Source organism: Jaculus jaculus, chromosome 6 (assembly GCF_020740685.1).
Source record: "Jaculus jaculus isolate mJacJac1 chromosome 6, mJacJac1.mat.Y.cur, whole genome shotgun sequence".
NCBI classification, from domain to species: Eukaryota; Metazoa; Chordata; class Mammalia; order Rodentia; family Dipodidae; genus Jaculus; species Jaculus jaculus.
Genome location: NC_059107.1, coordinates 98,619,337 through 98,691,425, shown reverse-complemented (window position 1 = coordinate 98,691,425; position 72,089 = coordinate 98,619,337). Strand labels below are relative to the sequence as shown.

General features: G+C 37.5%; 4 protein-coding genes across 4 annotated transcripts; all 4 read right to left on the bottom strand.

The window, feature by feature from the left end:
* Positions 1-23,226: 23,226 nt before the first annotated feature.
* LOC101602842 (olfactory receptor 6C3-like) lies at positions 23,227-24,165 on the bottom strand. Its single transcript, XM_004650481.2, has one exon. The coding sequence runs from the start codon at positions 24,163-24,165 to the stop codon at positions 23,227-23,229; it is 939 nt and encodes a 312-aa protein (XP_004650538.2).
* A 16,419-nt stretch (positions 24,166-40,584) lies between these two features.
* LOC101602547 (olfactory receptor 6C3-like) lies at positions 40,585-41,532 on the bottom strand. Its single transcript, XM_004650480.2, has one exon. It carries the CDS (start codon positions 41,521-41,523, stop codon positions 40,585-40,587), a length of 939 nt encoding a protein of 312 aa, XP_004650537.1. The 5' UTR covers positions 41,524-41,532.
* Positions 41,533-57,554: 16,022 nt separating this feature from the next.
* LOC101602251 (olfactory receptor 6C3-like) lies at positions 57,555-58,493 on the bottom strand. Its single transcript, XM_004650479.2, has one exon. It carries the CDS (start codon positions 58,491-58,493, stop codon positions 57,555-57,557), a length of 939 nt encoding a protein of 312 aa, XP_004650536.2.
* Positions 58,494-70,474: 11,981 nt separating this feature from the next.
* Positions 70,475-71,413, bottom strand: LOC101615382 (olfactory receptor 6C3-like). Its single transcript, XM_004649942.2, has one exon. It carries the CDS (start codon positions 71,411-71,413, stop codon positions 70,475-70,477), a length of 939 nt encoding a protein of 312 aa, XP_004649999.1.
* Between the last annotated feature and the right edge of the window lie 676 nt (positions 71,414-72,089).

Here is a 72,089-nt window from a genome sequence, read left to right as displayed (position 1 = left end):
ACATCGATGAAATATTAAAGAATTTTAATTAGTATTTATAGATTTCTTCAATAAGCTGACTTCCCCATAGATGTCTGTATTGCAAAGTAATTATAACCCAAACAGACAGACTAATTTAGCGACTAAAATGTGACTGGGACTCTTATCCCAGCTGGACTTACAAAGACAGTTCTTTAAAATGTATTTATGAGCTATCATTAACTTTGGGTAATAAAAACAGACTTATTCCTCAGGAGTTTACTTAATGAAGTCACTTGTGCTTTTAGTAGGATGCAATAATACTATTTCAGTGCTCTATTAAAATCACCAAGCTGGACAGAAGTCAGGAAATTATGATATCTGTACAAGTTAAGGTATTTTTCATAGATATGGAGAGATTGTACATGTTTTTGAATAGGATGGAGATAGTGTTGCTGTAGAGGATGCTGTATTATTAAAACATTCATGGATATGGGGATTATTTCTTGCCTTTATAAAATAGGATCAAGCATTAGGTTTTAAATTATTTGTGGGGCTAGAGAGATGGCTCAATAGTTGAAGGCACATGCTTGAAAACCATGATGGCCCTGGTTCAATCCCCTAGTAATCATGTAAAGCCAGATGCATGACGTGGCACATGCATCTGGAATTCATTTGCAGTGGCAACAGTCCCTAGTGCAATTACATTTACTGTCCCTGTGTCTACCTCTTTTTCTCTCTCTTTTCCAAATAAATAAATAAAAATGTAAAAAACAAAATATTTCGATTTTTCAATAATTTTAAGGGTACATAAGAATTTCAAAAATGTCATATAGAGTTCCTACATAGTGTTCAATAAACTTTCACTAAATACAAAATCTTATGTAACTGTATTATAATTATCAAACTAAGAAAGTAACTTTAGTACAAAGAACTAGCTAAGGTATAAACTTAAATTTCATCAAACTTTTCAAATTACTGTCATTAATCTGCTTGAGGAGTTAATCCGAAATCCATACTGCAGTTATACAACATGTGGGTTGTTTTATATTGATTGTCAATTTGATTGAATATAAGATCACTGGTGAGGTTTTACCTATGTTAGGTTAGCCTCTGAGCATACTTGGAAAAGATTGTCTTGATATAGGTTACACGGGGTGAAAAGACCCATCATAACTGTAGGTGGCCTCATTCTGTGGCTCTTGGATGTTGTTGAAAGGAGAGAGCTGGCTGGGCACCAGCATCCTTTTCTCTGCTTCCTCACTGTGGCCTGAGTGTGGCCAGCAGCCTCAAGCTCTTGCATCATGCCTTCTTCTCCATGACGGACTGTAACCCGGAGCTATAATCATAAGTAGTCCCTTTTGCCCTTAAAACTAATTTTTAATTAGACCATTATATCCCAGCAATGAAAGGTAACCAATGCAACATGTTCCACAGGTTTTTTTTTTTTTAATAGTTTTTTAAAAAAGTATTTAAGTCTTTGGGGCAAATACTTTGGTATCTACTACTATTGTTCTTCCTCTTTTCTTAACCTCTTCCCCTCACATGGTCTCCTATTTCGATTTATATCTTATACCCTTTCTCAAATATCCCATTATATCTACATAAACATTCAAAGTTAAGATCTGCATAGGAGAGAGAACATATAATTTTTGTTTTTCTGGGACCAGGTTACCTCACTTAGTATGATTATTTTCCAGTCCCTCCCTTTTCCTGCAAGTTTTATTTTTCCATTACAACTGAATAAAATTCCATTGTATGTATGTGCCACATTTTCATTATCCAGTCATAAGTTTATGGTCATCTAGGCTGATTCCTTTTCCTAGCTATTATAAATAGAGTAGCAATGAACATGGACACACAAGTATTTATATAGTAGGATACAGAGTGCTTTGAGTACATGCTCAGGAGTACTATAGCATGGTCATAGGTAGTCCAATTTTCAACTTTTTGAGAAACCTCCATGCTGGTTTCCATAGTGGTTGCACCAATTTACCTCCCATAAACACTGAATAAGAATTCCCCTTTCCCCACAACCTCACCAGCATTTGTTGCCATTGGTTTTCTCAAATATAGCTGTTCTGACTAAGGTGAGCTAGAATCTCAAAGTGGTTTTAATTTGTGTTTCCCTGATGGCTAAAGATATTTAACATTGTTTACAAGTTTGTTGGCCTTTTGAGTTTTTTTTTTCTCTTGGGAATTGTCTTTTCATTTCATTAGTCCATTTCTTGATGGGCAATTTTGTTTTTTTGGTGTTTAGTTATTGGAGTTATTTATATATTCTAGATATCAGCCCTCTGTCAGAGGACTATCTGGCAAATATTTTCCCCCATTATGTAGGCTTTCTTTTCCCTCTGCTAATAGTTCCCTTTCTTGTGAAGAAACTCTTCAATTTCATGTGATATCATTTGGGACTACTTTCTGTGCTATTGAAGTCATGTTCAAAAAGTTCTTACTTCTACCTATATCCAATATATTGCCTATGTTTTCCTCTATTGTTTTCAACATTTCTGGTCTTACATAAAAGCCTTTGATCCACTTTAAATTGATTTTTGTGTAGGGTAATAAATGAGATATGTGCATCTAATTTCATTCTTCTGCAGGTGAGTATTCAGTTTTGCCACTACCATCTGTTGAATAGGCTTTATTTCTTTTTCAGTGTATGGTCTTGATTCCATTGCTGAAGATCAGTTGGCCATAGCCATGTGAGTTTATTTCTGAGTTCTCTATTCTATTCCATTGGTCTGCATGTCTATTTTTGTGCCTGTACTTGGTTACTCTTGCTCTATAGGATAGCTGTAGATATCAGATTGTGATATCGCTGACACTACCTCTGTGCTTTAACTGTACTGGTTTTTGTGTTTCCCTATAAATGTTTGGATATTTTTCTGTTTCTGAGAAGAATATAATTGGAATTTTGATGCTAATTGCATTGAATTTGATGATTGCTTTCAGTAATATATCCAGTTTGAATATATTGATTTTATGAATCCAGGACATGAAAGGTCTGTCTCTCCAACAACTAATATCTTACTTTTTATTCACTCTTTAGTATCCTAAAGTTTTCTTTGAAAAAGTCTTTTACATATTTGGTGAGGCTTACTCATGGATATTTATTTTTTTGGAGCTATTGTGAATGACATATTTTTTTCTAATTTTTCAGCATGATCATTGTTTGAAATATGAAAGATACTAATTATGTGTGTTCACTTTGTACCCTGTAACTTTACTGAAGGAGTTCATTAAATATAATAGATTCCTGGGACATTCTATGTGGTGGTTTGATTCAGGTGTCCCCCATAAACTTAGGTGGTCTGAATGCTAGGTTCCCAGCTGATGGATATTTGGGAATTAATGCCTCCTGGAGGGAGTGTGTTGTTGGGGCGGGCTTATGGGCTTTATAGCCAGTTTCCCCATGCCAGTGTTTGGCACACCCTCCTGTTGCTGTGATCCACCTTATGTTGGCCAGGGGGTGATGTCCACCCTCTGCTCATGCCATCGTTTTTCCCCTGCCATCGTGGAGCTTCCCCTCGAGCCTGTAAGCCAAATAAACCTCTTTTTCCCAGAAGCTGCTCTTGGTTGGTGATTTCTACCAGAATGCGAACCGGACTGCAACAGTAAAGTGGTACCGAGGAGTGGGATTGCTGCTAGACACCCGACTATGTGGCTTTGGCCTTTTGGAGCTGATTTTCAAGAGGAATGTGGAAGGAGTTGAAACCTTGGCCTAAGAGATGCCTTGCAGTGCTGTAAGTACAGCCTGATGGACTATTCTGGTCTGAGCTGCAAGACCTGAATGCAATAAGAACTATGGACTGTGAGGTTTGGTTTATGAGGGTGAGAAAGAGCTGTGCCTGGACTGGGCTAGCAGTTTGTGTGAGAAACTTGCTCTTGTGCCCATGTCCTGAGAAGCTGTGCAGGGTTGCTTTGCGTAGAAATGAACTGGTGTGTGCAGAGGGATATGGCACAGAAAGGAAAATCTTTGGGTGAACTGCTGCCCATTCAGCTGCAACTGAGAGATTACAACCTTTGAGACTGGGCTAGCTGACCTGCGCTGGGGCAACAAGAAGAATGTCAACTCTTTTGAAGGGGTCTGAGTGCTCAAGGAGTGTCCTGTTCTTCAAAGTCTGCTTTAATCCCCCCTGGATTAACAAATTGGCACCCTACCTGGTATTGTGGAGTATAAGAAATGCTGGAAAGAGGGTCATTGAGTTTGCAACATGGTCTTGTGTTTTGGAAATGGCCATGGGCAGTGTGAAGCAGGTTTGTTGGTTGCCTGCATAGAGACCCCATGGGGCCATGAAGATGAACCGTGGCTTGCAGTGGAGACCCAGTGGAGATGCCGGGACCATGAGATGGCTGCCGAGGAGCTGCCGGCCCCGGTGAAGTTTTCCAGGACTGTGAGTAGCCTAGCTGGAGGGGCAGAATTGGAATGCCAGAGACTTGTTGCTGGTTAGAATTATCAGACTTGAAGATTTGTCACTGGTTAGAGTTGCTGGACTTGAAGCTAGAGTTTGATGTTTGCCCTGGTTGTTTTAAATCTTGTGTTGGTTGAATGTTTCTTTGCTATGCACAATGCCATCTTTTGCAGTGTGAATATTTATTCTGTGCCATTATGGGTTTTTTGAGGTTATTTTTTGGTATTACGGCTCAGTTAAAAGATCTTGAACTATGGGGATGTATGAACATCATTGGGATTGATGAAAAAAACTATGGGGACTTTTAAAGTCAGACTGAATGCATTGTATTTTACATCATGTATGGATATCAGTTTATGGGGGCCAAGGGTGGAATGTGGTGGTTTGATTCAGGTGTCCCCCATAAACTTAGGTGTTCTGAATGCTAGGTTCCCAGCTGATGGATATTTGGGAATTAATGCCTCCTGGAGGGAGTGTGTTGTTGGGGCGGGCTTATGGGCTTTATAACCAGTTTCCCCATGTCAGTGTTTGGCACACCCTCCTGTTGCTGTGATCCACCTTATGTTGGCCAGGGGGTGATGTCCACCCTCTGCTCATGCCATCGTTTTTCCCCTGCCATCGTGGAGCTTCCCCTCGAGCCTGTAAGCCAAATAAACCTCTTTTTCCCAGAAGCTGCTCTTGGTTGGTGATTTCTACCAGAATGCGAACCGGACTGCAACATTCTATAAGGCCACTTAAATATAAAATCATATCACCTGCAAATGGGGATACTTTCATTTTTTCCTTTCCTATTTATACTTCTTTTATGTCCTTGTCTTAGCTCATTGCTTTAGCTAAGACTTTTACAACTATATTAAGTATGAGTGAAAATGGTACCATTTTCATACCAATTTTAGAGTAAATATTCTCAGTTTTTCCCATTCAGTTTTTTTTTTTTGTTTGTTTTTCGAGGTAGGGTCTCACTCTGGTCCATGCTGACCTGGAATTAACTCTGTCATCTCAGGGTGGCCTTGAACTCATGGCAATCCTCCTACCTCTGCCTCCCGAGTGCTGGATTAAAGGCATGCACCACCACACCAGGCCCCATTCAGTTTTAATGTTAATTATGTGCTTGTCATATACAGCCTTCATTATTTTGAGGCATGTTCATCTTTTCCTAATTTCTCCAGAGCCTTCATCATGTATGCATCTTGAACTTTGTCACATGCCTTTTCCATGTCTATTGAGATGACCATACAATTTCTGTCCTTCAGTTGATATATGTGGTAATTTAAATTTACTGATTTCTATATGTTGAACCAACCTGGCATCCTTGGGATGAAAACAAAGTCATCATGATGTATAATCTTCATAATGTGCCCTTGATTTATGTTTACAAGCACTTTCTTGGGAATTTTTGTATTTATGTTCATCAGAAAAATTGATCTGTAGTATTTTGTTGTGTGCTTATCTGTTTTTGTTTATTAAGTTGAAACTTTATATGGATGTGTCAAGTTTTGGTACCATCATTCCCCTCCTTCCTGCCTCTACTCTACTGAGGGCACTCCTTAGTGGGATTGTTGGTATATACCATGGAGCTATAGATTATGAGTTATGAGAACAGAAGTCAGTCATTAGAAGGGAGAGCAGTGACTCTGGCTATTCCCTCTCATCCTGTGGGTTTCACATTCTTTCTGCCCCTTCTTCCACAAAATTCTGTGAATTTTGTGGGTATGCTTTAAGTCTAATTTAGTGTTGAGCTCTTAGTAGCTTCTGGATTTCTGCTCTGGTGTATTCTTAGTATCCTCACTGTCTGTATCCACCACCTTGGCTCATGTTGCCAGGCTCGCCATGGAAGCAGCATTCTCAATCACCTCACCAATTCCTTTGTGTTTTCACCTGGGTCCTAACTTTTGTGCTAGGCATGGTTTGCCTGCTGACTTGGAGTCAGTGATGCTTGTCATGTTGATAGATTTTGGTTGTCCTTGGTTCTTGCTGCTTTCTGGGAAAGAAAAGCAGATTCTCCAATGGAGAGTGAGATAAGGATAGGTTAAGGGTATAAACATTGTTAAATTGAGAGATTTTGATGGTGTAGCCTCACTTTTGGTCAAAAAGTAGTAGAAGCTTCTCATTGGCATCCATAATCTTGGTCTCCATAGGATTCTGATTTGGTTCCCCATTCAAGCTATGGTTTCCTTTCCACTGCACAAATCTCTAACCCAATCAGAAAGCAATTGGTTACCTACCTAGGGTGAGTGCCACTATTGCACTGGTGTGTACATCTTTTCAGGATCATTGATTCATATAGCAGCATCCCCTGCTTGCTTGCAGTGTTGACCATTTTCACCCAGATATAAAAATAATCTCATTCATATAGAATGGAAAAAGGCCTCAGATATCCAAAAATATCCACAGCAAAATAAACATCACTGGAGGTATCACCATACCCTACCTAAAGCTGTACTTCAAAGCTATAATAACAAAAATAGCATGGTACTGGCATAAAAACAGACCTATAGACCAATGGAAAAAATTGAAGACCCATCCCTTAGTTCAAATAACTGATTATTTCTTTACATCTGGAACTCTTCTGTTGGATTATTCTTGCTTTTCCAACTCCTTTAGCTGGATGGTTAGGTTATTAATTTGCGATCTCTCTGACTTTGTTATGAAGGCATTTAGTACTATGAATTTTCCCCTTAGAGATTTCTTCATTGTGTCCCATAGGTTTTGGTATGTTGTGTTTTTGTTATTCAATTCTATGAATTTTACAGTTTCCTTCTTGATTTCTTTCACAACCCATTCTTTATTTAAAAGCATGTTGTTCACTATGCAGTAGCTGGTATAATTTCTGCTGTGTCTCTTATTGTTAATTTCTAGCTTTAATGAATTATGGTCTGATATGATGCAGGAAGTTATATTTATTTTCCTGAATTTATGGAGGCATACTTTGTGCCCTAATATATGATCTATTTTGGAGAAGGTTCTATGACCTGCTGTAAAGAATGTGTATTTGTGGAATTGTGGTGGAATGTACTGTAGATGTCTATTAGGTCTAGTTGATCTATAGTATTGCTAAGCTCTATTATTTTCCTATTGATTTTCTACTTGGATAATCTGTCTATTGATGATAGTGTGGTATTAAAGTCCCATACAATGAAGGTATTGGGGTTTATTTCTGATTTGTTGTCAGGTAGATTTTGTTTCATTAACTGTGGTGCATCTGTGTTTGAGGCTTACATATTTATCATTGTGATGTCCTCTTGTTGGATTGTTCCCTTGAGTAAAAAGTGGCCTTCTTTGTCCTTTTTGATTACTTTTGGATTGAAGTCTAGTTATCATGTTAATATAACAACACCCAGTTTTTAAAATTTCCATTTGCTTGGAGAATCATTTTATGTCCTTTCACCTTGAGGATGTACCTGTCCTTAGTGTGAGGTGGGTTTCTTGAAGACAGCAGATAGAAGGGTCCGTTGTCTTGATCCACCCTGTTATCTTATGTGTTTTGGTGGTTGAGTTAAGACCATTAATATTTAAGGCTATAAGTGTGAGGTTCAATTTTATCCCTGCCTTTATGGAGACTTTGGGGGGTTTTGTGCTTTCTTTGGCTTTGTATGTTTTTGAGCCTGTTCTAATTTTGGTTATTGTGATCTCTGTCTTATGGACTCTTGAGGTTGATTGTACAACACTTATCTGGTTTTGATTTCAGTAAAATGCTGGTATCAGTGTCATAGAATAAGTCTGGTAATGATTACTTCCTTTTCACTTTGTGAAGCAGTTTGAGAAGTTTGGTATTAGATCTTCCTTAAGAATTAAATAGGACACAGAGTTAATCCAGTTCTGGGCTTTGCTTTGCTTGGATGCAGTTTTAAATAAACTTTTGTACTCAGTGAATACAGTCAAGGTTCACAGGCAAGTGTTTAACCACTAAGCCATCTCTCCAGCCCTATTTATTTATTTTTAAATCCTATCATTTTATTTATTATTTTGAGAGGCAGATAAAGAGGTAAATAGAGAGAATGGGTATGTCAGGACCTCCAGACACTCAAACAAACTCCAGATGCATGCACCTCCTTGTGCATCTGGCTTACATGGGTCCTGGAGAATCAAACCTGGGTCCTTCTAAGCTAAGCTAACTGCTAAGCCCAAATCATCAGCTTTGGTTAATGATTATTCTTTCAGATTGACTCTTCATGTCTTTTCAAGCTGAATTAATTATTTTGTTGAGGTTTTCTTAGTAGAAATACAGGTGTGGTAGTTTGAATGGATGTTTCCAATACATTCAGGAGTTTATTAAACTTATTAGAGTTGCATGGTTGGAGGTGTCACTGTGGGCAGACCCTAGGAAACAGCCCTAAGGTGCACTTGGGGATAAATATGAATTCTAGCCAAAGATATCTAGAGTGCTTGAGCTCTGCCTAGCATTTCTGGAGTGAGCTTGCCTATGGTGCTGATGGTATTTCTCTTTGCATGGACCTGGAAAGGGAGCCAGCTTCTTCTGCCATTATGGAACTTCCCCTGCTCTGTAAGCTTCAATAAATCCATTCCTCCCATAACTTGCACCTGATTTAGAAGTTCATCCCAGCAGCATGAGGCTGACTGCAACACATGGGAAACCTATGTGTGCACAATAATTTATGCATATACATTTCATTCTTTTCTTCATAATCAGCTTTATTTACTTTATTATAATAGTAGGTAAATCAAATAGGAAACTGGGCTGGGAAGTGTCTCATCAGTTAAAAGCACTTATTTGTAAAGGCTGATGGCTTGGATTTAATTCTCCAGTACTCATGTAAAATCAGAAACATAAAGTGGTTCATGTGTTTGGGGTTCATTTGTAGCAGCAAAAGGCTCTTATCTCTCTAATAAATAACTAAAAATATACACACAAAATAAAATGTTTAAAGAAATTTTAAAGAAGATGATATAAAACTAAAAATGGTGTTGTTGGAGAAATGCCGTGTGGAAAGCAGTTCATCCTCCTCCTCCCTGTGCACTCTTCACTCACTGTACTTCTCTCCCTCCTCCCAGCCCGCCCTTTACCCCCTGTACAGCTACTTCCCTTCTTCCTGTCTGCTCTCCACCCCTTGTACAGCTCCCTGCTCCTTGCCTGCCCTTCACTCACTGCACAGCTCCTCCCCCTTACTCTTTGTCAGCCTTTTACTCACTGTATAGTTTCTCCCCTCTTCTCCCTGCCTGCCCTTCACTCACTTTACCCTTTTGCTTCCAACAAAAATCAGAACAACAAAAGTTCACTCTAAGGACTTATGTATTATATTGCCTTCCCTACTCCTTCCCCAAATCCCTCTTTTTTTTCTACTATCAGGCCCCTTCCAGTTTCTTGCCTTTATTCACATTTACACCCACCTAATAGTTATTTAACAGTTAGAAGGGAGGCTCCACATATGAGACAGAGCATACACTAGTATTTGGCTTTCTGAGCAATGGTTACCTTACTTAATACAAGGTGGTCCTGTTCAGTCCATCTTCCTGCAAATCTCATAGTTTCCTTTTTCTTTATGGATGAATAAATTTCAGTTGTGTACATATACCACATTTTCCTTATCTATTTGTGTGTTGATAGATAGCTAATTCCATTTCCTTGCTCTCATGAACAGTGATAAATATGGATGTGCAAGTATCACTGGAGTAAGATGTAGAGTGTTGATTTGCCTTTATCTGATGTTAAAGATGATGAACACTTTAAAAACTATATAAGTTATTTTCATTTCTTCATTTGAGAACCCTCTGTTCAGTTAATTGGACCAGGAAACTATGTGGGCCTGAGAAGGCCTAAGTTTTATCATTAGAACTCACATCAAAAAGTAAAATGTTGGGCTGGAGAGATGGCTTAGTGGTTAAGCACTTGTCTGTGAAGCCTAAGGACCCTGGTTCGAGGCTCAATTCCCCAGGACCCATGTTAGCCAGATGCACAAGGGGGTGCACGCATCTGGAGTTCTTTTGCAGTGGCTGGAGGCCCTGGCATGCCCATTCTTTCTCTCTCTCTCTCTCTCTCTGTCTGTCTGTTGCTATCAAATAAATACATAAAAATAAACAAATTTTTTTTTTAAAAAGTAAAATGTTAAGCAGGGTCACTCACGCCTGTAACTCTAGGCTTGTGGGGGATGGAGACATGAGAATTGCTAGATTTCACTAGTCATCCATTCTGTTGGAAAACATCTGTTCTAGGTTCATAGAGAGATTCTTTCTGAAGGAAAAAATTCAGAAAAGCAAAACATATGTGCACACACATTTATTCATACACATGCATATGCTATAAACTCACCAGACATAAAACACACACAAAAAAGAAAAAAAAACACATCAATAAATTAATTGAAATTTATTATCCATAACATATAGGCAAGAAAACTGAGGTGCTTCAATTATGCTTTAAGGAGTCTATCTAAGGTACTACAGAAGGATAATTGTCCTGTTAACATCACTGGAGTGCATAAACCTGAATTATTTATGAGAAAATTATGTGCCAATTGTTCTAAGATGGTAAGTTGGAACTGGCATTGTTTAAGATAGTCATAATGGTTATGCTTTAATAAGCATGTGAAAGGGAATGATGAATTTGTGAGCACTTTTTTCCCTTTATTAGATATGTACATACTCAGTGTTTAAACAGCACATGTTGGTACCATCCTTAGCCTTCTTCCTATCCTCTCCCCTCTGAAGGGACCCTCCTCATTGGGATTGTCAGTTATCCCTATTGGGATTGTGGATCATGCACTGTGGGGGTAGTGATCAGTTGTAGGGAAGAGGCAATGTGTCTGTGCATAATGTCCCAACTTGTGGCTCTAAAAATCTCTCTACCCCCTCTTCTGTGAATTTTTCTGAGCCATATTGGGTTTGTTTTAGGTCTACTTCAGTGATGAGGTCTTGGGAGCCTCTGTGTCTCTGGATCTCTGGATTGGTAGGAGTTGAGAGTTCTTTGTGTTTATCTCCTTCACCCTTATACTGATACCAGGTTGTGAGCACTTTTTAAACCTTGTGTTAGGAAACATTCAAACTCTGCCAGAAAATTACTCTCTCTAGTTGTCATGTGAAGAAACTAACTCATTGAATGTTTAACCTACTTTCCCAAGATCATACAAGGTGACTGTACTTTGATGGTCATACAGAGTGCTGTAGGATAAATCTAAATTGATACCTTATCTCATAGGAGCCACACTATTTAAGGAGTTGTTGAGCATCACTATGATATTTCACTGATGTCTCTATCTAGAAATTTCAAATAAAAGCACCAAGTGTTCTACTTAAAGAAATTCTATTAAAGGAGTCATGTTGGTAGCTTAATATGTGAAAAGAAGTAGGATTTGCCCTACTATGTCAGCAGTGGAAATATTAAAGCACATATGAAAAGGAGAGAAAGAAGAGAAGAGATAGAGGGAGGGAGGCAAAGTGTGAGAAAAGAAGACAGGAAGAGAACTATTGCATAAGTATTTAAAGAGGCGACAGTACTGTTGAAGGGTTACTGGAACTAAAATGTATTGATTTAAAAAGCAAGGAGATCCAGACAACCCACACAGAATAATCCTATACAAATCACACCTACCAAAACTAAACTCAGAGCAGATTAAACTCCTAAATGAATCTATCCCATCCATCAAGATTGAAAGGTAATCAAAAACCTCCCCCAAAAGAAAAGTTCAGGACCAGATGGCTTCTCAGACAAATTCCATCAAACCTTCACTGAAGAACTGAAACCAATTTTTCTCAAACTGTTTCACATAATTGGAGAACAGGGAATGCTCCCCAACTCCTTTTGTGAATCTAGCATAAACCTAATGTTAAAACTAGACAGACATATAACAAGAAAACTATAGGCCTATATTCCAGATGAATTTAGATGCAAAGATCCTGAACAAAATCCTCACAAACTGAATTCAACAACATATCAAAAGCATTATCCACCTTGATCAAGTGGGCTTCATCTCAGGGATGCATGGATGGTTCAACATATGGAAATTGGTCAATATCACATAAATAAACAACCACATGATCATCTCAATTGATGCAGAGAAGGCCTCAACACCACTTCATGATCAAAACTCTGGAAAGAATACTCAACACAATAAAGGCTATATATAAAGCACCTAAAGCCCAAATAATACTTAATGGGGAAAGACTCAAGGAGTTCCCATTGAGATTGGGAACAAGACAGGGGTTTCCACTCTTATCACTGTTCTTCAGCTTAGTACTAGACATCCTTGCCCAAGTAATAATATGGGAGAAAAAATACAATGGATACAAATTGGAAAGGAAGAAGTCAAATTAGTACTATTTGCATAGGACATAATACATAAGAAACCCATAAGTCTCCATCTCAAAACTTGTAAAGGTGATTAATTTCTTAAGCAAAGTGGAAGGATACAAAATCAACAAACAAAATTCAGTAGCCTTTCTAGATGCAAAGGACAAATATACAGAGAAAGAAATCAGTGAGACTATCCAATTTTCAATACACACACACACACACACACACACACACACACACACACATACACAAATCAAATACCTTGGAAAAGCACTAACTAAGGGTGAGAACGACCTATATAATGAAAACAAAACAAAACAGAAAAAAAAACTCAAGAAAGAAATTGAGGAGGACATGAGAAGATAGAAAGACCTCACATGCACTTGGATAAGTAGAATTAATATTGTGAAAATGACAATTATACAAAAAGCATATACAAATTTAATGCAACACCAATAAATTCCAGCAGCATTCTTTACAGAAATAGAAAAAATGATTTCAAAATTCATATGGAATAGCAGCAGGCCTCAGATATCAAAAATATCCTTAGCAAAAGAAATACCTCTCGAGGTATCACCATACCTGATCTAAAGCTATACTACAAAGCCATATAACAAAAATAGCATGGTACTGGCATCAAAACAGACATATAGACCAATGGAACAGAACTGAAGACCCAGATCTTAGGTCAAGTAACTACAGCACTTGATCTTTGACAAAGGTGACATAAACTGATGAAAAGCCAGCATCTTCAACAAATGGTTCTGGAGAAGAATGAAATCAGACCCATTCACCTCACCATACACCAAAATTAATTCCAAATATATTAAAGACCTCAATATAAGATCTGAGATTCTTCAGCTACTGGAAGAAAAAATAGGAGGAACTCTCCATGACATAGGAGTGGGGAAAGACTTCCTGAAAAAAAACCCAGTAGCCCAATAGCATCTCGTGAATCTGAAAAGCTTTTGCATGCCAAACATGCCATAAGCAGAGCCAACAGATTACCCACAGAATGGGAGAAAATTTTCAACAGCTATAACACTGACAGAGGTCTAATATCTAGAGTTTACAAAAAACTCAAAAAAAAAGCAATAAACCAAACAACCCATTCAAAAAAGATATAGAACTGAATACAGTTTTCAGAGGCAGAAACGTAAAGAGCTAATACACCCTTAAGAAAATGTTCAACATCCCTAACCATTAAGGAAATGCAAAATAAAACAACTATGAGATTTCATGTTACTCCAGTAAGGATGGCAATCTTAAGAAGGAAAGAAAGAAAGAAAGAAAGAAAGAAAGAAAGAAAGAAAGAAAGAAAGGAAGATAGAAATAAAATGGGACTTCTGGTCAAGATGGTATCCACCTAACCATGCCTCATCTCATGGAGAAGGAAAGGCAAGATCTTTGGGGCTTTTAGGGGTTTACAGATCCTAGTAGACCTTCAGTGGGAGGGCATGGAGGAGCAAAGTAGGGAATCCACTGATTCCCACACTCTTGGGTAGCCCACCAGCCCCCAGTTGCTCTCAAACAGCTGTCCCAGCTACAGTCCTAGCCACTGTCCCAGCCATGTGCCACCAAGTTCCTCCAGCACTAACCGCAGGCTAACTGGACCCTGGTCAGCAGGATAGCATTCCCCCTCCCTAGGCTTCCTGCCATCAGGGACCTCCATATGTGACCACGGTCCCACCCATCACCCCTCCTTGTGTGGATCAAGAACAGCAGGGTAACATTCCCTTTCCCTCTCTCCTTCAGTTTTCTGGTCACCAGGGACCTCCATGCAGCTGCTGTCCCACCTGCTGCCGGATGTGCTCGGACCAGGTCTTACTGTATTTTCTTGGGCTACTTGGACCCAGCCCAGAAGGGTATTATTCACTCATCCCTCCTTCTTCTTGCCACCCCACAGGGACTGCCACCCATCCCATCACACATCATCCGACCTGCAGCAGTCTCATATCCCTGCACTGCCTTGTCACAGGTCCCAACATTCTCATCCACCCCCTGATACATGGTGTTAATGGATCCACTGTCCCATCCCCTCACCCAGTAGCACAGTGGAACCACCATGCATCCTCATTCTCTCCCACTCTGCAGCCAAGCCATAACACCAATCTGATTTATCCCATTCCTCCCTACCTCTAGCCCCCTCAGGCCACCTCACCATGGAGTCCCATATCCTGAACCACCAACCAAAAAACAACTTCATCAGGTCCTTGGGCCCCCACCAGAGCCTTGTGGGCTCCTTCCCACTGAGCAGATAGGCCCCATTGCCAACAGAAGCCTATTCAAAGCAAACATAAAAGACACTTCAAGGGTAAAATACAGCTTTCTCCTAAATTAAATAAGATTCCTACACTGTGATGGGCAGATCACAGTGCAAAAGGAATAACATAAAAAACCAAATGGAAGTAAATCCAACAAGATTGCCCAGCCCCACAATGGATGTCTCTAATCGAAACATAGAAGAGGCAATAGGATCAGAACCCCAAATGAAGATGCAAGCTATGCAACCCTGGCCAAGCAATTATCAGAACTTGGAGAAAATCAACAAAGGTCCATTAATTTTATGAATGCTGTCCTTACTAGATTAGACCTAATATAAAAGAACCAGGAAGGGTTCCAAAGACAGTTAAATATCTGAAAGAGAGGGAAAAAAACAGGACCTCAACAATTAGCTGGCTAAATTCAATGAAGACACAAAGAAATGCAAAGATGAATTCCAAGAAGCATTAAGAAAATCAGAAAGTGACATTAAAAGAGAACTCGACAGATGGATGGAAACCATACAAAAAAGACAGTAGAATATACAAACTAAATTGAACAAGTCCAAAACTCTATAGAAGCACTTACGAGTAGAGTCAACCATGAGGAGGATAGAAAGTAAGAACTGGTGGGCTGGAGAGATACCTTAGCAGTTAAGGCACATGCCTATGAAGCCTAAGGACCCAGATTCAATTCTCCAGGTCCCACATAAGCCAGGTGCACATGGTGGCACTTGCATTTGGAGTTCATTTGCAGTGGCTAGTCTCTCTATTTCTTTCTCTCTCTCTGTCTCTAAAAGAAAGTAAGAACTGGTAGAAAAAAAAAAACAGAAGAAACAGTTTGTGAGCCCAAAAGTTTCAATATGTTAAAAATTTTTTGTGAACAGAACAAGAGGAAACTGTGGGATACCCTTAAATGTCCCAACATTTGGATTATGGGAATACCAGAAGTGGAAGACATTCAGACCAAAGGCTTGGGGAACTTATTAAACAAAACTATCCAAGAAAACTCCTCCACCCTCTCAAAAGAAAGTCTCATCCAGTTACAGGAAGCTAACAGTCCTCCAAACAGACTGGACCAAAGGAGAAATTCTCTAAGACGTATTATCATTAAGACTCTAAACATTGATAACAAATAGGAAGTCCTAAAAGCATCTAGGGGGAAACAACATATTACATATAAAGGTAACACCATCAGAATCATTTCAGACTTATCAATGGAAACCCTGAAAGCCAGAAGAGCCTGGAATGGAACACTGTAGTCTAAGTCCTTATGGCTTCCAACCCAAACTACTACTAAAAGCATCCCTCATAAGAGATGGTGAAATAAAAGCTTTCCTTGATAAAAGTCAGCTTTACAGTTATATGAACAAAAGCCAAACCTACAGAGAGTACTTCATGGAATTCTCCACACAGAAGAGTCAAATAACCAAACTCAAGTGCCCAAAAGAAGCAAATCGCAATAACCAAGCTCAGAGAAGGCACAAAAAAATAAAAGTCCAAGAAAGCACAAAACCACATAAACCACCATAATATGGCAGGGATTAAATGAAACCTCATAATTATTTCCCTAAACTTTAATGGCCTTAGTTCACCAATCAAGAGACATAAGCTAACACTATGGATCAGAAAATTAGACCCATCAATCTGCTGTCTTCAAGAAATCCACCTCACCACTAAAGCCAGGCACCTCTTCAGGGTGAAAGGGTAGAAAATGATATTCTAAGCAAACAGAAATAAAAAACAAGCAGGAATAGTATCCTAATAGGAATAGTATACTAATATCAGGTAAAATAGACTTCAAACCAAAAGTAATCAAAAAAGACAAAGAAGGCCACTTCTTACTGATCAAGGTCATGATCCAACCAGAGGATATCACAATTGTCAATCTTTATTAACCAAACACAGGAGTACCACAATTCATAAAACAAATCCTCCTTGACAACAAAACAGAAATAACCACCAAGACCATCATAGTTGGGTCTTCTATATGCCACTATCATCAATAGATAGATCATTCAAACATAAAATTAACAAGTAATTAACAGAACTCTACAATATATCAATTAGACCTACTGACATCTACAGAACATTCTGCACAGATTACACATTCTTCTCAGTAGCCCATGGAACTGTCTCTAAAATAGATAATATACTGGGCCATAAAGCCTGCCTCCATATATTTGGGAAAACTGAAATGGTTTCCTACATGATATCAGATTACAATGCTGTATTGCTAGAAATTAAAAACAAAAGATGCACCAGGAATCCCATCAGTTCCTAGAAACTGGACAACACATTTAAACAATATATGGGTATTGGATGAAATAAAAATTGAAACTGCAAAATTTCTAGAATTGAATGACAATGAGAACACATCATACCAAAACTTATGGGACAAAATGAAGGCAGTCCTCAGGGGAAAATCCATAGCATTAATGCCTATGTAACAAAGACAGAGAGATCCCAAATCAATAACCTAATAATTCACCTAAAGGCATTGGACAAACAAGAAGAATCCAACCCCAAAAGCTCCAGACAGAAAGAAATAATTAAGATTAGAGCAGAAATTAATGAATTAGAAACTAAGAAAACAATTAAGAAATTTGTTGAAACAAAGATCTGGATCTTTGAAAAAATAAACAAGATTGATAAGCCCCTGGTCAATCTGATCAAGTGAAAAAAAAGAGAGCCGCTTCAAATTAACAAAATTGGAAATGAGAAAGGAGAAATCACAGCAGACATAAGTGAATTTGGAAGAATCACCAGGACTTATTTCTTATTTCTACTCCACAAAACTGGATAATATGGAGGAAATAGATGAATTCCTAGACACATACCAACTACCAAAGCTAAACTCAAAGTAGATTAATATCCTAAACAAACCTCTCATCCCCATGGAGAATGAATGGCAATCCAAAGTCTGCCCAAATATAAGAGTCCAGAACTGCATGTCTTCTCAGCTGAATTCTATCTAACCTTCATGGAAGCAATAAAATCAATTTTTCTCAAACTATGCCACATAACCAGAGAACAGGGAAATTTCCCCAACTCCTTTTATGAAGCTAATAACACCCTAATACCAAAACCAGGCAGGAATGCCACAAGAAAGGGAAACTATAGGCCTATTTCTCTGATGAACTTAGACACAAAGATCCTGAACAAATTCTTTGAAAACCAAACTCAACAACACATCAAAAGTATTATCCACCTTGATCAAGTAGGCTTCATCCCAGGAATGCAGGGATGGCTCAACATACCAAAATCTGTCAATGTAATACACCACATAAGTAAGCTTAAACCCAAAACCACATGATAATTTCAATAGATGCAGAAAAGGCCTTTGACAAAATATAACATCACTTCATGATCAAAACATTGGAGAGAACAGACATGGGTGGTTTATAACTCAACATAATAAAGGCTATATATAAAGCTCCTAGAGTCCAAATAAAACTTAACAGTGAGTGACTGAAGGAATTCTCATTGAGATCAGGAACAAGAAAGGGATATCCACTCTCACCTTGGCTCTTCAACATAGTACTGGAAGTCCTAACTCAATCAATAAGACAGGATAAAGAAGTAAAATGGATACAAATTGGACAGGAAGAAGTTATGTTAGCCCTATTTGCAGATGACATGATTCTATACATAAGTGACCTGAGAGCTTCCATCCCAAAACTCTCAAAGGTGATTAACTCTTTCAGCAAAGTAGCAAGATACAAAATCAGTACACAAAAATCAGTAGCCTTTCTATATTCAAAAGACAAAGAGAAAGAAATGAGTGATATGTTCCCATTTTCAATAGCAACAATAATAACAACAAAAATACCTTGGAAGAACAGTAACCAAGGATGTGAATGACCAATACAATAAAAACATAAAAACACTCAAGAAAGAAACTGAGGAGAACTTAAGAAAATAGAAAGACCTCCTATGATCCTGCATAGGCAGAATTAACATTATGAAAATGGAAATCTTACCAAAGGCAATGTAAAGATTTCATGCAATATGAATAAAAATCCCCAAATTTTTCTTCACAGACATATAAAAAGTGATCTCAAAATTTGTATGGCATGAGAAAAGGCTTCAGATATCCTAGCACATCCTCCACAAAAGAAACACCTCTAGAGGCATCACCATACCTGATCTTAAGCGATATTACAACGCCGTAGTAACAAAACAACATGGTAGTGACATAAAAACAGGATTATAGGGCTGGAGAGATGGCTTAGTGGTTAAGCACTTGCCTATGAAGCCTAAGAACCCTGGTTTGAGGCTCGATTCCCCAGGACCCACATTGGCAAGATGCACAAGGGGGCGCACACATCTGGAGTTCATTTGCAGTGGCTGGAGGCTGGTGCACCCATTCTCTCTCTCTTTCTATCTGCCTTTTTCTCTCTCTGTCCGTCACTCTCAAATAAATAAAATAAACAAAGAAAATTTAAAAAAACAGGATTATAGACCAATGGAACAGAATCTAGGACCTGGACTTTAGGTCAAGTAACTACAGGTACTTGGTATTCAATAAAGGCCCTAACAATGTAGACTGGAAAAGAGACAGCATCTTCAACAAATGGTGCTAGACAAACTGGATAATCATATGCAGGAAAATGAAACTAGATCCACACATTTTGCCATGCACAAAAATCAAGTCCAAATGGATCGAAGACCTCAATATAAGACTAGAAATTCTGCTACTACTGGAAGAAAAGCTAGGAGGAACTTTCTACAATACAGGAGTGGAAAAAGACTTTCTGAACAAAACCCCAATAGCTCAGGAAATTGAACAATCACTCAACCATTGGGATCTCATGAAGCTGAAAAATTTTTCACAGACATACAATAATCAGAGCCAAGAGATTACCCACAGAATGGGAGAAAATATTTGCTGGTTATACAACTGATAGAGGCATAATTTCTAGAATCTACAAAAAACTCAAAAACCTAAACAGTTAAAAGTCAAACAACCCACTCACAAAATGAGGAGTTCTCAGAGGAAGAAATACAAATGGCAAGCACACACTTAACAAATGCTGGTGAGGATGTGGAGAAATAGGAACCCTCATTCAGTGTTGGTGGGACTGTAAGATGGTACAACCACTTTGGAAAGCAATATGGAGACTCCTAGAAAGGTTTACTATAGAGTTATCAACAGACCCAGTTATCCCCTTACTGGGCATTTACCCTAAATGCTCCATGCCTCACTTCAGAGAGATTTGGTTAAACATGTTTATAGCTGCTCAATTCATAATGACTTAGAACTGGAATCAACCCATATGTCCATCATTAGAGAAATGAATAACCCAGATGTGGTATATATACATGATGGAATTCTGCACAGCAGTAAAATCTGAAGGAAAATGGTTGAACTTGGAACAGATCTTCTCAGTGAACTCACCCAATCACAGAAACACAATCATTGCATTGTCTCACACATCTGTAGCTCCTAACCTGAATCTGCCTGGGATGCTGACATAAGTAATAGGCATCTCAAAAACCAGGCAATAGGGAGGGTTGAGTGGTAGGGGAGAGTATTGGTGGTGGTGGTGGGACACAAAACTGGAACCAAGTGGAACTGTTACCATAAAATCTTCTATCCTGAAAGACAGACCAAAAGGTTGATCTTCATCAGGTCCTTAGAGGGAACATCTAAATGAAAGTGTCCTGGTGAGGGTATGATGAAGACTAGCCTTAATCTTCTCCTGTGTTTTTTTTTTTTCTCTCTCTTCTCTCTTTATCTTTTATATTACCTATCTTTTTCTTACTTCTTTTCCCTTGGAGCTGGCCTATAACTCCCAGTACCAGAATGCAGTTAACATCCACATGAGCTGTTGATCAGAGAGACTTAAAAGGTTTCCCCAAAGAAGACAGATTTTTGTCAGAGCACTACCAAGGGTTCATTGTAAGACCCTGCTGCTGAAGACACATGCCTGTCCCACAACACATAACCCCCACCTCCATGGAGAATACCAGCAACCCCACTTAGGAGGGCCCCAACAGAGTGGGGCCAGGGATGAAGGAAAAGATTGTACCAACATATCATGTATCCATACAAGTTTTTTGAGGAAAGCCCAACACACTGGATGTATTTTGAGAGAGAGAGAGAGAGAGAGAGAGAGAGAGAGAGAGAGAGAGAGAAGAGAGAGAGAAAGAGAGAGGGAGGGAGGGAGGGAGGGAGGGAAAGGGAGAGAGAAGGGGGGGGCGAGAGGGAGGGAAAGAGAAAGAGAGAGAAAATTGGTACACCAGAGCCTACAGCCACTGCAATTGAACTCCAAATGTATTTGTCCCCTTTTGTGAATGTGTTACCTTGTCCACTTATGTCACTTTGTGTCTGATTTATCTAGGACCAGAAGAGTTAAACATGAGTCCTTAGGCTTCACAGGCAAGTACCTTAATAGCTAAGGCATATCTCTAGCCTTCATACAATCCTTAATTTTAAAAAAAGAAGAAGAGATTTTTTTCACTACCCATGGGAAAACAATAAAGGAAAGCTTATGTATCAAAGACACTTGAAGACAGCGTGAACATTTTTAGCAAAATATAATATTAATGGAAATAGGAAGTAGGTATTAATTTTAAGTAAATAAATCAATAATGGGAATGTGAAGTTGGTATTTTGAGGCTTGCATCCATTTGTTTATTGATTTAACAGAATGAATATATCATAATAAGTCCTTTGGGAGGCAATTATGAACAAAATGCCATCTGTGCCTTAAAATGATGATTATTATGATGCCTATTAGTAGATATAGTTAAAAACTTAAATTCCAGTACATTGTAAAAATTCCCTCATATGAATAAGCATAATTGTGCTGTTCCCTTATACTTGTGTAATTACATGTATTTATAAAACACAGTAATATGTCTCATTACATATATGGAATGCAAAACAATGCTTATCAATCTTCAAAATGTTAGCACAGGAGACACAACATTACAAAGAGATGTAAGACACATATTGGTGATGGAGTCAGTTGCTTTAAAAGACATGTTAACTGGACTGAGTGGCACATGTTTGTACTCCAAGCAGCTGGGAGGCTGAAGAAGGATCACCTTGAGTATGAAGTCAGCCTAAGGCTGAGTAGTGAGACTGAGTCAAAAGAAAAACAAAATGAAACAAGTATTTTATAATTATGTCTGAGTGAGTTTTAAAACCACCATAAAGTCAGGGTGATATTAGATACTGTGCTAGGAATACATGATGCATATATAACCATTTATTTCATTATTAATAAGTTATTTCACTTTAGCTCTATTTACCTTACTATACATTATTATAATTATTAGTTTATATAATATGAGTCAAATAAGTTTCTAATAACTTCAAATATTTAGGTCCACTAATGATTTCAGTTACTTGATTGGTATTCAGATTTCCTAATATTTATTCATTTTAAAATATAATAATGAATAATTCTATGTCTACTCTGACCACCTTTCTATAAGCTAAGTGGTGTATGTCTACACCAAAGTAATTTGCTTATCCAAATACCATCACCGCTAAGTCAGAATTTCTACTTCATCAAAGGACATTTCAATAAAAGTTTCAAAACATGGGCTGGAGAGATGGCTTAACAGTTAGGGCATATGCCTGTGAAGTCTAAGAACCCCAATTCGATTCTCCAGGTCCCATGTAAGGTAGATGCACATGGAGGTGCATGCACCTGGAGTTCGTTTGCAGTGGCTACAGGCTATGGTGCGCCATTCTCACACTTTCTTTCTCTCTTCCTCTGTCTGTCTCAAATGAATACATAAGCCGGGCATGGTGGTGCATGCCTTTAATCACAGCACTCAGGAGGCAGAGGTAGGAGGATTGCCATGAGTTCAAGGCCATCCTGAGACTCCATAGTGAGTTCCAGGTCAGCCTGGACTAGAATGAGACCCTACCTCAAAAAACCAAAAAAAAAAAAAAAAAAAAAAAAAAAAAAAAAAAACAAAACAAAACCCAAACAACAACAACAACAACAACAACAAAACAAATAATATCTTGTAAAAAAGTTTCAAAGCATATGAAAATCATGAATTGATATATACCATTACCAAATGTATTAATTAGAGAGACATAAAACAGTAAAAACTCAAATAACTGTTATTAAGAAATATTTGAGGTGTACATATGTAAGAAATTTTTCATGTAAGACTCCATTGTTACAAAGATAAACACACATAAGTACACACATAGATGATGGGCACACATAGAAGTGAGCCAGAAAGCATGGAGCATAACACTCTAAACTCGGATACACTTAGATGCCATAGGACCAATCTAACCATAGAGATTGCACTTTGTCAACTTCTAATAAATTTCAGAAAAATTATTCTTTTACTGTCACTAATGCTTTCATTTACCAGAGGAAAAAATAACCTTTTCGATGGTATCCTTAAAGGCTTGCTTCACCTGCTGGTTCCTCAGGGTGTATATAAATGGGTTCATCATAGGAGCAACAGAAGTATTGAGAATAGCGACTCCTTTGGTCAATGATGCCCTTTCCTTTGCAGAAGGATTAGCATACATGAAAATACAGCTTCCATAGGAGATAGAGATGACAATCATGTGAGAGGAGCATGTGGAAAATGCCTTCTTTCTCTGACTGGCTGAAGGGAGTTTCAAAATAGTCCTAATGATGAACATGTAGGAGAGAATTATTAATGCTAAAGTGAACAGAAGTATCACTATTGCAGAGTAAAACCCAATCACTTCCAGGAGCCACGTGTCTGAGCAGGATAACTGCAGTAGGGGGAAATAGTCACAGGCAAAGTGATCAATGATATTAGATCCACAGTAATCTAATTGAAGAAAAAGAATGACGGGTGGGAAGATGTTTAAGAATCCCACGAGCCAGGCCGAGGAGACTAGCAACAGGCAGACTCTCTTGTTCATGATGGTTGTGTAATGCAGGGGTTTGCAGATGGCCACGTAGCGGTCATAGGACATGGCTGTTAGAAGGTAAAATTCAGTTATGCCCATGAAGATGAAGAAAAACAACTGAGCTGTGCAAGCATTGTAGGAAATAGTTTTGTCTCTGGATATAATTGTGCCTAGAAACCTAGGGATGCAGACAGTTGTAAAGGTTATTTCTAGAACTGAGAAGTTCCTGAGGAAGAAGTACATGGGGGTCTGTAGATGGGAGTCTACCAAGGTGAGAGTGATGATGGTCAAATTTCCAGTGACACTTAATATGTATGTGATAAACAGAAAGAGGAAGATCACAATCTGCAGCTCTGGGTCATCTGAGAGTCCCAAGAGAATGAACTCTGTTGGCATTGTGTGGTTTCTCATTGTTGACTTTTTTATCCCCTTTAGAACACAAGATACATATTCTCCTACAACACACAATCACACACACACACAAAACAGAAATAAGATTGAGAATAGGGCATTGCATTGAAAAATACTTGTAAAGATGAATAGTCCATGAAGGAGACAAAAACAAACAAACAAACAAACAAGCAAACCATGTTTTCTACCAACAACCCTCCCCAATTTTCATATTATCTTACATTCAAAGGATAAATATTACTTTATCTTAAATTTCTATTTCTTCTCATTTAAAAATACACTACTGCTCTGGGGAAATGTCCCAATTGTGAAAGGCTCTTGCATAGAGAACCTGATGGGTGGGTTCAGTTCCCTAGCACCCATATTAAGCCAGGTGCAAAAACTGTCACAAACATCTGGCATATGTTTTCATGGGTGAGAATATAGTGCACATGCATGCATGCACAGGCAGATAAATAAAAATATTATTTAAATACTATCAATGTGGAAAAAATTCTGGCGTTAGAATTTAAAACATTTCTTCCAGTGCTTTTAAAACTTAATATAATTATCTTTAAATAATTTAGTTGCTTAATAAACATATAAAATATTGTAAATGATTTTTTCCTTTTTCATTATTATACAAATACATCTAGAATATAACATAATCTAATATACAGTTTGATAGCATATAGAGGTTTTTTTAAACCTTACCTTCAGATGTTATATTGTGGAAAATTCAGTTCCATGTAGTTTAGGAACATTTCACAGGCTAAGCAAGTATTCACCATAGAAATGATCTTACATTAGAAATAACGTGTTCACTTATACAAACATGAGGGCATTCTCTCCTTCAAAGTTTTTGTTTAGTCCTGATCCTCTCCTTGCCTGAACAGAGGATGAGAAATGGAAACTGTATTTTTGTAAAAGAAAACATTACCCAGAAGGCTATTAAGTCATAAAATATGTAATTTAAAATTTTAGACAATACTACTATAAAAATGAAATAGTGTACCAAAGGGAAAGCAGATATCCTGTCAAATAGCAGAAAATGCCCTTTAAAATCCCATTTCCATCACAACATAATATTAAACTTGAGGAGGAGAGAAGAATGTAAGGCATGTCTGTGGGTACTAGTTGGAGCCCAAATAATAGCCTTCTCAATCATAATTTAATTTTCAGTATAAAATGATCATAAATTCACAACTATAGGTAAAATTAATATTTTTAAATGCTTAAGTAAATTAGAATATAATACATTATATGAAAGAATAACACAGTTATTTACTTCTTGTTTCTTGATAGTAAATTCTGGAATTCAACTTTTTAGTTTTCTTAAATATTCGTATAATTTGAGAGCTGGAAAATTAATTTAGCTAAAAAAGAGAAGAAGATTCTCCAATGGAGAGTGAAGTCAGCACCTACTGAATTTTATTTCCTTTTTACTGGCAAATGAATGTGTTGATTTAACTTTTTCATGGCTCTCAGAACTACAGTTCTTTTCTTTAGAGACTAGCAACAATTGACTTATAATATATTTAATATCTGTTATTTCAAACTTGTTGGACCAATTTATAATAGTAGACTTAAACCATAGTTTTTCTTTCTACCACAAGATCCATACACAGTTAATCCTATGCAGACTGAAGTACTCTTACATTTGCCCTTTTAGATATAACAAAAATCAGTTATTAAAACATTTTTCATTATACTTATAGAAATATTTAAATGAACATTTTGTAATGCTACTGTTTACATCTGTAAAAGCTAAGTAATCTTTTTTTAGGCTTAAGAGAATACCAGATTTTTCTGCAAATATCATTTGGACAATCAAAAATAAAGGATGCTCTTTATGTATGTCCTATAAATGGAATTGGTCTTATTTTATCTGTGTCTTTATTGTTAGCTCAGGGGAATTAAGTAAACAAAGAGTGCCTTGGAGAGCGATCATTAAGATACAGATGAGTCACTGACATTCTCCTTTTGTTAATACTGATAAAAACTATGCAAAATTTTTGATGAAAGAAAGGCATATTTATATAGAATACTTATTACTGGGATTAAAAAATATTATTCATTTATAATTGTATAAGTCCATATACTTATTTCAGACTTTCTAGACATATCCTCAGGAGAGTTTATGAGGAAATACTTTTTGCTATGCCATAATCTGTGCTACTTAGGTTGTCTAGTACAATTCAGATGTCTTCTGAGATGTACAATGTCAAGTATCTGTGAAGAGTTCTATCCTCCATCAGTTCTTTACATTGAGGGAATTCCTTTTTCTCATCGCAAATTTCACGGCACAATATTGAAAGGTTTATTGCCTTTGTCTACTTTTCCTTACTGTGTAATTTTTCATGAAAATATTGCTTAGAGTTAATATAGCTGAGATATTATTATATGTGCTGATATCAGCTTAACTAAGAAAGCAACATTCTTGTTCATTTCCCCAATTCCTCTGTGGTTTCAGCCAGGGCTGGGATGGAGCATGCTGGGTCTTTTATCTCCTCAGGTCCAGCTCCCATCTAAAAAAGAGAAGAAGATTCTCCAATGGAGAGTGAAGTCAGCACCTACTGAATGGGATAACCATTATTAATTTAGAGAGAATTTAAAGGGTGTAGACCCTCTTATAGCCCAAGATTAGAGGGAGCTTGACAATGGAAAGCAGAATTATTATCAGGATATGATTCTGACTTGTTTCCCCGTTCCAGATATGGTTTCTTTTCCACTGAGCAGCTCTGGTAGCCAATCCAAGAGCAGTTGATAACCCACATGGCTGTGTGCCACTATTGCACTTGTGTGAGCATCACATCAGGTTGTTTGCTTCTGAGTCACTTAGACTTTGAGATGCTTAGAAAGATGTTGGCCACTTTCTCCCAGTAGTTCATGTAGCACCTTCCAGCACTAGATGGACTAATTGTCTGTGGACTGATTCATTTCCAGATTCCAACCAGGTATCTTCATGATCCGTGCCAATAGTATATGATGTCTTCAGCAGTAGTGTCTTACCATTAGACTCTGGTGGGGAATCAAGTGAAGTCTGTCTGTTAAACTTTATTTATGTGGTGTAATTTCCATATGTTAAACCATCCCTGCATCCCTGGAATGAAGCCTACTTGATTAAGGTAGATATGATGGTGTTGGTATTTATTTCTGTTTTATTGTTGAGTAGATTTTGTTTTATAGACTGTGGTTCACCTGCATTTGGCATATACATATTTATGATTGTGATCTGTTCATGTTGGATCCTTCCTTTGATGAATAAGAAGTGGCCTTCTTTGTCCTTTTTGATTACTTTTATTTGAAGTTTATTTTTTCAGATATTAGTGTAGCAACACCGGCTTGTTTTTTAATTCCATTTGTTTGGAATATCATTTTCCAACCTTTCACCTTGAGGAGGTGTCTATCTTTAGTGCTGAGGTGGGTTTCTTGAACAGCAGATAGAACGGTCCAGTTTTTTGATTCACCCTAATAAACTGTGTCTTTTGATGGGTGAGTTAAGCCCATTAATATTTAAGATTATCATTTTGAGGTTTGAGTTAATCCCTACTATGATGAGGTATTTTATGTGGTTGTGTGCTTTATTGTGTTTTATACTATTTTGAGCTGCATCTATTTTGGTTATTGTGATCTTCTTGTTGGCTCCCGAGATTGGTTGTTTGACTGTTCTGTGTGGAGTATTCCCTCAAATATTCTCTGAAGGTTTGGCTTTGTGTCATATAATCATAGAGTTGACTTTTTTCATGGAAAGTTTTCCTTTCACCATCTATTATGAGGGATACTTTTTTTGTTGTTTTGATTTTTTGAGGTAGGGTTTCACTCTAGCTCAGGCTGACCTGGAATTTACTATGTAATCTCAGGGTGGCCTTGAACTCACAGCAGTCCTCCTACCTCTTCCTCCCAAGTGCTGGGATTAAAGGCATGTGCCACCACACCCGGCTAAGGGATACTTTTGCTGGATAGAGTAGCTTGGGTTGGAAGCCATAGTTTTTAGACTTAAGTGTTCCATTCCAGGCCCTTCTGGCTTTCAGGGTTTCCTTTGAGAAATATCATCTAATTCTGATGGGATTGCCTTTGAATGTTGTGAGTTGTTTCTCTCCTGCAGCTTTTTAACACTATCTCTCTCTGTTTTTGTTGTTGAGAGTTTTAACTATGATGTGTCTTGGAGAGTTTCTTCTTTGGTCCTGTCTCTTTGGTATTCCATGGGTTTCTTGTGTCTGGATTGTCCTCTCTTTTGAAAGATTCAAAAAAATTTCTTCAGTAATTTTGTTGAATATGTTCTTGATGCCTCTGGCCAGGATTTCCTCTCCTTCTGGTATACCCATGATTCATATTTTTGGTTACTTTAGGGTATACCACAGTTCCCTTGTATTCTGTTCACTTGATTTTTTTGAACTTAGCAAAGTTTTTTGGCCTCCTGATCAATTTCTTCTGTCTTGCCTTCCAGGTCAGAGGTTCTGTCTTCCACATGAGTAATTCTGTTGGTGAGTGGTTCTAGAGAAGTTTTTATAATTTCTAATTGATATTTGTTTTTCTGTTGTGCTATTTTGCATTGTGTCCATCTCTTTTTTTCAGGTATGATTTAAATTTGAGTTCTGATTTTCTTGAGGCTTCCTGGAATTTATTCTTGTATTTGATCAAGGCTTCATTAAGCTTAATTAGCCAGTCATTGAGTTCTTCCTTCCCACCTTCAATTTATTCATATGCCTTTGTAGGATTATAACATTTTCTTCCATCAAGTTAAGCCTACTGTCAAAAACTGACCATTCTAGGAGACAATTACATTAAATTTCATTGATATGATTGTTGGTTCTTTGGCAGTTTAGTTTCAGTTCACTGAATTTTTTGACGAGGGTTTGAGTGGAGATTTTAAAATATTAATCAGAAAATATTTATTTCTATCCAACTAAGGAGCATCAGTAAATCTTCAAGCAGGAAAACCAAGGTAACCGAGACTGAGGAGTGCAGTCTGAGCAGAGTCCAGGTGGAGAAGCTGTGAATTAAGCCCATAAGCAAAAATAGTGACTACAACAGTCACCCAGAGAAAAATCTGACTCATTGTAAACATTAGGCCCCTGAAAAACCTGATCTGATATTTCAATGGACTGTAAACTTAAGACAGGTATCACTGGGTTAGAAGAATAGAATTTTTTAAAATTAATGTATCTTGATATATATATATATTTCACATTTACATAAATTTTGTCCCTGTAATTTTGTTTTTAATTATAAATGGTGATTACTTTCCAATTTTATCCATAAGTTATTTAATAACAAAACATACAACAATTATATTTTGATTAAACATTTTACTTATTGCATTTTTAAGACATTATCAAAATTGTATGAGGTACTCTATATTCACATAAGAGGTAATGTGAACAGTATAATACTGATTTATTTTCTTTTTAGTGAATGAAATGTCAATTATCTCTAAGACATAGTATTTTACTTTAAAACAACAAAATATCTATAAGGTAAATCATAGCATTTTGTTTTAAAAATTGAACTTGTTTCTGTTCCATAATTGTTTTTTAGACTCCCAAACAATGACTTGCCTGGATGTCATCATTCTTTACTTCCTTTTTATCTCTTTATCTTAGTTAAATATGGTTTTTCCCCTGACATCTAAATATTTCAATTTTAATTTACTTGATTTATCTCTGTTTCATCCTCATCCATAAGCTAAAAGGGTACTTCTTAATAATCATCCTGTTAAGTCCAAGGTACTATGTGATGACCAGTGATAATGTTATTAACCAGTGACACATAGTTCAGCTGCAAGGTTTCACATTTTTTTGGATGTTGTAGAAGAACTAAAGGAAGAAAGAGCTGGAGTGAAAATACTCACCAGCAATTACGTCACTATAAAAAATTAATTTTAACAGCCATTTATATATGACTTGACCTTCATCCATGAGAAGTAAGACAACCAGCTCAGAAAGCAAAGAACCCAGCTATATAATGAAAAGAATAGAAACATAGAGGAAGGTACAATGGAGAGTTTTATATTACCAATATCACCACTCCAGCATTATTAGTACAATGGGGATACTACAGTGAGATTCTGTCTACTTAGGGAAAGTAGATGGAAGTGGACATAGGATATGCCAGGGCTATCAGAATAAAACGTGGCATCAGCAAATTCCTTTGTCCTTGACATAATTGTATCCTGGGATTGAGCTTCTATACACACCTTGCATATTATTACCTTTTCCTTTACTATAATCAAGTACCCGTCAAGAAGAGAGGATAGTTTTATTCTGGTTCATGGTTTGAGTTCATCATGATGGGAAAGACACTGTTATGGGTGCTTTGGGACTAGGAAGGCAGTTAGCTTACATCTTGGTGGTTCAGCAATAAGCAGCTCAGGTGGCAAATGAAGCTAGACTATAACCCTCAAGCCCTGTTTCACAGCTTTATGTTTGAAATCTAGGCACCATGTCCAAAGGGTCCCAGAATCTTCCAAAGTAGTGGTTCAAATTTGGGAGGAAGCATTCAAGTGTATGATCCTGTGAGGGGCATTTAAGCCATAGCATTGCATCTTGTGCTCATTAGGTTCATGTTCATCATTTCTAGTCCTAAAGGGAGGAATTGGAGGTGAGCAAGGAAAGACTGAATCAAAGACTGAAATCCAGCTGGGCAAACCCCTGCGGTACTATATCTAGCATGTGGCGAGTTTGACGGCATACTCTGAGCTCCAGTGGACTTGTATTGTTCCACCCTTTTTTCTTTGCCTTCAGCATGATAGGTAGCCCATATGGTTAGCTCTACTGAGTCTAAAGATTTCTCACAGGAATGTCTCACATTCCTGGTATCTCCAGCATTCTGCTTCCTCATTGAAACTTATTCTCCCCCCTCACAGCTTCATGCACAAACACTCTGGGGCTCTAAACAAGGAATCTGCCCCTACTATATATTGCCTGGTCTCAGTACCTTTCTGGAACCGTGGTGTAAGCTTCCAGGACTTGGAACTTGAATTATGCATTTCTGTAAAACCAGCACTACATGTTTGTTTGTTGTCCTCAAAGCACCATTGCTAGTGTTGTAGAACAGAATCCAAGGGTTCTCTTTAACTATACTGATCTAACACCAGTGCTTTGTCTACTACTTTAGATTCCCTCTTGCTCTTTTCCTCTACACCTTCCTCGTATTTCTGATCTGTTCAGAGTTCTTTAATCTTTACTACCATAAACAATAACTTTAACACAACATGAGTACTAGGCTGTCTCAATATTTTCTCTGTCAATCAAATTAGTCCAAAACTTTTGAATTCTATATCATTCAAAATTTCTGGACATCTGTAAAATACTGCCAGATTCTTTGAGAGAATATGAGGTAAGTGATTTTCTCCATTTCCTTAACTTCTTTTCTAGTGGTATTCTGAGCTTCCAATGATCTACCAGAATCTGTAAATAAGATCTTCTTACATTCCCATGAAAAAGAGAGGGGTAAGACCCTATTGATGAAGACTTCACATGCCTGAGCAGCAAAGCCACTGAGAAATCAAGCTGGTGCTGAGCTGAAAACCTTCTCCCTGTAGCCAGCTGAAAGCTGGAGAAAGCTACACTGTATGCAGCCTTATGGGAGACAGAAGTCATCAGTGGTGAAAACAGTAGAGACTGGAAGTTTCAAGTTTGGCCAGACAGGACAAATGACTGAATGAGTGCAATAGTGGCATGTCTGCTCTGGGGGAAACCAACTGCTCTTTAACTGGACTGAAGGCCTGCTCTATGGGATGGAATACATGCCTGGCACTGAAAACCTAGTCAAAAACCTATGGCAGGGAAGGTCATGAGCCTTAAGTGTATAAAGCTTGCTCTAGTCTGGATAAATGCAAATATTATTCTCACCAAATTGCCCTGAAAGCACTACAATAATGTTTACATTCATATATTAATGCTACTCTAACTTCTTGTTAGATAAGCTTCTCTTTTCAGATGGTGATGACCACTGGGATGACCCAAAAGCCATCATAGTGCTGAGAAGAAGGGATGGAGGAGTGCCCAGTCTGAAACATCTCATATCACCCAAGGCTCAGGGTCCATAGTGGAAGAGGTGGCAGAAAGAGTGTAAGAGCCAAAGGAAGAGTACCACTCCCTACATACAACTGTCTGGACAGAAATTGGCCTCGATATCTAAGACCTCTCAGAAGAAACTTGTCTGTTCAAAAGAAGAGTTATAAATGGAAAGAACATGAAGCTAGCATATTTTTGTATTAGTCTCTGATTTGGCAGGTAAATTAAGTAAAAAAGAAAATGAGGTAAAGGTGACAGATCTAGTTTGTAAGATAATAAAGCTATCTAGAGGAGATGAGAGAAAGGCCAAACAGACACAGCAGATGTGGCAAGATTTGTTTGAGCTGAGGTCCCTAAGGAAAAAAATGAAAGAAAGCCAAATGCTGTGCTAGTGAGTCTCTAGAATTCTTTAAAGCCTGAAGAGCAGTTCTTAGCATGTGTAAATGGTAAGCTAAAAGGGACTAAGCTTGTTGTAGGGTAGAAAATAATGTCTTCAGAGAGAGCCACGTGCATTTCTTATAAGAAGGCATGTTGGAGTCATAAATAAAGGACAGGCACCACAGCCTCACCCTGCTTTGGCCCTGAGTCCTGCAAGGCCCTTTGGAAACATGCTAGGGAAAGCAAACAGGATTGCTCATGGAAAAATGGCTTTGGAGGTTTCTTCTGTCTAGCCATCTTGAACTCAGCTTTATACCTTATTACCAATAACAACAGCCAGGCTACCTCTGTAGCAGATTGCTCACACTCCAATCTCCTATGTGCCCCACTCAACACATTCTCTTATCCTTCAACTATTTCAAGAGCACCCCTATACTTCTGTAGCAGACCCTACCAATCAAGCATTAAAACCACTCCATACTACATAGAGGAAAACAACCACCTTGTGTTTGTGGGATTCCTCTCATAGACACTCTTCTCTCAATGGCTTAGCCTTAGTTCCATGTTTTACTACTCATAGCAAGACCTCTACAACCAAAAAATGAATGCCACAACATACCACATGTGGAAGGATGCCATGTTTGGATTTCTCCTGGGGATACCACTCCTTCCCCCAACCTCAGTTGTATACCTTGCTGATCATAGCCAGGACTATGCTGTTCCTTCTCTCAAAGTCATGTTTGGCTTTGCCTTGTCCCTCTTCTGGCACCAAGTGTTGTGTGAAGCATTTTCCCCAGGGAGATGGAACACATGTCTATTCACCCCAGATAGAGCATACATGAGTGACCAAAATATTATTGGACCAAAACCAGTTTCTGAGAACCAATGAGTTTAATAGTATTACTTCATTTCCTCTTGTTCCTTCATCCTGTATTATTCTATATCCTTCTGATACCCCGTGCATCACTTCATACAGGGTGTCTGAGATACCACATGGGCATTGGATAACCTTCCTTTAATGGGAGAATGTCCCCAGCTGGTGGCAATTTGAGAGGCAGAGCTTTGCTGGAGGAGATGTCATAGGCCCAGTCTAAAGAGTCTCTCCTGATTGTCCCGGATGCTTTTAATAAAGCTGGAAATGTGGTTCAATGCTTTCAATTCAGAGGACTTCGCCATACAATGTACACTGATGCCAAAACAACATAAAGACACCAAGAAAAGAAAGTTCCAGACAATACTTCCTGATGAACATGGATACAAAATTTCTTATCAAAATAGTTGTAATAAAATGAATACAGAAACACATCAAAATAACATTCACAATGATCAGTTTCATTTATTACAAAGATGCAGGAGTGATTTAATATATATGAATAAGTTAATATAAATATATAGATCAATAAATCAATAAACACAACATAAATCAACTCAAGAATCAAAATCAAATGGTCATCTCAATTGATGCAGAAAAAACATTTGACAAAATGCAATATGCCTTTATGATAAAAGTTATTAAGAAACTGGCTATGGAAAGAACATATTTCAACATATTAAGGACTATATATGACATGCCTATAGTCAACACTATATGAAATGAAGAAAATGTGAAAATATTTTCATTGAAATCAGGAACAAGGCAAGATATCTACTTTCTATGCTCATTTTCAAAATAGTACTGTAAGTCTTGAGCTTTAATAAGCAGGATAAGCAAATAAAACTCATACAAATGGGAAATAAAGAAGTCAATTTATCCTAATTTTCATAAGATATGATTCTATAAGAGACCATAAAGACTCCACCAGAAAACTGTCAGAGCTGATATACACTTTTGCAAGGTAGCAGGATGCAAAATTAATACCCAGAATTCAGCAAACTTCCTATACACCAATGCCAAGCATGCTGTGGATGAAATCAGGGAAATTCCCATTAATACTTTTCTCAAAAAAGCATAAATCTAACCAAGGAGACACCTCTGTGATGAAAACCTTCAAGAGAGAAAGTGAAGAAGGCAGTTGGAACTAGGAAGACAGCCCATGCTTGTGGTTTGGGAGAATCGATATTGTGAATATGCTATCTACTACAAGCAATCTGTAGATTTAATGTAAACCTCATCAAAATTCCATCACCATTACTCACAAAAAAGCTTACAATATTTTGGAAGCATAATAAATCCAAAATAGACAAAGCACTCATGAAAATAATGATAATAATAATGATGATGATGATGAAGATGATGCTGGAAATATCTCCATACCTGATTTTAAGGTATATAATAGAGTCATAATAACACAAGCAGCATGGTACTGGCATAACAAGGGACATGTAAATCAATAGAATAGAATGGAGGACTCAGGTGTGAGTCCACATGTATAGCCTCCTGAATTTTGACAAAAATGCCAAAAATACTCACTGGAGAAAAGATAGCCACTTTGACAAATGGTACTGGGAAAACTGGATATCTATATATAGAAGAATAAAACTAGATCATTATGTCTCACCATGCACAAGAATCAACCCCAAGTGGATCAAAAACTTTAACCTAGGACCTAAAACTGAAACTGCTAAAGAAAAATGTAGAAGGAACACTTTAATGTATAGGCATAGATAAATACTTCTGAAGAGAACTCGAGTTGCTCAGTAAATAAGGCCAATAATCAACAGTGACCTCATTTAATTAAAAAGCTTTTGTATAGCAAATAAACTGTTAATTGAGGGAAAAGGTAGCCTAACCTGTAGAATGGGGAACAAAATCTTTGCCAGCCATATCTTTACAGAGGAGTAAGATCTAGAATATGCAAAGGACTAAAAAAAAAAAAAAAAAAACAAAAAAAAAAACAAAAACAAAAAGAAATCAAACAACCCAATAAAAAATGGGTTATGGAACCAATCAGAGAGTTCTCCAGAAGAAATACAAATGGCCATTCAACATCCTAAGTCACTAGGGAAATGCAAATTAAAACCGCTTTTAGATTCCATCTTACTCCTGCCAGAATGGCTTTCATTAACAAAACAAATGACAACAAATGCTGGCAAGAGTATGAGGAAAGAGGAGCACTTATTCACTGTTGGTGTCAATGCAAACTAGTATGTCATGGTGCAAAACAGTGTGATGGTTTCTCATTGTTGCAGTCCGGTTCGCACTGCTGGTAGAAATCACCCAACCAAGAGCAGCTTCTGGGAAAAAGAGATTTATTTTGGCTTACAGGCTCAGGGGAAAACGATGGCATGAGCAGAGGGTGGACATCACCCCCTGGCCAACATAAGGTGGGACACAGCAACAGGAGGGTGCCAAACACTGGCATGGGGAAACTGGCTATAAAGCCCATAAGCCCGCCCCCAACAATATACTCCCTCCAGGAGGCATTAATTCCCAAATATCTATCAGCTGGAAACCTAGCATTCAGAACACCTAAGTTTATGGGGGACACCTGAATCAAACCACCACACTCATAAAGCTAAAAACTACCATATGCTCCAATTATACCATTACCAGGCATGTACTCTAAGTATTCTAAGCACTTCAGCAGAGATAACTTGCTCATTTATGTTTATTGCCACTCTATTCACAATAGCTAGGAAATAGAATCAACCTAGATGCCTATCGACTAATGAATATATAATCATCTGTAGTACATACATAAAATGGATTTTTTTTTTGGTAGTGTTTCACTCTAGCCCAGAATGACCTCAGATTCATTATGCAGTCTCAGGATGGCCTCAAATTTATAGACATCCTCTTACCTAGGCTTCCCAAGTGCTGAGATTAAATGTGTGTGCTACCATGCCCAGCTAAAATGGAATTTTATTCAGCTATAGAGAGAAATTAAAGTATGAAACTTTTAGAAAAATGGATGAAATTGGAAAGTATTCTACTACTAGGTGAGCTAACCCCGACTCAGAAACACACAAACCATATATTCTCTCTTATATGTAATATGTGGATTCTGGCTTTCAAAAATTTGAATTGCATGTAAGTTTAGTCAGTAGAGGCCAGGAAGCTAGATAGAGGAGGAATAAAAGGGGTCAGGGCTTAAGAGATTTCTCTTTGCTTGCAAATAAATATATAAACTTTTATAAAAAGAAGTGTTAATTTTCTGATTTTAAAAACAAGAATTAATCTTCCTGGATGACCAATGGTTATATTGGGTTATCATTAAAAAATCCCAGTGCCAGTGTGTTGCAGTGTGTTGTTGGTCAGGAAGTCTAAGCCCTAGTTTGCCCATCAGAGCTAGTTGATAAGACCCTATTGCTGAAGATACCACTATTTTGGTGGCAGGACACAGAGAAATCAACCTGTAACTGACCTTGATGTGCCCTCCCTGCCAGCTGGCTGTTGCTGCCAGGGGAAAGAGTCACCAGTAGCCTTACCTAGTAGTAGACCCTGAGCACTACCCAAATTGCCAGCCAGGCAATAGTGGCATGGCTGTTATGGGGTAACCAAATGCTGTCTGCTTGGATGTGAGGCCTGTTCCACAGATGGAAAACCACAGAAGGCACAAAACAGTCAAAGGTCTGTGGCTAGAGTGATCATAGGCTCTAGGAGGGAAGTTACTATTGTTGTCTAAATGGATACACTTTGTCCATCAAATTCTCCTCTGAATATTTATGTTTATGCTCACATGCTGATGCTGCTCTCAACTGGAGTTGGAGAAGCTTCTTGTTGCAGTTGGTAGTGACAGCTAGGGAGACTCAAATCCATCAAAGTGCTGAGAGTTATAGAGTATTCTGTGCTAAATGAGACATCTATGTCAACCCCAGCTAGGCTCAGGGAACAATGTAGAAGACTTGACTAGGGATTCGCTGACATCTGTTATATGCCATAATTATTTAAATCAGGCTTTGATGTGCAAGATATTATCATTGCCATTGCCATTGTTGAATAAGTAACAATGTGTTCTTGTTTACATTTGTCTTGGGTTTTCATGATTAAAACAATGATAGGGCTGCAGAGATTGTTCACTGGTTAAGGCACTTGCCTAAAAAGTCTAACGACCCAGATTCAGTCCCCCAATACCCACATAAAGTCAGGTACACAAAGTGGTTTACGCATCTGGAGTTCATTTGCAGTGGTTTGAGGCCCTGACACACCCATTCCCTCTCTCTCTTCTTGCAAATAAATAAATAAAATATATTGAAAATGATAAATCTCTATGGATTACAAAATGTTAACTACTTTGAATATGCTTCTAGAAGTTAAGCTTTTCTTTGCTATTGGGAGTTGTACTAGTACTTAATTTTATCATTCTGGAAATTCAGGCTATTTCACTATCAGCATCTTCTACTTCAATAACCAATGCTACTTCCTCTTTCCTTCACTGGAAGAAAACACATTTCAAAGATGCTTGTATTTGTTTCAGTCTTGTGTATCTTAATGATATTATTTAGAATTCCTTGAATGATTTGAGTATGGTAAATCAATCCTGACATAGCTATATTTTGCTATTTAGATCACTATTGCTGTGGCAGATTACCTTGAAAAGTCAACTTAATGGCAGAAACATTGATCTTGGCTCATAGCTCAAGAGTATTCAGTCCATGTTATTGGCACCATTTTTTTTTTTTTTTTTTTTTGGTCTTTAAAGGCACAACTTTAATGTGGGGACTGTGGTGGAACACAACAGTTCTCTTCAGGGTGGTCAGGAAGCAAAGAGACAGACCAAGGGAAGGACCAGGACCCTTATAATATCTTCCGGGGTACACCCTTAGTGACCTAACTTTCTTTCACTAGGCTCTACCTCTTAAAGTCTCCAACAGCTCCAAGTGCATATCAGCTAGGAGTAAAGCCTTTGGCACATAAGGGGGACTCTGGGGGGATACTTAAGATTAAAACTAAAACATATGTCATAAATTGAGTGATGCAAAACTAAATTTACATTATTCATGGTATTTAGTTATTTTGTTATAATCTTGTACAAAAAATTATTGACCACTTTTGATTCCATTGGAAACTCTCTTTTATACCCAAAATAAAATATATAATCCTGAATTTTTGATATAATGTCTATATGCAATAAATTTAGCTCAATATAAAGTTATGTTTCTTCTTCCCTGAACATGTACATTAAGAATCCAGCTCAACTTAATTTCAATATAAAAATAAGCTAGCAAAAAATTTGAGGCATATGGCTCAGTGATTAAGGGCACTTGTTTGCTATCCTGCCAACCCATTTGATCCTCTTCATCTCCCAAGTAAAGCAGATTGCAAGGTGTCACATGCAGCTGTAGTCCCAATAGCTTCAGAGGGAGACTCTGATTCACAAGATGGAGGGAGAGAAGAAATACCTCTAGGTTGTCCACTGACTTCTATACAAAGCCTGTGTATCATGGCCACATATACATATCGTGCACACACACACACACACAATGAATAATGATTTAAAAAGTGAAACTTTTGATACATAGACTATTCATTCTGAGTTTGTTAATGCTTAGCAATTCTTGGGTAATGCTCAATACTGATACATGTTATATGTCCTGAGAAATCTCAGGAATAATAGTTGCACCCATAAAGAGAAATGTAAAACTAGCTCATCTTGTGGAAGCAATTTGAGGGCTTCCTCTCTATATATGGATAGCTTTAAGAGGCAGCAAAAGATGGATTAAATGACCCAGTGCATAAAAGACAATTTGAATAAGTTTTCAATGTGACAAATACAATGACTACCACAGAAAAAAATCTCTCATCTGTTCTATTTCTGTCACTATTTCTCATTATTATAGTTATTGGTAGTATAAAGAATATTTTTTTCATATACGTTTCTAATACTTTCAAATAGTTACGTAGATATTTATATGTTTTATGTCAAAACTTCTGATGATCACAGTTATTCAGTTTTAGAGGAAGGTCCAATGGATTCAGATTTCCTAATATTTATTCCTGTTACATGGTAAGAATGAGTGATTCCTACGTCAAAATCCATTCTAACTTCCTTACTATCAAGCTAAATGTCGTATGTCTCTATACTAAAACAATCTACTCATGTGAAATAACCATTGACCCAAATTTTCTCTTCATCCAAATACATTTTATTAAAATATTTGAACTAGAACAAAATCATAAAGCTGCATCCAGTTTTATCAAATTTGTTAAAGGCAGTGGCAAATTTCCCAATAATTTCAATGAAATAAAAAGAGTTTGGGTTGGTGTGTATAATAGATAAAACTAAAAATATTTTTTTAAATATGCACATATGTACATAGGTTGTTGTAGTTACTTTGGCATTGTTGGGGCAAACCACCCCACCAAAAGCAGATGTGAGGAAAAAGTTTGTTTTACAGTCTTAAGGGGAAGCATCATTATAGCAGGGGGAAAATATGGCACAAATAAAGGCTGGCCATCACAATCTTGTCACAGCCAATGTAAAATAGCAGCAAGAGTGTGAGCTGGGCACTGGCAAGAGGAAGCTGACTATAACACCCAAAGTCTATGTCCAACTAAACACCTCCCAAACTGTCACCATCTGGACCTTGCATTCAGGACACCCAAATTTATGGGGAACATCTGCTTCAAACCACCACAGATGATAAACAGACAAACACTCAGAACTGATCTAGAAAACACAGAGCACAACACTTACTCTAAAAGAGGGTACATCCTTAAATACCACAGCACCTATCCAATGGTAAGGAAAATTCTCTCTCTCCATTTCAAATAATTTTGGAAAATACTTAATTTTTTTTTCCTGTGTGCTTGTATGTGGTGTGTCTGATTATGTACTCATAGAAAGTATGTGTGGAAGCTAGAGAACACTAGAGTGTCTCTTATATCAATCTTTCACATTTTATCCATGGGCTGGAGTTTGTTAGTAAGTCTGGAGTCTCCATTTTTCAGTAATTCTGGCTAACCAACAAGCCCTAGAAATTCTGTCATCTCTGTCCCCCTCAGGACAGGGAATACAGATGTACTTGGTTACATCTGGCTTTTTACACAGGTGCTGAGGATTGAACTCAGATGCTGATACTAATGTGGTAACTGCTTTTACCCACTGGGCTATCTTCACAGTCCCAAGATGAATTTATTCTTTTGCTGTTACTAATGCTTTCATTTACCAGAGAAAAGCATAACCTTTTGCATAGTATCTTTGAAGGCTTGCTTCACCTGCTGGTTCCTCAGGGTGTATATAAATGGGTTCATCATAGGAGCAACAGAAGTATTGAGAATAGCGACTCCTTTGGTCAATGATGCTCTTTCCTTTGCAGAAGGATTAGCATACATGAAAATACAGCTTCCATAGGAGATAGAGATGACAATCATGTGAGAGAAGCATGTGGAAAATGCCTTCTTTCTCTGACTGGCTGAAGGGAGTTTCAAAATAGTCCTAATGATGAACATGTAGGAGAGAATTATTAATGCTAAAGTGAACAGAAGTATCACTATTGCAGAGTAAAACCCAATCACTTCCAGGAGCCACGTGTCTGAGCAGGATAACTGCAGTAGGGGGTAGTAGTCACAGGTAAAGTGATCAATGATATTAGATCCACAGTAATCTAACTGAAGAAAAAGAATGACCAGTGGGAAGATATTTAAGAAGCCAGCCAGCCAGGCAGAAAAGACTAGCAATATGCAGACTCTCTTGTTCATGATGGTTGTGTAATGCAGGGGTTTACAGATGGCCACGTAGCGGTCATAGGACATGGCTGTTAGAAGGTAAAATTCGATTACACCAATTGAGATGAAGAAAAACAACTGAGCTGTACAGTCATTGTAGGAAATAGTTTTGTCTCTGGAAATAATTGTGCCTAGAAACCTAGGGATGCAGACAGTTGTAAAGGTTATTTCTAGAACTGAGAAGTTCCTGAGGAAGAAGTACATGGGGGTCTGTAGATGGGAGTCTACCAAGGTGAGCGTGATGATGGTCAAATTTCCAGTGACACTTAATATGTATGTGATAAACAGAAAGAGGAAGATCACAATCTGCAGCTCTGGGTCATCTGAGAGTCCCAAGAGAATGAACTCTGTGGGCACGGTGTGGTTTCTCATTGTTGATCTCTTTTCTCCCTTTCGTCTCATTTAGAATGTAAGATGTGTACAGAAACACGATCAGGAATAGGGCATATCATTGAAAACTATTTGCAAAGATGAATAACCTGTGAAGTAGAAAAAAATTCAGGTGTTGCCCATTAACAACTCTCTTCAGTTTTCTTTTCATCTTACATTCAAAAGACATACTACCTGATTCTATACTTATCTCTGTTCATTCAAAATCACACTATTGCTATTGATGTGGATTAAAAAAAATCTGGTGCTAAAAATTAATATATCTCTTTTAATACTTTTAAAAGATTAAGATTATAATTACTTTTAGGTAATTAAACTACTTGATAAAATCTAGTATAATTTATTTTCTTTCCTCAGTATTTAAAATGCATCTAGATATACCATAACCTAATATGTACAGTTTACAAATACATACTTTTTTTTTTTTACCTTTACTTCAGATGTTGAACTTTTTTTTTGTTTTTTGCTTTTTGTTTTTTGAGGTAGCGTCTTGCTCTAGCCAATGCTGACCTGGAATTCACTCTATAGTCTCAGGCTGACTTTAAATTTACAGTGATCCTACTATTTCTGCCTCCTGAGTGATTGGATTAAAGGTGTGTGCCACTACACCCGGCTTCAGATGTTAAATTTTGAAAAACTCAGTCACATATATTCAAGGTACATTTCCCAAGTTAGGCAACCATTCTCTACAATGGTCATCTATCTTTAAAAACAATGTGTCAACTCATCTTCTTTTGTTCCTTCAGAGTTTTTGTTTAATGCTAACCCTCTCCTTGCCTCATCAGAGGAGATGAAATTAAAATATATTAATTCATAAAATGTATAATGTTTAAATTATATTGCTATATGAATAAAATGGCCAAAGAGAAAGCAGAAATTCTTTCAAGTAATGCTTTTTAAAATCCTGTTTCCATCACAACATAATCTTTAACTTGGTGTAAGGAAGAACAATCCAGGATTTGTTTATAGGTTCCTGCTTGAAATCCAAATAATGAGTCTCAATAATAACTTAATTTTCAATATTAAATGTATAGTAGATCCAGAGTAATAGGGACAATCAACATTTTAAATGCTCGAGTAGATTAGAGTATAATGCCTTATATGAAATAATAATGTTGATACTTACTTCTTTGTTTTTGATAATTAAGTGTAAAATTTTATTTTGTTGCTTTCATGAGTAGTCATAATTTCAGAGCTGGCAAATCCATTCAGCAATTTATTTGACTTGCTTCTTACTGAACAATAAATGTGGTGATTAAACTTCTTCATGACACTCCAGACACTATATATATATTTGCTTAGAGACAAATAACAGTTAACCCATAGTATACCTAATGCCTTTTACTGGAAAATTGTTGAAGCACTTTGTATTATTAATCTTAAGCCAGTTTTCTTTTCTCCCACAGGAGTCATGCACAGATATAGTTAATCCTTTGCCCACTGAAGTACTCTTCCATTAACCTCTTTATTTACAATAGGAAGCACATACTGAAACATTTTTCATTGCATTTTATGTTTTAAATGAATATTTTGTAATGCTACAATTTACAGCTGTAAAATCTAAGTTATCTTTTCCTTAAGCTTGAATCATGAGGCCCCCTTTTGAGGAATTATTGGCAGGTAATGGAGGTTGGGTGAGCAGTATACATTTTTTTAAACTGCTGTAGCCATTGAGAAGTTGTGTATACTCTAGTGAAAATTCCCTGACCTAAATAACCTAATTAAATTCAGTGATACATACAAATACACATGCCCACATACACATAAGGAAAAAAGAAATAACTGTATAAGACAGACTAGTGGTAATCATTGGAAGAGGGATGTGCATGGGAAGCAAAAGAAGGATATGTGAGAGGATTGTGATTTATTAATATATATTTATCAAAATTATCAATAAACAAAATTTAAAAGAGAAAGAATTTAAACACACTTAAAAACTTAGGAAGAATGTAACATTTAACAATTCAGGCTTAAATGCTATGTAAAAAAGCAATGAAGGGCTGGAGAGATGGCTTAGCAGTTAAGCGCTTGCCTGTGAAGCCTAAGGACCCCAGTTGGAGGCTCGGTTCCCCAGGTCCCACGTTAGCCAGATGCACAAGGGGGCGCACGCCTCTGGAGTTCGTTTGCAGAGGCTGGAAGCCCTGGTGCGCCCATTATCTCTCTCTCCCTCTATCTGTCTTTCTCTCTATGTCTGTCACTCTCAAATAAATAAATAAATAATTTTAAAAAAGCAATGAAATCATTATCATAAAGTTCAAAGTAGTGTTAATTTTTGCAAGGAAGAGATTGTTAAAGGGTACAATTAGGCCTTCTGATTACTGAACATATTTTATTCTATGATTTGGATGACAAAACACATGTTTTCTTTGTAACAATCAATTTTACTTTTGGGCCTCTGGTTATTGAAAATATTTCATTCTATGATTTGGATGACAAAACACTTTGTAACAAGCAATTTTACTTTCAGAATAAAAACAAAAAGGTTGGGGCTGGAGAAATGGCTTAGCGGTTAAGCGCTTGCCCTAGGTCCCACGTTAGCCAGATGCACAAGGGGGCGCACGCGTCTGGAGTTCGTTTGCAGAGGCTGGAGGCCCTGGCGTGCCCGTTCTCTCTCTCTCCCTCTATCTGTCTTTCTGTCTGTGTCTGTCGCTCTCAAATAAATAAATAAATTAATTAAAAAAAAAAGGTTGGTTTCATGAATTAAAGAAAAAAGGATAATGGATAGGTAATTTACTGAAAAGAAGAATAAATGAAACCCAAACACAGTAAAATGTCAATTTGATCAATAATAGAGAAATTCTAATTAAAAATACAATGGGGCTGCAGAGATGGCTTAGCATTTAGGCAGTTTGCCTGCAAAACCAATGGATCCTGGTTCAATTCTCCAGGACCCACGTAAGCCATATGCACAAGGTGGCACATGGATCTCTGGAGTTTGTTTGCAGTGGTGGAGGCCCTGGCGTACCCATTCTCTCTCTCTCTCTCTCTGTCTCTCTTTCTCTTTCTCAAATGTATAAATAAATAAAATATTTTATAAAACTACAACTAAGCTGGGTATGGTGGCACATGTCTTTAATCCCAGCCCTGGGAGGCAGAGTTACACAAGAAGATGGCCATGAGTTCAAGGCTACCCTGAGATAACACAGTGAATTCCAGAACAGTGTGGTCTACAGCAAGACCCTACCTTGAAGCACCCCCCCCCCAAAAAAAAAAGAAAATACAACCAACTAGCTGGGTCAAGTAGTGCCCATCTGTACTCCAATTTTGGGAAGCTGAGAAGAGAGGGTTTTTTAAAATTAGTTTTCTATTCTGCAAGTACAGGCAGTTTGGTACCATAATTAGGCTCATTCGTGACCTACCCCCTCCCCATTGGCCCCTCCTTGTTGAGGTATATGTGTCGTGCATTGTGGAGTTAGCCCACAGTTATTGGTATGGTAAATGTCTCTGCATATCATGACCCAACATGTGGCTCTGACATTCTTTCTGCCCCCTCTTCCGCAAAATTTCCCTGAGCCATGTTGGGTTCATTTTTGGTCTGCTTCAGTGATGAGGTGTTGGGGGCCTCTGGAGCTCTGGCTCTCTTATTTGGTAGGCGTTGATTTTTCTCTGTGTTGGTCTCCTTCCCCCTTGTGCTGGTATCCGGTTCATCAGGAAAACATCACCCTTGCTTGTTTGGCCAATTTTCCTTAGTTTCAGCAGGGTCCCTTTTTATGTATGATGGAGTGGCTCTCCCTTAGGATCTGTATCTATCTGAAAGGGAGAAACAGATTCTCTAATGGAGAGTAAGTTAGCACCAGGACAAATGAGATAGCCCTTACTTTTTTTTATAGAGAGTTTAATAGGTGTAGGACCTCTTGTAGCCCATGATTGATGGTAACTTGATATTGGAGAGTGGGCTTATGTTTGGATATGGTTCTGACTTGTTTCCCAGCTCCAGCTATGGGTCCTGTGCCACTGAGGGAATCAGCCAAATCAAGAGCAGTTGGTTCCCCACCATGGCTGTGTGCCACTATTGCACTTGTGTGGGCATCACAACAGCTTATTTGCTGCTAAGTAGGTTGGACCATGAGTTGCTTAGACAGATATTGGTCGTTTCCCCCAGTCGCCCATGTAGCTAGCACCTTCTGTCACTAGATATGCTGACTGTCTGGGGACTGACTTTCTCCTGGCTTCCATTCCATTTTAAGTGTCAGCTGCATATGGTGTCTTTAGCAATAGGGTCTTACCAGTAACCTTTGGTGGGTCATCAAGTACTCTGACAGAAATCTGTCATTCTTTTAGAAAACTTTGTAGGTTTCTCTGATCAAAAGCTCATTGTGGGTTATAGCCCCATGCTGGTACTGGGAGTTACAGGTCAGTGCCCCATAAGAAAATGAGGAAAAAAGGTAACTAATATATAGGAGTTAGAAAGGAGAGAGAGAGGGGTGGGGAGAGGGAGGGAGGGAAGATGTAGAAGATTTAGGTTAGACTTGATCCTACCCTCTCCTATGTCTTGTGGTTCAGGTGTTTCATGTAAGGGCCTGGTGAAGGTTCAGCCATTTGATCTGCCTTTTAGGAAGTAGAATTTTATGGTACCATTGCCGTTTGGGTCTAGATTAGTGTTTTCCACCCCTTCAATGCCCTACCCTCCCTCCCCATCCATCCTAATGTCTAGTCCATGAGATGCTTGCTGGGTACGTAAGGTATCTTGGGTAGATTCAGGTTAGGTGCTGTAAATAAGTGAGACTATGTGGTGATTTTTTTTTCTGTGATTGGGTAAGTTCACTGAGAATGATCTGTTCCAGGTTCAACCATTTTCCTCAAATTTCTTTGTGTCATTTTTTCTTACTGCTGTATACAATTCCATTGTGTAGATATACCACATCTTAGTTATCCATTCTTCTAGTGATGGACATCTGGGCTGATTCCAGCTCTTAGCTACTACGAATTGAGCTGCTACAAACATGGTTGAGCAAATCTCACTGGCCTGTGGTTTGGAGGTTTTAGGGTAGATGCCCAGTAAGGGAATAACTGGGTCTATTGTTTTCTCTATAGTCAGCTTTTTCAGGAGTCTCCATATTGCTTTCCAAAGTGGTTGTACCATCCTATATTCCCACCAACAGTGGATGAGTGTTCCTGCTTCTCCACATCCTCGCCAGCATTTATTTTCATTTGATTTTTTGATGTTTGCTATCCTTATTGGGGTAAGGAGGAATCTCATAGTTGTTTTAATTTGCATTTCTCTGATGATTAGGGATGGTGAACATTTTCTTAAGTGTGTGTTTGCCATTTGTATTTCTTCCTCTGTGAACTGCCTGTTGATGTCTTTGCCCCATTTTGTGAGTGGGGTGTTTGACTTCTTACTGTTTAGATTTTTGAGTCCTTTGTAGATTCTAGAGATTAGGCCTCTATCAGTTGGATAACCTGCAAATATTTTCTCCCATTCTGTGGGTAATCTACTGGCTTTGCTTATTGTATGCTTGTCTGTAAAGAAACTCTTCAGCTTCATATGATCCCATTGGTTGAGTGACTGTTTAAGATCATGAGCTACTGGGGTTTTGTTCAGGAAGTCTTTTTCCATTCCTATATCATGGAAAGTACTTCCTAAATTTTCTTCCAGTAGTATTCGAGTTTCTGGTCTTATACTGAGGTCTTTGATCCATTTGGATTAGAGTGTAGTGCATGGTGAAATGTGTAGATCAAGCTTCAGTTTCTTGCATGTGGTTATCCAGTTTGTTCAGCACCATTTGTTGAAGATGCTGTATTTTTTCCATCCTATATTGTTTGGGCTTTTGTTGAATATCAAGTAGCTATCGTTGCTTGACCCAAAGTCTTGGTCCTCAAGTCTATTCCATTGGTCTATACTCCTGTTTTTATGCCATTACCATGCTGTTTGTATTACTGTGGCTTTGTAATATAGCTTTAGATCAGGTATAGTGATGCCACCAGAGGTATTTCTTTTGCTGAGGATATGTTTGGATATGAGAGGCCTTCCGCCTTTCCATAAGAAATTTGAGATTATTTTTTCTGTATCTGTGAAGAACACTGTAGGGATTTTAATTGGAATTGCATTAAATCTATATATTGCCTTTGGTAGGATTGTCATCTTCACAATGTTAATTTGGCCTATCTAGGAGCACAGGAGTTCTTTCCATTTTCTCATGTCCTCCTCAATTTCTTTTTTGAGTATTTTTATGTTTTCGTTGTATACATCTTTCACTTCCTTGGTTAACGTTATTCCAAGGCATTATATTTTTTTGTTGCTATTGAAAATGGGACTATGTCCCTTATTTCTTTCTCTGTATCCTTGTCATTTGCATATAGAAATGCTACTGATTTTTGTGCATTGATTTTGTATCCTGCTAATTTGCTATAGGAGTTAATCACCTTCAGGAGTTTTGGGATGGAGTCTCTTGGGTCTCTTACATGTCATCATGTAATAATGTAATCATGTAATAATCATGTCATCAGTGAATAGAGCTAACTTAACTTCTTCCTTTCCAAATTGTATCCCTTTTATTTCCTTCTCCTGTCTTATTGGTTGAGCTAGGACTTCCAGTACTATGTTGAAAAGCAGAGGTGAGAGAGGACAGCCCTGTCTTGTTCCTGATCTTAATGGGAATTCCTCCAGTCTCTCTCCATTAAGTATTATTTGGGCCTTTGGAGCTTTGTATATTGCCTTTATTATGTTAAGATATGTACCAACTATGCCAATTCTCTCCAATGTTTTGATCATGAAGTGATATTGTATCTTGTCAAAGGCCTTTTCTGCGTCTATTGAAATCATCATGTAGTTTTAATGTTTAACCTTGTTTATGTGGTGTATTACATTGACAGATTTCCGTATGTTGAACCACCCTTGTGTTCCTGGGATGAATCCCACTTGGTCAAGGTGGATGATGCTTTTGATGTGTTGTTGGATTCGGTTTGCATGGATTTTGTTCAGGATCTTTGCATCTAAGTTTATTAGGGAAATAGGCTGGTAGTTTTCTTTTCTTGTGGTATCTCTGCCTGGTTTTGGAATTAGGGTGATACTAGCTTCATAAAAGGAGTTGGGTAGCTTTCCCTGTTCTTCAATTGTGGAACAGAATAGAGGACCCAGATGTAAGTGCAGGTAGCTATAGCCACTAGATATTTGATAAAAATGCCAAAAATACTCATTGGAGAAAAGACAGCCTCTTCAGCAAATGGTGTTGGGAAAACTGGTTATATATCTGTAGAAGGATGAAAATAGATTCTTCTTTCTCTCCATGCACAAGAATTAAGTCCAAATGGATTAAAGACCTTAACTTTAGACCTGAATTCATGAAACTGCTAGAGGAAAAATTGGGGGAAACCTTCAACATATTGGTCTTGGCAAAGACTTTCTGAATACAACCCCAATTGCTCACGCAATAAAAACACAGATTAATCACTTGGACCTCATAAAATTACAAAGATTTTGCACTGCAAAAGACACAGTGAAAAAAGCAAAGAGGCAACCTACAGAATGGGAAAAAGTCTTCATCAGCTATATATCTGATAGAGGATTAATATCTAGGATATACAAAGAACTCAAAAAGTTAAATAATAAGGAAGCAAACAAGCCAATCAAAAAATGGGCTATGGTGCTAAATAGAGCATTCTCAAAGGAAGAAATATAAATGGCATATAAGCATCTAAAAAACTGTTCTACCTCAGTAGTCATCAGGGAAATGCGGATTAAAACTACATTGAAATTCCACCTCACTCCTGTCAGATTGGCTACTATCATGAAAACAAATGAGCATAAATATTGGTGGGGATGTGGAAAAAGAGAGACTTGTCTACACTGCTGGTGGGAATGTAATCTGGCCCAGCCATTGTGGAAATCAGTGTGGAGGTTCCTAAAACAGCTAAAGATTGATCAACCATATGACCCAGCTATAGCATTCCTAGGCATATATCTGAAGGAATCATCTCATTTCCTTAGAAGTATGTGCTCAACCATGTTTATTGCTGCTCAGTTTATAATAACTGGGAAATGGAACCAGCCTAGATGTCCCTCAACTGATGAGTGGATAATGAAGATGTGGCACATTTATACAATGGAGATCTACTCAGCAGTAAAGAAAAATGAAGTTATGAAATTTGCATAAAAATGGATGGACCTGGAAAGGATTATACTAAGTGAGGTGACCCAGGCCCAGAAAGCCAAGAGCCACATGTTCTTCCTCATATGTGGATCCTAGCTACAGATGATTGGGCTTCTGCATGAGAAGGAAAATACTTAGTAGCAGAGGCCATTAAGTTAAAAAGGAGATATAAAGGGAAGAGAAAGGAAGGGAGGAGGTTACTTAATAGGTTGGTATTGTATATGTGTAAGTACAATGATTGAGATGGGGAGGTAATATTATGGAGAATGGAATTTCAAAGGGGAAAGTGTGAGGGGGGAGGGAAGGTATTACCATGGGATATTTTTTATAATCATGGAAAATGTTAATAAAATTGTGAAAAGAAAAGAGAAATAAAATAAAATAAAAAATAAAAAAAATCTGCTCTGAGTTTAGCTTTGATAGATGTTATGCATCCAGGAATTTATCCATGCCCTCCACATTATCCAGTTTTGTGGAGTAGAGGTTTTTGAAATAAGTCCTGATGATTCTCCCAATTTCACTTATGTCTGTTGTGATCTCTCCTTTTTCATTTCTAATTTTGTTAATTTGAAGCCTCTCCTTTTTTTGCTTGATCAGATTGGCCAATCTTGTTTATTTTTTCAAAAAACCAGATCTTTGTTTTTGTCAATTGTCTTAATTGTTTCCTTGGTTTCCAATTCATTAATTTCTGCTCTGATTTTAATTATTTCCTTCCTTCTGGAGCTCTTTGGGTTGGATTTTTCTTGTTTTTCCAGTGCCTTTAGGTGGATGGTTAGGTTATTGGTTTGGGATCTTTCTGTCTTTTTTATGAAGGCATTGAGTGCGATGAATTTCCCCCTGAGGGCCACCTTCATTGTGTCCCATAAGTTTTGGTATGATGTGTTCTCATTGTCATTCAATTCCAGGAATTTTGCAATTTCATTTTTTATATATTTTTTATTTCATACACTATCCATTTATTGTTTAAGAGTGTGCTGTTCAGTTTCCAGGTGCCATTGGGATTCATGGTGGGTCTTTTGTTGTTGATTTCTAGCAATATAGCATTGTGATCTGATATCATGCAGGGAATTATGTCAATTTTCCTAAATATGTGGAGGCAGTCTTTGTGACCCAGTATATGGTCTATTTTAGAGAATGTTCCATGGGCTGCTGAAAAGAATGTGTAGTCTGTGGATTTGGGGTGGAAAGTTCTGTAGATGTCTGTTACGTGTAAGTGATCTATGGTTTTGTTGAGCTCTCTTACTTCCCTGTTGAGTTTCTGTTTGGATGATCTGTCTATTACTGATAATGGTGTATTGACGTCCCCAGCTATGATGGTGTTGGTGGTTATTTCTGTTTTATTGTCAAGTAGGTTTTGTTTTATGAACTGTGGTATCCTTGTGTTTGTTCCATACAGATTTATGATTGTAATATCCTCTTGATGGATCATTCCCTTGATAAGTAGGAAGTGGCCTTCTTTGCCTTTCTTGATTATTTTTGGTTTGAAGTCAATTTTATCTGATATTAATATAGCTACACCTGCTTGTTTCTTATTCTCATTTGCTTGGAATATTGTTTTTCACCCTTTCACCCAGAGGAGGTGTCTGTTTTTAGTGGCGAGGTGGGTTTCTTGAAGGCAACAGATTGAGGGGTCTAATTTTTTGATCCATCCTGTTAGCTTGTGTCTCTTGATGGGTGAATTAAGGCCATTAATATTTAGGGTAATGACTGTGAGATTTGATTTGATCCCTGCCATATTATGATGGTAGATGTGTGTTGGTGTTTTCATGGGATTTGATATTTTTTGTGTCTACTCTGAGTTTGGTTATTGTGATCTGCTTCTTGTAGGCATTTGAATTTGGTTATTTGTTTAATCTCTGTGGATAATTTCCTGAAATACTCTGTAGGTTTGGTTTTGTGTTCATATGATTGTAAAGCTGAGTTTTGTCATGGAAAGTTTTTCTTTCACCATCTATTATGAGGGATACTTTTGCTGGGTAGAGTAGTTTGGGTTGGAAGCCATAGGTTCTTAGACTTTGGAGTGTTTAATTCCAGGCCCTTCTAGCTTTCAGAGTTTCCATTGAGAAGTCTGAAGTAATTCTGATGGGGTTACCTTTGAAAGTGGTGTGCTGTTTTTCCCTAGCTGCTTTTAAAATTTTTGGTGTCAATGTTGAGTTTTAATGATAATATGTCTTGGGGAGTTTCTCCTTTGGTCCAGTCTGTTTGGAGTTCTGTTGGCTTCTTGTATCTTGATGGGCCTTTCTTTTAAGAGGCTAGGGAAGTTTTCTTCAATTATTTTGGTAAATAAGTTCTCCATGCCTTTGGTCTGGAATTCTTCTCCTTCTGGTATTCCAATGATTCTGATATTAGGATGTTTAAGTGTATCCCACAATTCCCTCATGTTCTCTTCACATGATGAACTTTTGAACTTACTGAAGTCTTTGAACTCTCAAACTGTTTCTTCCATCTTGTCTTCCAGATCAGAGTTTCTGTCCTCCCTCCACATGGCTGACTCTATTCTTGAGAGCCTCTAGAGAGTTTTGGACTTGTTCAATTAAGTTTGCATTTTCTACTACTTTTCTATGTATCATTTCCATTGCTCTGTCAAACTCCCTTTTCACATCATTTTCTGATTTTCTTGATGATTCTTGGAATTCATCCTTGCATTTCTTTGTCTTAATTTACTATGGCCAGCTGAGTTTTAAGTTCCTCTTATTTTTCACTCTCCCTCAAAGCTATCAACTCTCTTTGAACTCCTTCCAATTTCTTATTAATTTGTCCTCGCTTAGTGATGGTAGCATCCACATGGTTATCGGTCCTGTGTTGCTTTCCTGCAAGTTCTACCAGTAGGTTGGTCAGGGTTGCATTGTTCATGGGTTCAATTTGATGTTCTGATCCTAATGATTCTTCTATGTTTTGGTTAGATGTATTTTTCATTGTAGGACTGGGTGATCTAACTGGATTTTCTTGCATTTGATTTTTCATGTTATTTCTTTTGCGTTGTGGTCTGCCCATGACAATGTATGGGCATGCAGGTGGGTGGATCAGCCTGGGCTGTAGTGCAGTGTGAATCTGAGGCAGCCTGGGGCAGTTTCCATGCAGCCCGGGCTTCCACTTGCCAAACCCGCCTATCTACTGCTGACAGGTATGCCAAAGTTGCCTGAATTCTCAAGCAGTAATTCTCCAAAGCTGTCTGCATTTGAGCTTGGAGAGGGACTGAGGTACTAAGCCCTGAAGCAGCCCAAACTCTGGCTGGGAACCCTGGGATCCAGAAATAGTCTGCACTCCCCCACCACAGGAGAATGGGGGATAGCTGAGGAGGCCCCATGACTGCGTGTGGGACAGGGCACAGGACAGGGTGTTGTGCGGGGGCATGGGATAGGGCGCCGGACGGGGGGTGGGATGGGGCTCCGTTATGGGGTGTGGGACGGGCGCAGGATGGGGTGCAGACAGGGCATGGCAGTGGGGCACCCAGCTATTAGGTGGAATGGGTGTTCTACCCACCTGCAAGGGGCTCCGTGATTCCCTGACCCACCCCCTTTGAGCTCTCTCACTGTCAAGAAGACCCAGAAAAACCTTAATGTCTTGCCTATCTTTTCCCTGGATTTGCAGCACAGCTAGGTGGTCGCCATCTTTGCCGGAAGTGGACAGGGTTGTTTGAGCCCAAGAGTTTAATACTAAACTGTACCACATACCTAGACTTTGATTCAAAAGAAGAAATGCACTGATAAGAAATACCCAGAAGCTAGGCATGAGGCAAGACTTTGTCTCTAAATTAAAAAAAAAAAATTAGAAGCCAAAAATCCAACCATTGGTTGTATATCCAACAAATGGACAAAGATTCCCTGGAAAAAACTCAAATGTCTATCAAGAGAAGAATAATTGGGCTGGAGAGATGGCTTAGTGATTAAGGCATTTGTCTGCAAAGCCAAAGATCTCGGTTTGATTCTCTAGGACACATGTAAGCCATGCACAAGGGGGTGATTGCATTTGTAGTTCATTTTCAGTGACTGGAGGCCCTGGTGTATCCATTCTCTCTCTCTGCTTCTTTCTCTCTCTCAAATAAATTATATATATATATATATATATATATATATGTTCATTCTATATATCTCTATCTTTATATCTATCTATCTATCTATCTATCTATCTATCTATCTATCTATCTATCTATCTAGAGAGAAACAATCATGTCAGCATAGTATAGTCACACAAAGGGAACAACATTTAACAATGAAATGTAATGAGCTAGAGTTACACACATATTACGATGTTATTTAAAATCATGTCCAACAGAATTGTGAATAGGTTAAGAAATAGCCAAGTAAATAAGTAAATTTAGGACAGTGGATGGTTATTTTTGAGCTAGGAACAAAGAAGATGTGATGGAGGTTAGGTAGTAGATTTCAATTAAAGTGGTAATGTTTAATCTCTTAAGTGCGTGGTGGGATACATGAGTGTTTCACTTGATTTTATTTTTTACGTTTCTTTTATTTCACAACCCCCCCCTACCAAATTTACAGAAGTTCAGCATTAGTCCTGGTTATTGAGAGGTTTGACATTCAAATAAATTCATACATAAATTTGATGTGTGTTTCCTAAGCTATACTTTTCAGTAATCAAATCTTTAGGTAAATGACTTATGTGGAAGTGAACAGCTTTCATAAATGAGTTACCTTGTATTTTAATCATTATAAATCTTCCTTAAGATGGATATTTTGTTGAAAAGTTATGTGGAACATATCCTGGTCTCATTGAAAGACTCATTCATGCTTTACTTGCCTAAATTTCCTTATTAGAGGCATTTTAATTTGTTTCTTTAACCCCCTGTTTACCTGATATGTTATTAACTAAAACACTTTAGTTAGGTAGGATGTAGTGGCTCACACCTTTAATCCCAGCACTCAGGAGGCAGAGGTGGGAGGATCACCAAGAGTTCAAGGCCATGCTGATACTAAAGAGTGAATTCCAGGTCAGCCTGAGCTAAAGTGAGACACTGCCTCAAAAATCAAAACCAAAAAACAAACAAACAAACAAAAATCCTTTAGTTAGAATAGAGTCCTTATATCTTATCACCATAATGATTGGATATATCCCAGTTGAATTTCTCATAGTTGAACAAAATATTTCATCACAGACCGTGTTAAAGGGTCATAGCACGTAAGCTGAAGAAAAAGTCTTTGACACATGAAGGGGCCAATTTTGGTGACATTTAAGATACAAACTAAAACACATGTCATTGATGTAATGATTCAAAGCTAAACACATTAATTATGGTAATTTTCAACTTCTTTTGCTATAAGTTATCTTATACTCTGAAATTTATTAACCACTATTATGCTTAGCAGGAATTCTCTTCTATACTTCTGATAGAATAGCCAGAATTTCAGATGCAGTACTTTTTTTCCCAATAAATTTAGTTTGGTATAGTCATCTTTCTTCTTTCCTGGCCATGTGTGTAAAAATTCATGTATTCTAAATTATTAATATAAAAGTAAAGTAGCCAAAATCTTGAAACCTGAACTGAGTGATGGCTTTGGGGCTAATGGTATTTGTTTACAAACCTGTCAACCCAAGATTGATCCTCCTCAGATCCCAAGTAAAGTAGTGTGCAAAATGGCACATGCTGGTTGCAGTCCCAAGGAGCCTTCGGCAAAAGAAGGCAGTGCCAATACAATTTGGAAACTCTCACAAGCACCAGTGGCAAACAAGTATAGAAAGAAAACAAGAATTTAACAGTGATGGAGACCCTGTTTCAGAAGAAGGTGGAAGGAAGTTGTAAGTTGTACTCTAACTGCCACATGCACACTGTGTAGCATGACTCTCCCACACAAAGGTATGTGTACATACACAAATAAAATTTAAAAAATTAAAAATCATGAAACTTTTAATCTGTAAACTATTCTTTCTCCAGGATAATGCCCGATACTGGTCTTAATCAACCCTAGGAATGATAGATACACACATAAAGAGAAATGTAAAACTAGCTCTTGCTGTGGAAGTAGTGAGAGGGCTTCTTCACAATGAAGCGGCAGCTTTAAGAGGCAGCAATAAATGAATCAAATGTCTATAAGACAAAAAAAGTAAGTCTGCAATGTAACAAATGCCATCATCACCACTGAAAAAGTCTATCTCATCTTTTGTTCTATTTCTCTTAGTCTTTCTCATTATTTTAGTTATTAGTAGTATAAGGAATAAGAACTGGAAAGATGGCTCAGCAGTTAAGGCACTTGCCTACAAAGCCTAATGACTCAGGCTTGATTCCCCAGTACCCACATAAAGCCAGATGCACAGTGGCACATGCATCTGGAGTTTGTTTGCACTGGCAAGAGGCCCTGACATGTTCATACTCTCTTTCTATTTCTCTGTCTCTCTCTCTTTCTGTGTCTATATCTCAATGCTCACAAATAATATAAAATTTTTAAAAAGAATATTTTTCATACAAGTTCCTAATACTTACAAATATTTCAGTGTAAATTTATATGTTTTATACCAAGACTATTGATTGAAGTTATTAAATTTCACAGAAATTTCTAATAGTTTCAGTTTTCATGATAATATTCCTGTTAGATGTTAAGTATTAGTGATTACTAGGTTAAAATCCATTCTGACCTGCTTTCTCTTAAGCCAAAGCCGTATTTCTATACCAAAGCAATCTGCCCATTCAAAATCATAGTAATTAACCCCTGTTTGCTACTTCTTCCAAATACAGTTCAGTGAGATATTTGAAAGATCAGAAAATCATGAAACAATATCCAATTATCAATTTATTAATTCAATGAGAAATTTTTGAATAAGGAGTTGGCAAGCTCCTTAGTATTTTCAATGAAGGAAAGAGAGTCCCTTCTCCCACTCCTGTGTGGATCTAGAAAGATAGTTTTGAGATGGTATGCAAAGTAGAAAACTTAATATGACTTTATTCTTTTTAAAAAATACATACACATAGGTAAACAAAAAGATTATAGATGGCAAGAGCATGGACTGTCCTGGGCAAAAAAAAAAAAAAAAGAAAAGATTATAGACAGACAGAGGACCACAGACAAGTGAACCTGAAGTACAGAGCATAGCATGTACTCTAAACTGAGAACATTCTCAAATATCATATTGCTGATAACATTTCCAATAATTTTGTGAAAGATTATTTTGTTTTTTTTTTGGTTTTTCAAGGTAGGGTCTCACTCTAGCCCAGGCTGACCTGGAATTCACTATGTAGTCTCAGGGTGGCCTCGAACTCATAGTAATCCTCCTACCTCTGTCTCCCGAGTGCTGGGATTAAAGGCGTGCACCACCACGCCTGGTTTGTGAAAGATACTTTATTCATTGTGTGTGCTTTTGTGTGTAGTAGATATAGTGTATGCATGTGTGTAGTTGTATGGCCCTGTGCACATACATGTGAAGCCTAGAGAAGAGCATCAGGTGTCGCTGTATCACCTGACCACATGTTTTTAATGAGCTGGAGTTACTTGTTGAAGCTGTACCAGCTATTTATCAGTCAGTCTGAGCAATAAGACCTGGAGCTCTTCTTTCTCTGTCCCTTTCAGGACTAGGGATACAGAAAATAAGTCATACCTGGCTTTTTATATGGGTGGTGAAGAATGAACTCAGGTCCTAATGCTAGTGTGGTAAACACTCCTGGCCAGTGAACTATTTTCCCAGCCCAAAGATGACTGTATTATTTTTTAAATATTTATGTATTTATTCATTTATTAGCAAGCAGAGAGCGCTAGAGAGAAGAAAGAATGGACACAACAGGGCCTCCAGCCACTGAAAACAAAATTGACACACATGTGCCACTTAGTCTGGCTTTACCTGAGTATTGGGAAGTTGAACTCAGGTTGTTAGGCTCTGCAGGCAAGCACCTTAGCAGTTAAGCCATCTCTCCAGTCCAGTACTTTATTCTTTAATTCCTTATGTAACAGTTTATATATGATTCTAATATTTTCAATTGCCAGAGAAAAACATAACCTTTTTCACAGTATCCTTAAAGGCTTGCTTCACCTGCTGGTTCCTCAGGGTGTATATAAATGGGTTCATCATAGGAGCAACAGAAGTATTGAGAATAGCGACTCCTTTGGTCAATGATGCTCTGTCCTTTGCAGAAGGATTAGCATACATGAAAATACAGCTTCCATAGGAGATAGAGATGACAATCATGTGAGAGGAGCATGTGGAAAATGCCTTCTTTCTCTGACTGGCTGAAGGGAGTTTCAAAATAGTCCTAATGATGAACATGTAGGAGAGAATTATTAATGCTAAAGTGAACAGAAGTATCACTATTGCAGAGTAAAACCCAATCACTTCCAGGAGCCACGTGTCTGAGCAGGATAACTGCAGTAGGGGGTAGTAGTCACAGGTAAAGTGATTAATGATATTAGATCCACAGTAATCTAACTGAAGAAAACGAATGACCAGTGGGAAGATGTTTAAGAATCCCACAAACCAGGCTGAGGAGACTAGCAACAGGCAGACTCTCTTGTTCATGATGGTTGTGTAATGCAGCGGTTTACAGATGGCCACGTAGCGGTCATAGGACATGGCTGTTAGAAGGTAAAATTCAGTTATGCCCATGAAGATTAAGAAGAACAACTGAGCTGTACAGTCATTGTAGGAAATAGTTTTGTCTCTGGAAATAATTGTGCCTAGAAACCTAGGGATGCAGACAGTTGTAAAGGTTATTTCTAGAACTGAGAAGTTCCTGAGGAAGAAGTACATGGGGGTCTGTAGATGGGAGTCTACCAAGGTGAGCGTGATGATGGTCAAATTTCCAGTGACACTTAATATGTATGTGATAAACAGAAAGAGGAAGATCACAATCTGCAGCTGTGGGTCATCTGAGAGTCCCAAGAGAATGAACTCTGTGGGCACGGTGTGGTTTCTCATTACTGACCTTTCTGTTTGTGTTTTTCTCCCCTTTAGAACACAAGATGTACATTTCCCTAGAACACAAAACAGAAACAAGTTTGAGAATAGTTCATTGGATTTAAAAATATTGGTAAAGATGAAAAGTCTGTGAAGAAGATAAAGAATACACTTTCTCTAACAGCAACTCTCTCCAGATTCCATATTTTTTACACTCAAATGACAGACATTATCTTATCTTAAACAGTGATCTCTTTTAATTAACAGATACAATTATGGCATTTCTTTCTATCCTTTTTTTGGCAGGGGGGTAGGGTCTCACTCTGGATCAGGCTGACCACAAATTCACTATGTAGTCTCAGGGTGGCCTTGAACTCACAGTGATCCTCCTACCTCTGCCTCCCAAGTTCTGGGATTAAGGGCGTGCGCCACCATGCCCATCCTTTTTAATAGTAATATTAGGGTTGGAGAAATGGCTCAGCAGTTAAGGGTGGTTGCTTGCAAAGTTTGACAGCCTTAGTTCAATTACTCAGTACTCACCTTGCATCAGATATACAGTGGCACATGTATCTGGAGTTCATTTGTAGTGGCAAAAAAATGCTGATGAACCCATTTTGTTTTCTTTCTCTCTCCTTGCCAAATAAATTAAAAAATATTTTAGCAATTGAGGTTAAAGCTATTTTTTAAAAAATTAGCTGGTCTATAAAATAAACAAAACATTCCATTTCCTTTTTTTCCATATTATAAAATTGCATCTAGAATATAGAATGCTCAAATGCATCCATTTTTAAAGCACATACTGGCTATTTAGCACTAGCTTAGATAATATATTTTGAAATACTCTGTCCCGTATAATCTGGAACTATCTCACAGGTTAAGCAACTATTCACAGTAATAGTCATCTCACTTCAGAAACAACGTTCAGTAGGAGAAATGGGCTGGTATCCTCTCTTAATGATCTTACTTCAGAGCTTTTGGTTAATGCTTATTTTCTCCTTGTCTGACCAGTAGACAAGAAATTGATACTTCATTTTTTTTAAAAAATAATTACCTAGAACAAAATTAGTTAATACAATTCATAATTCAATTTTTAGACAATATTGCTATAGAAATGAAATAAGTTACTAAAAGAAAAGGTCGTCCTTTCATGTGCCTGTTAAGAATCTGGTCTCCCCAGCAGCATGGTTTTAAACTGGAGTGTGACAGTGAGTGGTGAGGTGGGAATCTGGGACTTGTGGTGTTTCTGCTTGGGGTACAAATAATAGTCTTCTTAATTATATTTTACAGTTTTTTTTGTTTTTTTCGAGGTAGGGTCTCACTCTAGCCCAGGCTGACGTGGAGTTCACTGTGTAGTCTCAGGGTGGCCTTGAACTCACAGTGATCCTCCCACGTCTGCCTCCCGAGTATCGGGATTAAAGGTGTGCGCCACCACACCCAGCACATTTTACATTTTAATATTAAAAGGGTCAAAAATGTACAGTAGTAGTTAAAATTAGTATTGTAAATGCTTAAGTAAATTGGAACATAATGCTTTATGTGAAAAAAAAATAGCACAGTTACTTACTTCTTGGTTCTTCTTTATAACTAAGTCTGAAATTCTACTTTCTTGCTTTCTTAAATAGTCATCATTTCAAAGCTGGAAAATTAGTTCAGACATTTGATTTCCTTCTTACTGGCAAATAAATGTGATTATATAACTTCTTCATGGCTCTCCAGGACTGTATATAAATATATTTCCTTAAAGATTAGTAACAGTCGACTCAAAATATACTTAATTCTTATTACTATAAAATTGTTGGAGCAACTTATAATATCAATCTTAAGCCATAGTATCCCTTTCTCCTACAACATCCATACACAAGAACAGCTAATACTATGCTGATTGAAGTTCCCTGCCATTTACTCCTTTACATACAAACCAAAGTACTTATTAAAACACTTTTACTACATTTATAGAAATGTTTTCAATGAATATTTTTGATTCTACAATTTGTATCATTAAAATTTAAATAATATTTTCCATAAGATTAAGAAAAGATTAAATATTTCTTCAAGTATAAATTTGGACATTTGAAAATAAGGGATGCTCTCTATGTATGTCCTACAAATAGAATTGGTCTTATTTTATCTGTGTGTTTCTTGTTGGCTTGGGGGAATTCATAAACAAAGAGAGCTCTGGAGATTCATCATTAAGCTATAGAGGAGTCATTACCATAGTTAATATTAACAGAAGTTGTAAAACAATTTTGACATAAATGAAGCAACTATATCAACAAAATTTAATGTTTGGAATAAGGAATATTATCATCTATGTTGGTATGAATTCATATTTGTATTCTGGACCTATCCTCAGGGGAATTATCAGAAAATCTTTTGTCTGTGCCACAATCTGTGTGACTACATTGACTTATACAACTTCAGTGTCTTCTGAGTTGGACAATGCCCAGTACCTATGAATAGTTCTATCCTCATCAGTTCTTTACATTGACAGAATTCCTTTATCTCATGACTAACGCTACAACAAGTTATCTAAAATTTTATTACCTTTTTTTGCTTTCCTTCATTGTATCATTCTTTTAAAATTAAAATATTGCTTATGGTTAACATCTGTAAATTTCTCCATTTTTGGCAATGGTTATGAACCAAGGAAACAATGTTTGGAAATCTGATTTTTTAACCTGTTTTACATATCATATTTTTTTACTTATTGGCTTTCCAGGTATAAATAATTACACAAAGAATGTTGCATTATTCTAAGAGCACTGATCATTGACAGGTTTTACAGATAAGTGGGTCAGAAAGTGGGACCTATGAAAGAAAATGATGGATGAGGAAGGCCTTAAAGACATGAGATAGATTAACCTTGTCTGTAATTGCTCCTTTTCTCACCAAACTGCACATTTTCCTCATATTTCTATTACACTTTCTGCTCAGAATTATCACTTAACCTTTACTAATTGCAGTAAGCAATAACCTTAACATAGCTGAGCCCTTTTATCTTGACATTTTATTTGTCAACCAAATTAGTCCATTTCTTTTGAGTTCAGTTTCATTTAGAGTTTCAAGACCTGGACAGAATGTTACAGATTCTTTGCCAGAGTCCAACATGAAGGACTTTCCCCTGTCCTGACTGTTTGTTTCCCTCTGAAACCTAAGGGGCACAAGCTTCACTGTTTGCATTTCTTATATTTTTCCTAATGGGAGAAGCGTGTTTGACTTTTTAAAAATACATTTCTTAAAATTTAACTAACGATATTTCTTTCACGTGAAAAAACTAGTACACTTATATAGCTGAATGGAGAAACAACAGGAACTGAACTTTGAAAGAAGGAAGGATGAGCAGCCAGCTGCTGGACTAATCCAAGATTTCATTACCTTTTGTTCCCAGGCCCTATCCAGGCTCACACTGCATGCAGCCCAGGCTGACTTGGAACTCACAGTGCTTCTCTTACTTCTGCCTCATAAGTGCTGGGACTGAAGTCATTACCACCATGCCTGGCCGGAATTTCATTTCTAATAAGAGGGAAGAGGTTCCTCAAATCACTTGAAAATATGCTATACAGAACAACTTTAGTCATCATTTGCCCTTTCATATATCTGGCCTACATGAAAAGACAAAGAGAGCAAAGGCCAAACATCAAAGCACATGGGGGCTGGAGAGATTGCTTAGAGGTTAAGGCACTTGCCTGAGAAGCATAAAGACCCAGGTTTGATTCTCCAATACCCACATAAGCCAGATAAAAAATAAAATGTGTATATGTTGCTAAGTTCCAGATATATCTTACACTGTCACCTAGGAACTAAACTTAAATTTTACTGTACATCAGTTCTTGGGCCTGCCCCTTACGTGGACTACATGGGGACACTTGCTAGCTAATGGGGCCTTTCATAATAATTATGCTGGGACTTATGTGAAAATCCTATGTTCTAAATGCCCTGTTCAGGTTTATCCAATCTAGGAGGAAAACAACTAAAATACAGGTGATTCACCAGGAGTACCAACCATTATATACAAAATCATAAGGTTTTATGGAGATAAAGAGGAAGGAATATGGCAGTAAAAAGCCCAAAGTTGAACTGATTCACTGAGTACTGTAAGAGTTAATTGCTGAGGAGCTAAAGTTATCTTTTTCAGAAGATGGAAAAATCTTAAAGAGAGAGTTATCCAGAAAGGGCCCGGTGGATGATAAGAAGAAAAGACAGTTTAAGCTAAAAGAAAGAAAAATGAAGTTAATTGTTAGGGTGGCCTGACTACAGAAATGATTGATATGCAAATTGCAGCATCTTGTTTGTTCACTTACCCGGCCCCTTGGCTTTGAAAACTGTAATATGGAAATAAGATCTCCTGCTGGAGCTCAGAGCTTCTGTGGAGGGTGACCTCAAGCTCTCTGGCCCCTGGGTAATAAACTCCTGTACTTTCGCTCATACTGGTGTGGGAATGATCTTTCCAGACAATTTCTGCAAAAAAAAAAAAAAAAAAAAGAAAAGAAAAAAAGAAAAGATAAAGCAAAAGAAATTGAATAGGTAATTTCCGGAAAAGAATAAATAAACCTAAAACACAGTACAATGTCAATCTTATCAATACTTCCAGAAATAGTAATTAAAAACAATGAACTAGCTGGACCAGGAGGTAGCCATGTATACTATCATTTTGGGAAGTGAGAAGAGAGGGTTGTTTGAGCCCAGGAGTTTTAGACCAAGCTGAACAATATTTCCTGACCTTGATTTAAAAAGAAAACAAAAAGAAGGTAGCAAACTAAAAATCCCCAGAAGTTGGGCATGAAGCAAGATCTGTCTCTAAATTAAAAATAATAATAATAATAATAATGTAATGTATCCAACAGGTTGATGAAGATTCTCTAGAAACAACTCAAATGTCTATCAAGAGAACAATCAAGTCAGTGTAATACAATAACACAAATGGAACAACATCTAACAATGAAACAACAAATTAGAGTTACATACATGTTACAGTACCACTTCAAATCATGTAGGACAGTAACATGATAGCTTAAAATGTAGCAGACACAAATGTAGGAAAGTGGGTTTCTTGTTTGAGTGAGGAGTCAAGGAGATGTGATGGAGATTGGGTAGTGGATTTCAATTGAAGTGCTGATTTTTAATTTAAGTGGAGTGGTAGGATGCATGGCAGATTCACTTTGTTTTATTGTTTATGTTTTAATTAATTAATTAATTAATTAGCAACCAGAAAGTCATACAGCAAGTCAGAAAGAAAGAGAGTAAAAAAGAGAAAATCAGTATACCAGGGCCTCTAGCTGCTGCAAGCAACAGACATATGGGCACCCTTGTGTATTAGGATGTGAATTATCATATATATATATATATATATATATATATATATATATATATATATATGTCAAATATATATATATATTTGTTGTTGTTGTTGTTTTGAGGTAGGCTGACATGGAACTCACTATGTAGTCTCAGGTTGGCCTTAAACTCACAACAATCCTCCTACCTCAGCCTCTGGAATTTAAAGGCATGTGCCACCATGCTCAGCATTTTTTTTTTTTTTTAATTTGCTCTGCATTAGTCCTGGCTAATGATAGGTTTGACATTCATTTGAACACATACAAAAGTTTCATGCTTGTCTCTTAAGCTCTACTTTTCATTAATTAAATATCTCAATACATGACTCTGAAGAACTTAATGGCTCACAAAAATGAGTGACTTTGCACCCTAGTCATTATAAATCTTCTTAAGATGGGTATTTTGTTGAAAACTTATGTGGCACAAAAATACTAAATTTATTATTCCAGTGTGGCTTATTAAAAAAATCAATTTCTTAAATCTCTTTATTAGAAACACTTTACTTTTTCTTTCTAAGCCCTTGGCTACCTGATTTATTAACTAACACTCTTGCATCTGGACACATAAAAGCCTATAGGTCACAATAATGATTGTATAGATACCATTCAAATTTCTCTAAATGAATAAAATATTTCATCCTAGCTCATAATTTAGGACCATTCTTGAATTAGATGTGATGTATCAGCAGATCACATGTGTCTCATTGTATTATGTGATTCAGATCTATTTGGAAACCAGATTCAGTTGTTGCTTCCTCTGGCACTACTCAATTTTTCCTATTTGATTATGTATGTATGTGATGAAATTATAGCATCTTTTTCTAAATGATAAGAGGATACTGTCTACTTCACAGAAGGTGTCAGTGGTCTAGAAACTGATTTGACTGTGGATTAGAATAAAAATCCATGATTTATCATTTCTCAAATCAGGATTTGATTTATAAGATATTATAACTAACATTACTAATATTCAATAAAAACTCAATGTGTTTCTAACTTCTGTATTTCTATTGTTTTAATGATTAAAACAGTGACATATCTCTGTGACTATCCTGTGTCAACAACCATTGAGAACCTGCTTCTGGATGTTGAGCTTTACTTAGCTACGAGGACTTGTACTAGCAGTTGGTTTTATCATGCTGGAAATTCAAGAATTTCGGTGTCAGCTGTCGGTGGCCAAACGTCAGCAACAGTCAGCTCTGGAGTGTGGCGCTGATGGGACACTGTTCAGCAGGGCTGTGGCATCTGAGGCTTTCTTTGGCAGGGCCAAAAATTATTTCAGCAACCTCCTGGAGTGCCTGTGTCTGACGATTTGGGCTATTGTAACTTTTCCTTGGAATTTTTAGAGTTATTACAAGTTTTTCACTATTTATTTTTGTTTCCATTTTCCCCTTCTCCGTAGTAGTAGGGGAGTCCAACTCAGATGTGTTTATGCAGTCACCAACGATTAAACAGAAATCTCTGAGGCTATAATGTTTAAATCGGTAAACAGATTATGGATCATGAAACTATGGCTAGTTTGAATGAACGTTTCTTAACACCACAATGTATATTTCACCTAATGAGACATGTTCCTGGCAATGCTATGTTATATGCCTTACCAATTGTTCCCAAGAAACATTACTTATGATTATAGGAATTAATGGACATATTTCCTATACCTATGGATGACTTACTAGAAAAGGATCCTGAAATACTAGGGAGCAAAAGTAAACATCTTTCAAATAATTGGGTTGGGCCCACATAAGGAAGTAAAATGATATGTAACTTTCAGAATTAACAATGGAGTTTGGTAGGCTCCTAACGGGAAAAAAGCAGTGCAAAACACTGGATAGATACTTTCCCATATGCAGAGGCATAACACCTTATAACCACAAGAGCTACCTTCCAGGCTCTTGGCTAGTTTCCATGAGTCTGGGTAAGATATTAGCCAGCTTATAATCTTTGACTTTCTTGTTTAAGATGTTATCAAAATGTCTATGGGGCAAGAGTTTCATGAGTTAAGCAGGGGAAACCAAGGGAAAAGAATATTGTGCAAGATTTCTTAGAGAATAGAAGCCACATGAATAAGTTACTATGTCTTTTTTGCAAAAGATGTAATGTATAAATAAAGAAGCAGAGTTTTTCTCTGCGTCCAGTGTGCCTCGCCTGAACTACTGGTCCACATCACTTCCTCACAACACCGACTCCACACATCCCCTTTGAGTTCTACAACCCTGCTGAAGATGGACCTCAGAAACTGGTACCCAATGTGGGGCTCTAAGGAGGTAAATTCCCCCAATTTGAGATTTGCAGTGTGGATAGGACTTCACCTAAGGGCACTGAAGACCCCCTGACATAGGTCATGTAAGAGGGATGAATAGGCTCAGAACTTGAGAAGTTTTATTGTCCTCTGTAAAATGGGACAGAGTGAATCTAACGAGAGACTGCTTTATGCAGAAATTATTAAGTTTACACTACACAAAAAAGGAATTAAAGTCACTGAGAGACAGTTCATAGAATTTTTACAGTTTGTACAAAAGGTCAGCCCCTGGTTCCTTGAACAAAGGACATTAAGCTCTGAAGTATTGGACGCTGTAGGTAAAGATATGCGCACCTGGTACACAGAAAATGGAGGTGCAGAGATGCCTGTAATAGCCTTTTCTTTGTGAAATATTCTCAGGCAGATTTTAGAGGTAGGGAAATCTGTTGAGCCCTATGTTCCTCCTATTGAAAGCACACCCTTAGTTACCTCTAGAGGAGGCTCTCAGAGAGGGTCATACACTAATGTTTTTTCTTTGACAAATAATCTAGAAGACAAAGAACCTGATGAGAAGGGAGGATACTAGTGGTGTTGATAAATTTTCCCCTGATGCAAAGGCTGACCTAAAGATAGAGGATGCTAAGTACTATGATGAGCTTTGGCCACCAATATTGCAGCCAAATAAACAGACAACTAAGGTTAAATTTAAAAAAGATTCTTTAAAGGCTTCCTTAATAGTCCTCAAGGGTGAAAAGATTGGACTACCAAAGCCTTGATACTTAATAATTCTCTCAACAACTTTTACTCCTCCTAGGTGTTTATGGCGAGATGGTCTTATGGAATGGCTACATTTGGCTTCTACTCATAAAAAAGTAGCCACTTCTTACCCTGTATTTTAATTTCAAAAGGATGAAAAAAATGTAAGGAATTATTTGAAAAAGATGTTCCATTTCTAATTATCCCTTATAGTGCAGAAAAAATATATTTATTTGATGAGTAATTCAGATGATTGACAAATTGCTTTAGTTTGATTTGCAGGCTCCATCGTGTATCATCTTCCCTCTGATCTTTTATTACATTCATCCAGTTACATTTTCTCACAAACCTTTGCCACCTCCCACAAGGCTGGTCTTCATGGATTCTTTATAGAATCTTTATGGATTCTTTATGGTTCTTCCAATGGAATTGCAGCTATTGTTATTTATGGCACAAAGAGGTAATTTCAAACCTCAGAAATTTCAGCCCAAGAAGTTCAGTTAGCTGCCATATTGTGAGTATTTGAGGAACTAATGGATGTCACATTTAACTTGCATAAAGATTCTACATACTTAGTAAAACATTTTTCCTCATATTGAAACAGTTTCTCTGTATGACAATAATACAACTATACATTCCCTCCTAATTCTGTTACAGAGTCATATTTGGGCATCATCTCTCCCTTTCTTTATTGGCCATATTAAGACACATACTACATTAGAGGGACCTCTATCAGAAGGCAACAGACAAGCAAATTTATGGACTAAAGAAATAATTGTCTCAATAAATAACAGAGGCTAAAAATAGTCATGCTCTGCATCACCAAAATGCTTCTGCTCTCAGAAAACAGTTTCACTTAACTCATGAAACTGCTAGAAAAATAGTCTGCTGTTGTGACGTTTGCCCTACTTCACATGACATTTTGCCAATGGGAGTCAACCCACGAGGATGTTATCCTAATGACTTATAGCAGGTGAATGTAACACATGTCTCAACCTTTGGTAAATTAAGTTATTTACATGTGTCAATATACTTTTTCACATTTGATTTGGGCAACATCTAGATCAGAAGAAATTGTTAAAGATGATATTCAACATTTATTCCCCTGCTTTGCTGTTATGGGAACACAAAGACATTTAAAAACTGATATGCAGAGACATTTATCCTACCCATAACTGTGGGCTAACTCCAGAATGCATGACCCATATACCTCAACAAGGAGGGCTCAGGGGGAGAGGGTAGGACATGGATGAGCCTAACAATGGTACCAAATTGATTGTATTCACTGAGCACAAAACTAATTAATAATAATAAAAAAAACTGACAATGGACCAGTGTATTCTCTAAGCCATTTGCTCAATTTTGTAATCAGTTCCAAATAGCTCATAACAATGGAATTCTTTATGATATTTAAGAATAAGGAACAGTGGAATGAGTACATCAAGTTCTTAAGGGTTATATTCATAAATTACAACAAGGAGAATGTCAACACTCATCTCTACATTATACACTTTCCCATGCTCTGTTTGTTATTGATCACCTTAATCTAAATAATCAAAATCTGTCTCCTTATAAGAGGCATGTTGAAGAAAATGATTCTCCAAAACCTTTAATTAAATGGAAGGACCTAATGACAGGCCAATGGTGAAGGCCTGATGTTCTCTTAACAGTTGGGAGACAGTATGCTTGTGTCTTTTCACAGGACTCTGACTCACCACTGTGGATTCCAGACAGACTAATGCGACCTTATGGCAAGCTTTCCATTTCCTGTTCTGGAAAATCCCCCTTCCTCATGGAGAAGGAAACAACCACCCTTTGCACCGAGACCACGCCCTCTTCCGCCGCCTCCACTCCCTGACACAGAGGGGTCTACTAGTGCTGATCGGTCACCCGAAGCCCTTCTGCCATCTCTGTTGGACCGTTGCAGATTCACTCATCTAAAATGTCCAATAGAACTACCACTACACACTCTGGTCAGCCTCCTTCCTGGGGCCAATTGAAAGCTCATTCTGCTTCCGCTGTGCGGCGGGTATACAATTTCTTGTTTACCTCACGTATCAGTAACTGTATTGAATCTGGTCTGCCTCCAAATACTTAGGATGTTGTCAGACAACCTCCAGTGTTCTTTTACCTGTCAATCTTACTTCTCCGTGGTTTGGTGACCCTGCCATATATGCTATTGTATATGTTTCTAATGCTCTTTCACGTCCAAAAAGATTTATTGCTGCTCTAATTTTGTGTATAGCAGCATTGATAGGCATTGTCTCTGCACTTGCTGCTTCTGTTCCAGGCTTAGTGCAACAAGTACATACAGCAGAGCATGTAGATAACTTGTTGAAAAATGTCTCTCTGGCCTTAATGACTCAAAAATCTTAGATAGGGGCCTTTAGGATAGAATTAATACTCTAGAAGAAGGTATATTACACATGGGTACTCAAATTCAAAGTATTAAAATTAGGTTGACTATTGCTTGCCATACTAATTATAAATGGATTTGTGTCACATCTTTACAAAATAATGGCTCGGATGTTACTGGGGAACACATTCAGGCACATATTTGTGGTGCTTGGAACCATTCTTTGACCATAGATATTAATAAGCACCATCAACAAATTAGTTCTATTTCTCATGCTAAGACTTCAGGCTGCCTGGACAGGAGAGGTGGTGCAAACATTTCTTGATTCTAGTAATTCTTTTGCTTCTAATCACTCATTTTGGAATTTTATTATCAATCTTGTCATTATATTTAGAGATCTTTGTAAAGTCAAAATAAAAAATAAAAAAGGAGGGCTAGAGAGATGGCTTAGTGATTAAGCACTTGCCTGTGAAGCCTAAGGACCCTGGTTTGAGGCTCCTTTCCCCAGGACCCACGTTAGCCAGATGCACAAGGAGGAATATGCATCTGGAGTTAGTTTGCAGTGGCTGGAAGCTCTGGCGTGCCCATTCTTTCTCTCTCTCTCTCTCTCTCTCTCTCTCTCTCTACCTCTTTCTGTCTCTGTCACTCTCAAATAAATAAATAAAAATGAGCAAAAAAATTTTTTTCTTAAAAAGGAGGAGATGTGGCTAACCTTGTGCTTACATGTGTCCTGGGGAGTTGAACCTGGGTCCTTTGGCTTTGCAGGCAAGTGTCTTAACTGCTAAGCCATATCTCCAGCTCCCCCCCCCCAATTCTCTCTCTCTATCTTCCTCTTTCTCTCAAATAAATTAAAAATTAAAAATGTCTAAAAAAGAATGCTGCCTTTCTATTTATAATAATTTTGGGGAAGAAGACTTTATTCATTTCTATGCCCTTATGTGTCTATAGTCAGTATAGTGTATGGATGTGTATGCAGTTACATACCCCCATACACATACATGCAAAGACTATGGAAAGCATCAGTAGTCCTCAGGTATCACTCCATCACAGTTTTTTTCTTTCTTTTTTCCCACCAGGTGGAGTTTCTCAAGGTATCAGTATAAGCTGTATCTCAGTCAGTCAGGCTGAGCAACAAGCCCCAAGAATTCTCCTGTCTCTGCCGCCTCAGGATACAGATGTACTAGTGTACACCTGACTTTTTTTCATGGGTGTTGAAGATTAAACTCAGGTCCTAATGTTAGTAGGGTAAATATTCTTATCCACTGAGATATCTTCTCAGTCCCAAGAATTTATTCTTTCAAAATTATTCATTCTTTCATTTGCTAGAGAAAAGCATAACTTTTTGCATAGTATCCTTAAAGGCTCGCTTCACCTGCTGGTTCCTCAGGGTGTATATAAATGGGTTCATCATAGGAGCAACAGAAGTATTGAGAATAGCAACCCCTTTGGTCAATGATGCTCTTTCCTTTGCAGAAGGATTAGCATACATGAAAATACAGCTTCCATAGGAGATAGAGATGACAATCATGTGAGAGGAGCATGTGGAAAATGCCTTCTTTCTCTGACTGGCTGAAGGGAGTTTCAAAATAGTCCTAATGATGAACATGTAGGAGAGAATTATTAATGCTAAAGTGAACAGAAGTATCACTATTGCAGAGTAAAACCCAATCACTTCCAGGAGCCACGTGTCTGAGCAGGATAACTGCAGTAGGGGGTAGTAGTCACAGGTAAAGTGGTCAATGACATTAGATCCACAGTAATCTAACTGAAGAAAACGAATGACCAGTGGGAAGATGTTTAAGAAGCCAGCCAGCCAGGCAGAAAAGACTAGCAATATGCAGACTCTCTTGTTCATGATGGTTGTGTAATGCAGGGGTTTACAGATGGCCACATAGCGGTCATAGGACATGGCTGTTAGAAGGTAAAATTCGATTACACCAATTGAGATGAAGAAAAACAACTGAGCTGTACAGTCATTGTAGGAAATAGTTTTGTCTCTGGAAATAATTGTGCCTAGAAACCTAGGGATGCAGACAGTTGTAAAGGTTATTTCTAGAACTGAGAAGTTCCTGAGGAAGAAGTACATGGGGGTCTGTAGATGGGAGTCTATCAAGGTGAGAGTGATGATGGTCAAATTTCCAGTGACACTTAATATGTATGTGATAAACAGAAAGAGGAAGATCACAATCTGCAGCTGTGGGTCATCTGAGAGTCCCAAGAGAATGAACTCTGTGGGCACGGTGTGGTTTCTCATTACTGACCTTTCTGTTTGTGTTTTCTTCTCCTTTAGAACACAAGATGTACATTCCCCTAGAATACAAAACAGAGACAAGATTCAGTATAGTGCATTGGACTTTAAAATGTTTGTAAAGATGAATAGTCTGTGAAGTTGAGAAGACATTCAGTCTATGAAAAACCCTCTCAGTTTCCACTTATTTTGCATTCATTTGAAAACATTCTTATCCTAAATAGAAATCTGTCAATTCACAAATCCACTGTTATTGTCAATATGGGTTAAAATCTTAAACAAAAGATTAAAAAGTGAAAAAAATTCTGGTGCTAGCATTTAAGACATTTATTCCAATGTTTTTTAAAAATTAAGATTATAATTTTAAGATAATTAACCTTCTTATAAAATATTCTAATTGATATTTCTTTTTCTTAGAATTAAAAATTGCATATGGAATGTAGCAATTCTAATATACATATTTTGAGAGAACATACAGATTTTTCAGTCCCACTTCAGATGTTACATTTTGAAAACTCATCCTATATAATCTAGAACATTTCAAATTAAGCAATCATTCACAGTAACAGTGATCTCTCCTTAGAAACCATGCATTCACTCATGTAAATTTTCTGGCATTCTCTTATGATATTCTTACATCAGAGTTTTTGTTTATTGCTAATCCTCTCTTTGCATTACCAGA

Bases quoted from the DNA above. Each gene is read 5' to 3' on its own strand.
- LOC101602842 (XM_004650481.2), bottom strand. From the start codon at position 24,165: ATGAGAAACCACACAATGCCAACAGAGTTCATTCTCTTGGGACTCTCA.
- LOC101615382 (XM_004649942.2), bottom strand. From the start codon at position 71,413: ATGAGAAACCACACCGTGCCCACAGAGTTCATTCTCTTGGGACTCTCA.
- LOC101602251 (XM_004650479.2), bottom strand. From the start codon at position 58,493: ATGAGAAACCACACCGTGCCCACAGAGTTCATTCTCTTGGGACTCTCA.
- LOC101602547 (XM_004650480.2), bottom strand. From the start codon at position 41,523: ATGAGAAACCACACCGTGCCCACAGAGTTCATTCTCTTGGGACTCTCA.